Here is a 58,702-nt window from a genome sequence, read left to right as displayed (position 1 = left end):
GTACGGTATGTCGCTGCTAGTCAGTAAGTCACAGTAACAGACACGCTGTCACTTCCTGCCCTGGCCCTGCCCTGGAGACCTGGTTGCTAGATCACCGGCCGCTTAGCGTCTAGCAACCAGTGACGTAGCGGTCTCCAGAGCAGAGAGGAGAGGAGACCCATCATGCAAAGCACCGTCGGCCGTCCTCCGCGCCGATCACTGGCCCCAGCCGCCCGGCCCCTCCCACCTCCGGCTCCTCCCTCCATCCCATCAACGTGGGGCCGATGCAGAAGAGGTGGCTGGCCTGGCCTAGTAAACTGCAAGTCTGCAACGGGCAACAGCGGCGGGTCAGCGGCAATCCACATTAAATCTAGTGAAGTTACCTGCTGTGGTGCGGTGGACAGTGTCTGTGAGGTGGTCGGGACTGGAGAAGAGCAGCGGCAGCCAGTGAGTGAAAAAAAAAAAAAGTGACATGTGGACATTTTTAATTCCCTGTACTTTCCCCCTGGCACTGTCACTCGGAGAAGAGCAGCCAGTGAGTGACCAAAAAAAAGTGACATGATGTGGACATTTTTTCCCTGTACTTTCCCCCTGGCACTGTATACAGCATGTATATTGATGTATAGCTGTTCCTGGCACTATATACCTGTATTATACAGGTATGAGACAAGTATTTACAGCCAGGAGCAGCTATACATCAATATACATGCTGTATACAGTCCAGTTAAAGAGGTTGTAAACCCTTTTTTTTTTTTTGTTCTTTTTGACCCTGCAAGAGAGACATAATGAGCTAGTATGCATCGCATACTAGCTCATTATGAAATACTTACTTTAGAATGAGCCCCCGCCGTGCCGCCCGTTTAGCTGGATGACAGGCGACATGTCCAGTCTCCTGTCCTCCAGGATCGCGGCATCCGGCCATCTGATTGGCCCGGAGCCGCGGTGACGTCACTCCCGCGCACGAGCGCGGGAGCCGACGGTCACGGCACGGGACTCTGAAGAAATGGCACCAGCGGCCGGTCCTTCAGAGCGCATGCGCCAGTAACGTCACTGGCTGCATGTAAGGTAAATATCTCCTAAACGATGCATGTTTAGGAGATATTTACACTACCTATAGGTAAGCCTTATCATAGGATCACCTATAGGTAAAAGTGTCAGAGGAGGGTTTACTTCCTCTTTAAAGAGATATTTACCTGACATGCAGCCAGTGACGTCACTGGCGCATGCGCTCTGAAGGAACGGCCGCTGGTGCCGTTTCTTCAGAGTCCGGTGCCGTGACCGTCGGCTCCCGCGGCTCTGGCCAATCAGATGGCCGGATGCCGCAATCCCGGAAGACGGGTGACTGGACATGTCGCCCGTCATACAGGTAAGCGGGCAGCACGGCGGGGGCTCGTTCTAAGGTAAGTATTTCATAATGAGCTAGTATGCGATGCATACTAGCTCATTATGGGTTTCTCTTTCAGGTTGCAGCAAAAAAAAAAAAAAATAGTTTCATGGGTTTACAACCTCTTTAAAGGTATTGGGTCCCTGAGGTCCCCTAGGGCTCCCCCTTGTGTCATGGGAGCGTAAGCTGGCCGCAAAGGAGGAGGTCACATGTGTAGATCTCAGCCAGGGTTCATGCTGGGACTTGCAGTCCTTTGCTTTTGGGGATGTAATCCCCCCAAAAGTGAAGGACTACAGGTCCCAGCATAAGCCCCTCAGAGCTCAGCATGTGTCACCCACCCCCGATCCCCCAACTAGTGCAGGACTACAGGACCCATTCATCCAGCTTAACCACTTCCAGACCGCCCACCGCATATATAGTGTGGCAGGGCGGCCTAGCTGTGCAAAATCACATACCGATGCGTGATTTTGTGCACGGGTTCTAGGGGACGCGACACAGAGGGAGCCAATCAGCAGGTCACCTGCGATCATGCAGGAGAATGACAGAACGGCGGTCTGCCTTTGTAAACAAGGCAGACGGCTGTTCTGTCACGGGAAGATGGAGTTCTGTGTTTCAGCTGAGCTGAAACACAGATCTTTTTATTTTCTCTAGTACATCCATCCCCCACACAGTAAGAAAGCATTCCCTAGGAGCAAACTTAACCCCTTGATCACCCCTAGTGTTAACCCCTTTTCTGCCATCGTCATTTATACAGTAGCAGTGCATTTTTTAGCACTGATCACTGTATTAGTGTCACTGGTCCCCAAAAAGTGTCACTATGTGTCAGATTTGTCCGTCGCAATGTCGCAGTCCCACTAAAAAGCTGGGCATGGATGGTGAGTTGATTCGGTAGTTCAGCGGGCCACTTGACCGGACTTGCCCCCCAGGCTTAAGGCTGCCAGCCCTCCCCTGGAAGAGACTATCTGAGCGCACCTTCAAAAGACCTTTCAGCCATCTTCGCAACTTGCTCAGGACTTGATTTCATGAAAAAAGCAACTTAGAGTCACCTCCACTGTGATCTGTTAAATCTACAGCCTGTCCTATAGGATTTGGCCTCCTGCACCCTTCTGTAGTTCAATAGGCTTGAGTGAAAGATGGCTGCCTCCTCTTACTAGTCTGTGGCCACAGTCCCGACTTTTCTTCCAGTCGTTTGCTAATTGCGTTGTTCAGCGGTTGACCAAAAAATAACCTCTTACTATAGGAAATGTTGAAGGCTTGTGTGGACTTTATATCTGCCCTCCAGTGGAGTAATCTCAATGCTCTCATGGCTGGGACTGAGTGTGCCAGGCTTGTACTAGATCTATCAACCAGAAGCCATCTGCCAGGTTCAACTCCTCCAGAAACTGTTCCAAATCTTGTAGCTTCCAGTCTTGAATTTAATGCCATTTCTAAACAGTTTATAAATTGAAGTGATCGATGTTGCTGGTTGACAGGAAAAACCTGTCACTGTATAGATTCTCTATAAGCCTGATGGCCAAATCACCACAATTTCTGAGTTCCAGACGTGTTTCTGCATGAGTATTTATGATGCATTCCAATGTGTTCTCAATGCCACTTCCCAGATGTGTTCAATACAGAAACAATGTAACATATTTTACTTTGTTGACCACACTAGAATGCACTGCACTGGTGTGAACTAGGTCATTGGAATCCAAATTAAACACTGCCCATGCGTTCTTTCTGCAGAATAAAAACGTACTGGGCTGCATCTGGTATGAAGTCCACTTTCCCATCCATAGGATCTTCAACAATTTCCCAATTTCTCTTTGGGATTATTAAAGTATTCTGTAAAGGCAACTAAGTTATAAAAAGGCAAAGACACTTGATGTGCCAGACGTTAGAGGGCAACATCCCCTCCTGGAAGTGCAGTGCAAAAACATGCATCAGCCATCCTATTTGGATAAAGCTGTTACTGTGAATTGGTCTTCTGGTGAGTTCTCTGCCATCCTTCATCAACGCGCGTTTTATGCTCTGTCATTATGGGAAAGTAAGGCCCTTGGAAATAAATAAAGCCGGGAGAGCAGTGCAGTGCGCTGCATATACAAGACAGGAAAAAAACTCAAGGGAGAGGCAAAGATGACATTGCAGAGCTTTTATAATACCACACCTGTACAATATCAATGCTGTTTAACCACTTTACCACCGAAGGATTTTGCTGTCTTCCGTCCAGGCCACTTTTTGCGATTCGGCGCTGTGCGACTTCAACTGACAATTGCGCGGTCGTGCGACGCCGTACCCAAACGAAATTTATGTCCTTTTTTTCCCACAAACAGAGCTTTCTTTTGGTGGTATTTGATCACCTGTGCGATTTTTACTTTTTGCGCTATAAACAAAAAAAGAGCGTTTATTTTGAAAAAATAACAATATTTTTAACATTTTTTTATATGAAATTCCCCCCAAAAAAGATGTAAAAACCAATTTTTTAAAAAAATTTTGGCCAATTTGTTTTATGCTACATATGTTTGGTAAAAAAAATCGCAATAAGCGTATTTTGATTGGTTTGCGCAAAAGTTATTGCGTTTACTAACAAAGGGAAAGATTTCTGTCATTTTTGGTGTTTTTTTTTTTAACGCGTAATGGCGGCGATCTGCGATTTTTTTTTTGCGGGACTGCGACATTGCAGCGGACAGATCGGACCCTTGACTGACATTTTTGACACTTTTGGGGGTACCAGTAACATTACTGCAGTAATCAGTGCTATATATATGCACTGTTACTGTAAAAATGACACTGGCAGGGAAGGGGTTAATTTTATTGGAGAGGGAGGGGTTAATGTATGCCTGGTGCTTACTGACGTGTAGGGGGGGAGGTGACTGAGTGAGTCATGGACAGATCGGATGTCCAGCTATGCTGAACAGTCCGATCTGTCACTCCCTGTCACTATGGAGATCCGCCCGCTCTGTTTACACACAGCGGGCGGATCTCCAGACTAGATCCCCGACGATCGGGTAAGAGCAGCGGCGATCGCCGCTGCTCCTCCCCTGGCCCGACTCCCGCTGTGAATGAAAACAGCGGGAGCGAGCCTCCGGCGGCGCGCAAGCGCCGCCCAGAAGGGGGAGTGTCTGACGACGTAGTACTACGTCGTCAGACGATAACGAGCCACTCTGCCACAGTAATATTACTGTGAGCAGTCGTAAAGTGGTTAAGCATCATTTTGCCCATAGCCAGGGCACCCAGTTTTTAGGAAGATTTACTTTCAGCATTCTGGGTCCTTCAACTCCATAAGAGGCTGAACATGGAGGGGTAGGTTCGGCAGGGGAGGGGGGGGGGGGTATCCTTGCAGCAAACAAAGTACTTATCAACTGCAATCCACAGGGGGCCTGGAGCATGACCAAAAAAAGAACACTTCAGTTGGGGAAGGAAGAAAATACAATAATCAATCAAATAATCATGAATAAGTAGAAAAAATACATGAAAAAAATGTGTAAATGAATAAATAAATATAGCGGTGGGTGCAGAAGTGGTGATATAATATTAGACACCAATAGCTGGAAAATGTGGCAGTGATTCAGCTTCTTAGAATAATTACAAAATCCGAAAGTGAAGAACAGAGTTGTACTCAAAACCTATACTTGAGTAAAAGTGGAAAAAAAGTGACTTGAGTAGAAGTGGAAGTGCTCGATCAAAAAGTGACTTGAGTAGAAGTACTAAAGTATTCAACATTTTTTGTACTTAAGTATTGCAAGTAGTTTTTTTAAACATTTTGCTACTCAAGTACTGAAAGTAAAAGTACAAGTACTGTGTTATGTAGTTATTAAAGAAAGAAGTCAAAAGTTTGAACATCATATTGTTTTTTGTTATTTCAAATGCAGCTTTTATTTATACATACAGTAGCATTTATTTTCGTATGCGCTGATAATACACATGTTTTTAGCTTCATGAAACCTGCCATCTACTGTTCTGGCAGTGGTAATTTTTATAATAGTAACGAGTAACTATGCAGCACAAAAAAAAATATCAGAGTAGAAGTATTGAAATCATTGAAAAAATGTAGTGAAGTAAAAGTGGAAGTAGGAGAAAAAAATTCTACTCTAGGAAAGTACAGATACTTTCCGTACTTAAGTACAGTAGTGAAGTAGTTCTACTTAGTTACTATACATCTCTGGTGAAGAATATAGTGGAAATAATGATGAGAAGATTAGTAATATAAATGCAGAAAATCTCAATAAATAATATATGCGGATATATTCATTAACCTAATATATACAAGTGCTGATAAAAACCGTGAATAAATTAAGTCTAGCAAGTTCAGTCAGTTAAGCGGTCCCTCCTTCCTTCCTCGCTCCAACCTATTCAGCACGAATCATTTAGATGTACCAAGCAAGAAGCACCACCACGGAGCATCTCGTCTGAAGGGTATGTAACCACCTCCACTGATCATCCACACACTTAGGTCCCATCATGACCCTCAAATGCCTTTCCATAAATATCAAGGGCCTAAACCCACAAAACTCTACATGTTTCACTCAAAAATAGAGCTTCGTCTAGCGTGCAACAAATAAATCATAAGTGCTCAAAGAATAAAGTGCTATAAACACCACATGGCAAACGGTGACTCTTCTCTAAGCTGCTTTTATTTATAGATATTACCTAGAATCGGTGCTCCTAAAACGACTGGCGCCATCTAGTGGTTCTTTAACCACTTCTGGACCAGAAGATTTTCCTCCTTAATGACCAGGCTATTTTTTGCAATTCGACACTGCATTACTTAACGGACAATTGCGCGATCGTGCAAAATAAAATCGATGTTCTTTTTTTTCCCCCACAAATAGAGCTTTCTTTTGGTGGTATTTGATCACCTCTGTGATTTTTATTTTTATTTTTTGCGCTATAAATATAAAAAGAGCGACAATCCTGAAAAAAAAAAAAAAAAAAAAACAATAGTTTTCACTTTCTACTATATAACATTCCCAAAAGAAATTTAAAAATACATTTTTTTTTATCATTTTAGGCTAATTTGTATTCTGCTACATATTTTTGGTAAAAAAAAAAAATCCCAATAAGCATATTTTGATTGGTTTACGCAAATGTTATCACGTCTACAAACTAGGGGAAAGATTTATGTCTTTTTAATTTTTTTTACTAGTAATGGCGGCGATCTGCGATTTTTAGGGGGACTGCGACATTGCAGCGGACAGATCGGACCCCTAACTGACATTTTTTACACTTTTGGGGGGGCCAGTGACAATACTACAGTAATCAGTGCTAAATAATATGCACTGTTACTGCCGGTTCACACTAGTATGACTTGTCAGGCGACTTGTCAGCCTGGCAAGTCGTGGTCCGTTGTGTAATACAGGAACGGTTCTAATAGGATAGACACAAGTCGCTCCGACTTAGAAAAAGTTTCCTGTACTACTTTGGGGCGAACTGGAGCGATTTGCACAGACATTCATTTTATGAAGTCCGTGCAAGTCGTGCTGAAGTCGCGGTGCACGCGACTTCACAGATCGCCCCCTAAGTCAGATCGCCATAGTGTGAACCGGCTCTTACTGAAATAATGACACTGGCCGGGAAGGGGGTTAACCCATGGGCGAACAAAGGGTTAAGTGTGAGCCTAGGGGGTGTTTTCTAACTGTGGGGGGATAGGCTTGTGAAATCAATACAGAGACCAGTGATCCTATATAGGAGGAACACAGGAGCTCTGTATTGATTCCTGAGAGAACAACGGTCTGCTGTGTTTACAACAGCAGACCGCCATTCTCTCTTCACAGGGATCAATCGCAGGTGCCCAGCGGCAATCGCGGCTGCCAGTCCCATGAAACAGCTTCCCCGCTGGCGAGTGGGCACCCCAGGATCGCTTCCGTGGACCGCCGTACAGGTATGGCGATTTGCGGGAACCTGTGGACCTGCCGCCGTATAACTGCAGCGGCTGGTCCGCAAGTGGTTAATGGAACATCGTTTGTCCCTATTATTTTGTTTGTTTGTTATTTTTTTATTTATTATACTGTATATGCCATCTCAAAAGTAATTTTTTCCTCTCATCAAAATATCATTGAGTCACCATTTTGTGCTAAACACATCTCAATCCCAAATCAATATTATAAATACATTTTTACATTTGCGGATGCTATAAGATACTACTCCCCCATGAAAGGTAAGTAGGTGAAGCCTTCGTTAATTCCTAGTGGGGCACGTGATCCCAGCCGAAAGATCCATTTCATTTGTTTTTAATAATCTCTTGCCTAGATCTCCTTTTCTCTGACCCAATTTGATTTGCTGGAGTATACAAAAGGACAGACCATCAGCTTTTCCATTATGCTTTTGTAACATATGTCTCGCGATTGGTCTGTCCCTTTTTAGTTCCACATCATTTATGTGTTCCAGAACCCTACGCCTCAATTGGTGAATTGTTTTACAGACATACAAGAGTGGATGGGCATTTTGCTACGTATATTACGCCTTCTGTACTGCAGTTGTAAAAAGATGTAATATCAACTTTTTCTCCATTTTTAGGATTAATGAAGATCTTTACTAAGGTGACCAGGTTTTTAAAATTAAATCCAGGGACGTATTTTTTTTTTTTTATTGGCAAATGGTAAATTATTTTATAAGCATATTTTCCTCAAATGATATATGCAGTGTATGTGGTATGTGTTTATGGAATGATTGTATGATTTATCTGTTATTTTATGCATGAGATAACAAAAAAAAAAAAAAAGATACTTCATAGAATTTTTTGAGATGTGACTACCAAATGTTATGAAGATAAGATAGAGAAAAAACTGAGTGCAGAGTTCAGGAGTGCGCTACATAAAGAATGCAGGGCTAAGGAGAGGGCTACATAAAGAATGCAGGGCTAAGTAGCACTCAGGAGCGCGCTACATAAGGAATGCAGGGCTCAGGAGTGCGCTACATAAAGAATGCAGGGCTCAGGAGTGCGATACATAAAGAATGCAGGGCTCAGGAGTGCGCTACATAAGAATGCAGGGATCAGGAATGCGCTACATAAAGAATGCAGGGCTAAGGAGCGTGCTGCATAAGAAATGCATGGCTCAGGAGTGCGCTACATAAAGAATGCAGGGCTAAGGAGTGCGCTACATAAAGAATGCAGGGCTAAGGAGAGGGCTACATAAAGAATGCAGGGCTAAGTAGCACTCAGGAGCGCGCTACATAAGGAATGCAGGGCTCAGGAGTGTGCTACATAAAGAATGCAGAGCTAAGTAGCACTCAGGAGAGCGCTACATAAGGAATGCAGGGCTCAGGAGTGCGCTACATAAAGAATGCAGGGCTCAGGAGTGCGCTACATAAAGAATGCAGGGCTCAGGAGTGCGCTACATAAGAATGCAGGGCTCAGAAGTGCGCTACATAAGAATGCAGGGATCAGGAATGCGCTACATAAAGAATGCAGGGCTAAGGAGCGTGCTGCATAAGAAATGCATGGCTCAGGAGTGCGCTACATAAAGAATGCAGTGCTCAGGAGTGAGCTACATAAGAATGCAAGGCTCAGGAGTGCGCTACATAAGAATGCATGGATCAGGAATGCGCTACATAAAGAATGCAGGGCTCAGGAGTGCGCTACATAAGAATGCAGGGCTCAGGAGAGTGCTACATAAGAATGCAGGGATCAGGAATGCGCTACATAAAGAATGCAGGGCTCAGGAGTGCGCTACATAAAGAATGCAGGGCTCAGGAGTGTGCTACATAAGAATGCAGGGCTCGGGAGTGCGCTACATAAGAATGCAGGGATCAGGAATGCGCTACATAAAGAATGCAGGGCTAAGGAGCGTGCTGCATAAGAAATGCATGGCTCAGGAGTGCGCTACATAAAGAATGCAGGTCTCAGGAGTGTGCTACATAAAGAATGCAGGGCTCAGGAGTGCGCTACATAAAGAATGCAGGGATCAGGAGTGCGCTACATAAAGAATGCAGGGCTCAGGAGTGCGCTACATAAGAATGCAGGGATCAGGAATGCGCTACATAAAGAATGCAGGGCTAAGGAGCGTGCTGCATAAAGAATGCAGGGATCAGGAGTGCGCTACATAAAGAATGCAGGACTCAGGAGTGCGCTACATAAAGAATGCAGGGCTCAGGAGTGCGCTACCTAAAGAATGCAGGGCTCAGGAGTGCGCTACATAAGAATGCAGGGATCAGGAATGCGCTACATAAAGAATGCAGGGCTAAGGAGTGTGCTGCATAAGAAATGCATGGCTCAGGAGTGCACTACATAAAGAATGCAGGGCTCAGGAGTGCGCTACATAAAGAATGCAGGGCTCAGGAGTGAGCTACATAAGAATGCAGGGCTAAGTAGCACTCAGGAGCGTGCTACATAAGGAATGCAGGGCTCAGGAGTGCGCTACATAAAGAATGCAGAGCTAAGTAGCACTCAGGAGTGCGCTACATAAGGAATGCAGGGCTCAGGAGTGCGCTACATAAAGAATGCAGGGCTCAGGAGTGCGCTACATAAAGAATGCAGGGCTCAGGAGTGCGCTACATAAGAATGCAGGGCTCAGAAGTGCGCTACATAAGAATGCAGGGATCAGGAATGCGCTACATAAAGAATGCAGGGCTAAGGAGCGTGCTGCATAAGAAATGCATGGCTCAGGAGTGCGCTACATAAGAATGCAGGGATCAGGAATGCGCTACATAAAGAATGCAGGGCTCAGGAGTGCGCTACATAAAGAATGCAGGGCTCAGGAGTGCGCTACATAAGAATGCAGGGCTCGGGAGTGCGCTACATAAGAATGCAGGGATCAGGAATGCGCTACATAAAGAATGCAGGGCTAAGGAGCGTGCTGCATAAGAAATGCATGGCTCAGGAGTGCGCTACATAAAGAATGCAGGGATCAGGAGTGTGCTACATAAAGAATGCAGGGCTCAGGAGTGCGCTACATAAAGAATACAGGGATCAGGAGTGCGCTACATAAAGAATGCAGGGCTAAGGAGAGGGCTACATAAAGAATGCAGGGCTAAGTAGCACTCAGGAGCGCGCTACATAAGGAATGCAGGGCTCAGGAGTGTGCTACATAAAGAATGCAGAGCTAAGTAGCACTCAGGAGCGCGCTACATAAAGGAATGCAGGGCTCAGGAGTGCGCTACATAAGAATGCAGGGCTCAGGAGTGCGCTACATAAGAATGCAGGGCTCAGGAGTGCGCTACATAAGAATGCAGGGCTCAGGAGTGCGCTACATAAGAATGCAGGGATCAGGAATGCGCTACATAAAGAATACAGGGCTAAGGAGCGTGCTGCATAAGAAATGCAGGGCTCAGGAGTGCGCTACATAAAGAATGCAGGGCTCAGGAGTGAGCTACATAAAGAATGCAGGGCTCAGGAGTGAGCTACATAAGAATGCAGGGCTAAGTAGCACTCAGGAGCGCGCTACATAAGGAATGCAGGGCTCCGGAGTGCGCTACATAAAGAATGCAGAGCTAAGTAGCACTCAGGAGCGCGCTACATAAGGAATGCAGGGCTCAGGAGTGCGCTACATAAAGAATGCAGGGCTCAGGAGTGCGCTACATAAAGAATGCAGGGCTCAGGAGTGCGCTACATAAGAATGCAGGGCTCAGAAGTGCGCTACATAAGAATGCAGGGATCAGGAATGCGCTACATAAAGAATGCAGGGCTAAGGAGCGTGCTGCATAAGAAATGCATGGCTCAGGAGTGCGCTACATAAAGAATGCAGGGCTCAGGAGTGCGCTACATAAAGAATGCAGGGCTCAGGAGTGAGCTACATAAGAATGCAGGGCTCAGGAGTGCGCTACATAAGAATGCATGGATCAGGAATGCGCTACATAAAGAATGCAGGGCTCAGGAGTGCGCTACATAAGAATGCAGGGCTCAGGAGTGCGCTACATAAGAATGCAGGGATCAGGAATGCGCTACATAAAGAATGCAGGGCTAAGGAGCGTGCTCCATAAGAAATGCATGGCTCAGGAGTGCGCTACATAAAGAATGCAGGGCTCAGGAGTGCGCTACATAAAGAATGCAGGGCTCAGGAGTGAGCTACATAAGAATGCAGGGCTAAGTAGCACTCAGGAGCGTGCTACATAAGGAATGCAGGGCTCAGGAGTGCGCTACATAAAGAATGCAGAGCTAAGTAGCACTCAGGAGTGCGCTACATAAGGAATGCAGGGCTCAGGAGTGCGCTACATAAAGAATGCAGGGCTCAGGAGTGCGCTACATAAAGAATGCAGGGCTCAGGAGTGCACTACATAAGAATGCAGGGCTCAGAAGTGCGCTACATAAGAATGCAGGGATCAGGAATGCGCTACATAAAGAATGCAGGGCTAAGGAGCGTGCTGCATAAGAAATGCATGGCTCAGGAGTGCGCTACATAAGAATGCAGGGATCAGGAATGCGCTACATAAAGAATGCAGGGCTCAGGAGTGCGCTACATAAAGAATGCAGGGCTCAGGAGTGCGCTACATAAGAATGCAGGGCTCAGGAGTGCGCTACATAAGAATGCAGGGATCAGGAATGCGCTACATAAAGAATGCAGGGCTAAGGAGCGTGCTGCATAAGAAATGCAGGGCTCAGGAGTGCGCTACATAAAGAATGCAGGGCTCAGGAGTGAGCTACATAAGAATGCAGGGCTAAGTAGCACTCAGGAGCGCGCTACATAAGGAATGCAGGGCTCCGGAGTGCGCTACATAAAGAATGCAGAGCTAAGTAGCACTCAGGAGCGCGCTACATAAGGAATGCAGGGCTCAGGAGTGCGCTACATAAAGAATGCAGGGCTCAGGAGTGCGCTACATAAAGAATGCAGGGCTCAGGAGTGCACTACATAAGAATGCAGGGCTCAGAAGTGCGCTACATAAGAATGCAGGGATCAGGAATGCGCTACATAAAGAATGCAGGGCTCAGGAGTGCGCTACATAAAGAATGCAGGGCTCAGGAGTGCGCTACATAAGAATGCAGGGCTCAGAAGTGCGCTACATAAGAATGCAGGGATCAGGAATGCGCTACATAAAGAATGCAGGGCTAAGGAGCGTGCTGCATAAGAAATGCATGGCTCAGGAGTGCGCTACATAAGAATGCAGGGATCAGGAATGCGCTACATAAAGAATGCAGGGCTCAGGAGTGCGCTACATAAAGAATGCAGGGCTCAGGAGTGCGCTACATAAGAATGCAGGGCTCAGGAGTGCGCTACATAAGAATGCAGGGATCAGGAATGCGCTACATAAAGAATGCAGGGCTAAGGAGCGTGCTGTATAAGAAATGCAGGGCTCAGGAGTGCGCTACATAAAGAATGCAGGGCTCAGGAGTGAGCTACATAAGAATGCAGGGCTAAGTAGCACTCAGGAGCGCGCTACATAAGGAATGCAGGGCTCCGGAGTGCGCTACATAAAGAATGCAGAGCTAAGTAGCACTCAGGAGCGCGCTACATAAGGAATGCAGGGCTCAGGAGTGCGCTACATAAAGAATGCAGGGCTCAGGAGTGCGCTACATAAAGAATGCAGGGCTCAGGAGTGCACTACATAAGAATGCAGGGCTCAGAAGTGCGCTACATAAGAATGCAGGGATCAGGAATGCGCTACATAAAGAATGCAGGGCTCAGGAGTGCGCTACATAAAGAATCCTGGGCTCAGGAGTGCGCTACATAAGAATGCAGGGCTCGGGAGTGAGCTACATAAGAATGCAGGGATCAGGAATGCGCTACATAAAGAATGCAGGGCTAAGGAGCGTGCTGCATAAGAAATGCATGGCTCAGGAGTGCGCTACATAAAGAATGCAGGGCTCAGGAGTGTGCTACATAAAGAATGCAGGGCTCAGGAGTGCGCTACATAAAGAATGCAGGGATCAGGAGTGCGCTACATAAAGAATGCAGGGCTCAGGAGTGCGCTACTTAAAGAATGCAGGGCTCAGGAGTGCGCTACCTAAAGAATGCAGGGCTCAGGAGTGCGCTACATAAGAATGCAGGGATCAGGAATGCGCTACATAAAGAATGCAGGGCTAAGGAGCGTGCTGCATAAAGAATGCAGGGATCAGGAGTGCGCTACATAAAGAATGCAGGGCTCAGGAGTGCGCTACATAAAGAATGCAGGGCTCAGGAGTGCGCTACCTAAAGAATGCAGGGCTCAGGAGTGCGCTACATAAGAATGCAGGGATCAGGAATGCGCTACATAAAGAATGCAGGGCTAAGGAGCGTGCTGCATAAGAAATGCATGGCTCAGGAGTGCGCTACATAAAGAATGCAAGGCTCAGCTGTGTCCATCTATGCAGCCTCAACAGTGCCCATCCAATGCAGCCTCAACAGTGCCCATCCAATGCAGCTTCACCAGTGCCCATCCAATGCAGCCTTTCTAGTGCCCATCCAAGGCAGCCTGACCAGTGCCCATCCAATGCAGCCTGACCAGTGCCCATCCAATGCAGGCTGACCAGTGTCCATCCAAGGCAGCCTGACCAGTGCCCATCCAATGCAGGCTCACCAGTGCTCAGCAATGCAGCCTGACCATTGCCCAGAAATGTAGTCTCACCAGTGCCCAGCAATGTAGCATTACCAGTGCCCAGCGATGCAGCTTGACCAGTGCCCAGGTATGCAGCCTCACCAGTGCCTAGGGATGCAGCCTGACCAGTGCCCAGGTATGCAGCCTCACCAGTGCCTAGGGATGCAGCCTGACCTGTGCCCAGCAATGCAGCCTTGCCAGTGACAATCTATGCAGCCTCACCAGTGCAGTGGATCAGAGAGAAGAAGAGAGCCGGCTGGATCAATACACAGGCCTGCATCATCCACTGTGTCAGCTTTAATTTGAATCACACAAGCCCCGCCTCCTGGATCGGCTCCTACCTATAGTAGACAGCACACATCCCAGCATTTGACAAGTGTGCTGTCTATCAAAGGAGCCAAACCAGGAGGAGGAACTTTGGGTGACGGCGGGCCGCCCAGCAATTCAAATTAAAGTTGATACAGCGGGCGACACCGTCCTGACTCCCCGCCCCTTCAAATGTGTGGCATTGTTGTGTAAGCATGACCTCAAATCGAGTGTGATTACTGAGCGGTAGGCCTTCAAATCAACTGTGATGGCAGAGATACATGCAATGATTTAATGGAAAGACATGATCTAACATGGCATTTGTCAAATACTAATATAGTTATATAAGCGTAACCTCAAATCAACTGTGATGACAGAGATATGAACCCAACGCGTTTCGAAAGATCATGTATTTTTCTTCTCCAGGGGTATATGGTTACACAGCACAGTTTTTCTGCTCTGGTTTAACAACAATTGAAGAGCAACCACATAAATTATTACCTAGAGCATTTGGCACCCAGGGCAGATTCTATATCTGGTACCCCCCTCCAGACGGGCAGGCTACGCACTGCACAGCGACGTGTCGTCAAGTGACGTCACATGTAGCTCCTCCACGAATTACAGCCTGAAACCCAAATTAATCCTCCTCCCTCTGCTCCCCCCCCCCCCAGCAGCCAGGCCCCTCCTCCTCTGCAAAAACGGCGCCGACTGACCTGAGGTGCCAGACAGAAATGCATGAAACTGGCAGTGGCACACTTACTATGTGCTACTGCCAGTGGCGTCACTAGGGTTGGTGTCACCTGGTGCAGTAAACCATGGTGTCACCCCCCCCACCCCCAAAAATTTTTTTTTCCTGTTTTCTGAAAGTGCACCACAGATGCAGCATGCGGGACTTTTGGTGCGCTTTCAGAAAATGCAGAAAAAACGCGCAAACTAATAGAGATCTATAGGACTGCAGCTGTAACTGCGGGTAAAATGTAGGAAGACCCCCCCTTTACATTACACAGCCCCCGTACCTCTGGACCCCTTTACATTACACAGCCCCCGTACTTCTGGACCCCTTCACATTACACAGCTCCCCCCCACACCTCTAAACCCTTTTACATTACACAACCCCCCCCAGACCTCTAAACCCTTTTACATTACACAACCCCCCCCCCCATGGGCCCCTTTACATTACACAGCCCCCTCTCCGATAAACCCCTTTACATTACACAGGTCCCCTCAAACCTCTGAACCCTTTTACATTACACATCCCCCCCCATGTGCCCCTTTACATTATCCAGCCCCCCATGGACACCTTTACATTATACATACAGCCCCCCCATGGAACCCTTTACAGTATACAGCCCCCCCCCCCATGAAACCTTACACATTATAAAGCCCCCCATGGAACCCTTTACATTACACAGCCCCCCTCCCCCTATGGAACCCTTTACATTACACAACCCCCTCCCCCCTATGGAACCCTTTACATTACACAGCCCCCCTCCCCCCTATGGAACCCTTTACATTACACAGCCCCCCCCCCCACGGAACCCTTTACATTATACAGCCCCCCCAATGGAACCCTTTACAGTACACAGCCCCCACCCCCCCTCCCCCAATGGTACCCTTTACATTTTACAGCCCCCCCCCCCCCCATGGAACCTTTTACATTATACAGCCGCCCCCCAATGGAACCCTTTACAAGCTCTCCCCTTCCTACCTTATTAGAAAAGAGGGCGGAGCAGGAGGCACTGAGGCAGGATGGGAGAGACCGAATCACCAGCGCTGAATAAACAGCCTTAACTGCCATAGTTAACTTTGCTAGTTAACAGCTGGTGATTGGTTGCTAGGGGGTCCTGCTCATTCATTTATAAAGTTATCTCCTGCAGTGCCCGCTGTATATTCTGTCTCTCCTGTCCTGCCTCAGTGCCTTCGCTCCGCTCTTTTGTGTTAGCAGCGGAGGGCCAGAGGCAGTCCGGTAGCCAGCCCTGGATGTCACCCTGATGCTAGTATAAATACTGCGGCGCTAATTCTAAATAAATTGTCCCAAATAAACTGGACAAAGCAGTCCTTCAGTGTCCACTTCAAACGGAGAAGATGTGAGAAACCACAGGCCCGGAGAACCGCCACTCTAATTACACCGCCTCTTACCAGACAGAAGTGACCTCCATTACAGAGATCCAATAAAGCCAGATGTACAGGGGCAAATAGCGATCCTCCTTCCTAGGCTCCAGGGCTCACAGGTTCAACCGTTTACAAGATATAAAATTGCGATCCCTATCTCCAATACTGGATTGTCTTGGATTTATGACACTGCCTCGGGTAGAGTTTTTTCTATCATATACCCTATTTTAGTTTATTAATTTTATTTTAGTATAATATGACAACTTGTACTTTCATTTTTAGACATATAACTTTTTTACAAGCTCCTGATGAATGGACGGAGGTCCAAGAAACGCGTCGAGCCTACAAACTACTCATTTGTTGTATTTACTATGATTCATCTGAAAATTGTTAGCACACAGAGACCATGATGTTCTATTATATTCATTGTATTTTTTGAGTGATCTATATTTGATCCTATTAATTATATATGTATTGTTTATTTAATATATATTGTTTCATTGAGTTTCATCACTATCATCACTATATCTCTGTATGTGCCCATGCTACAGGGTCTGTATATGCATGTATATTTATTAAACATATTTTTATGTCTAAATTGACCTCACTTAAAGTCCCTCCTTTCTGTTTTTATCTTTACACATATATAATTAGGGATGGAGGCAACTAGACAGTTCAGGTGGCAAAACATATATATTCTTTGATGTATGTGTATAGAGCCCCCTATATGTATGTGTATAGCGTCCCCTATATGCATGTGTATAGCGTCCCCTATATGCATGTGTATAGCTCCCCCTATATGTATGTGTATAGAGCCCCTATATGTATTTGTATAGCGCCCCCTATTTGTATGTATATAGCGCCCCCTATTTGTATGTGTATAGCGCCCCCTATATGTATGTGTATAGAGTCCCCTATATGTATTTGTATAGCGCCCCCTATTTGTATGTGTATAGAGCCCCCTATATGTATGTGTATAGAGCACCCAATATGTATGTGTATAGAACCCCCTATATGTATGTGTTTAGAGCCCTCTATATGTATGTGTATAGCGCCCCCTATATGTATGTGTATAGCGCCCCCTATCTGTATGTGTATAGCGCCCCCTATATGTATGTGTATAGAGCCCCCTATATGTATGTGTATAGAGCCCCCTATATGTATGTGTATAGAGCCCCCTATATGTATGTGTATAGAGCCCCCTATATGTATGTGTATAGAGCTACCCTATATGTATGTGTATAGAGCCCCTATATGTATGTGTATAGAGCCCCCTATATGTATGTGTATAGCGCCTCCTATATCTATGTGTATAGCGCCCCCTATATGTATGTGTATAGCGCCCCCTATATGTATGTGTATAGAGCCCCCTATATGTATGTGTATAGAGCCCCTATATGTATGTGTATAGAGCCCCCTATATGTATGTGTATAGCGCCTCCTATATCTATGTGTATACAGCCCCCCTATGTGTATAGCGCCCCCTATATGTATGTGTATAGAGCCCCCTATATGTATGTGTATAGAGCCCCCTATATGTATGTGTATAGAGCCCCCTATATGTATGTGTATAGCGCCTCCTATATGTATAGCGCCCCCTATATGTATGTGTATAGCGCCCCCTATATGTATGTGTATAGCGCCCCCTATATGTATGTGTATAGCGCCCCCTATATGTATGTGTATAGAGCCCCCTATATGTATGTGTATAGAGCCCCCTATATGTATGTGTATAGCGCCTCCTATATGTATAGCGCCCCCTATATGTATGTGTATAGCGCCCCCTATATGTATGTGTATAGAGCCCCCTATATGTATGTGTATAGAGCCCCCTATATGTATGTGTATAGAGCCCCCTATATGTGTATAGCGCCCCCTATATGTATGTGTATAGCGCCCCCTATATGTATGTGTATAGAGCCCCCTATATGTATGTGTATAGAGCCCCCTATATGTATGTGTATAGAGCCCCCTATATGTATGTGTATAGAGCCCCCTATATGTATGTGTATAGCGCCTCCTATATGTATAGCGCCCCCTATATGTATGTGTATAGCGCCCCCTATATGTATGTGTATAGAGCCCCCTATATGTATGTGTATAGAGCCCCCTATATGTATGTGTATAGAGCCCCCTATATGTGTATAGCGCCCCCTATATGTATGTGTATAGAGCCCCCAATATGTATGTGTATAGAGCCCCCTATATGTATGTGTATAGAGCCCCCTATATGTATGTGTATAGAGCCCCCTATATGTGTATAGCGCCCCCTATATGTATGTGTATAGCGCCCCCTATATGTATGTGTATAGCGCCCCCTATATGTATGTGTATAGAGCCCCCTATATGTGTATAGCGCCCCCTATATGTATGTGTATAGAGCCCCCTATATGTATGTGTATAGCGCCCCCTATATGTATGTGTATAGCGCCCCCTATATGTATGTGTATAGCGCCCCCTATATCTGTATAGCGCCACCACCCGATGCACTCGGTTTGCTACTTGCTAGAGCTTTACAGTCCAGGCTCCGCCCCCCGCCCTGCATGCTGTACACACTGTGGGCGGAGATTAGTGGGCGGAGATTATCTCTAAAAATAAAGCTTTGGAGAGGATAAAAAACAAAGCGCAGTGACAGATGTTCTGGCCCCGCCTCCTCGCGGCTGCCTGTTGCCATGGGAGCGGGTGTTTCCGGTGTGCGGCCTGTTCCTGCGTCACCCGGGAGTTGTGTCCGAGCTGAGAAGAGCGGGGAGAAGGCGGAGAACGGACACTGAGGGTATTCGGTGAGGAGAGAGCCCTGTAGCTTTGTCATTGTATGTATGGGGGAGGAGGACTACAAATACCAGCATCATTTCATAGCAGAAGAAGTACAACACCAAGCGTGCCCCAGGACCACAACTCCCAGCATGCTCAGGGAGCACAACTTACAGCATGCTAAGGGGAGGCCACAACACTCACCATACCTGGGGGTGGGCACAATCTCCAGCATGCCAGGGGGGGCACAACTCCCAGCGTACCCTGGGGGGGTGCAACTCTGTGTGCCCTGGGGGGGGGGGGGCGCAAGTCCCAGCGTACCCTAGGGGGGGGCGCAAGTCCCAGCGTGCCCTGGGGGGGGGGCGCAAGTCCCAGCGTGCCCTGGGGGGGGGGCGCAAGTCCCAGCGTGCCCTGGGGGGTGGGCGCAAGTCCCAGCATGCCCTGGGGGGTGGGCGCAAGTCCCAGCGTGTCCTGGGGGGGTTCAACTCTCAGCATGCCCTGTTGGGGGCTCAACTCTCAGCGTGCCCTGGGGGGGGGGGGCTCAACTCCCAGCGTGCCCTGGGGGGGGGGGCTCAACTCCCAGCGTGCCCTGGGGGGGGGGGCTCAACTCCCAGCGTGCCCTGGGGGGGGGGCTCAACTCCCAGCGTGCCCTGGGGGGGGGGGGCTCAACTCCCAGCGTGCCCTGGGGGGGGGGGGCTCAACTCCCAGCGTGCCCTGGGGGGGGGGGCTCAACTCCCAGCGTGCCCTGGGGGGGGGGGGCTCAACTCCCAGCGTGCCCTGGGGGGGGGGCTCAACTCCCAGCGTGCCCTGGGGGGGGCTCAACTCCCAGCGTGCCCTGGGGGATGGAGGCGCAAGTCCCAGCGTGCCCTGGGGGATGGAGGCGCAAGTCCCAGCGTGCCCTGGGGGATGGAGGCTCAAGTCCCAGCGTGCCCTGGGGGATGGAGGCGCAAGTCCCAGCGTGCCCTGGGGGATGGAGGCGCAAGTCCCAGCGTGCCCTGGGGGATGGAGGCGCAAGTCCCAGCGTGCCCTGGGGGGGGGGGGGGCTCAACTCCCAGCGTGCCCTGGGGGGGGGGGGGGGGCTCAACTCCCAGCGTGCCCTGGGGGGGGGGGGGCTCAACTCCCAGCGTGCCCTGGGGGGGGGGCTCAACTCCCAGCGTGCCCTGGGGGGGGGGGCTCAACTCCCAGCGTGCCCTGGGGGATGGAGGCGCAAGTCCCAGCGTGCCCTGGGGGGGGGGGCTCAACTCCCAGCGTGCCCTGGGGGGGGGGGCTCAACTCCCAGCGTGCCCTGGGGGGGGGGCTCAACTCCCAGCGTGCCCTGGGGGGGGGGGGCTCAACTCCCAGCGTGCCCTGGGGGGGGGGGCTCAACTCCCAGCGTGCCCTGGGGGGGGGGGCTCAACTCCCAGCGTGCCCTGGGGGGGGGGCTCAACTCCCAGCGTGCCCTGGGGGGGGGGGGCTCAACTCCCAGCGTGCCCTGGGGGGGGGGGGCTCAACTCCCAGCGTGCCCTGGGGGGGGGGGCGCAACTCCCAGCGTGCCCTGGGGGGGGGCTCAAGTCCCAGCGTGCCCTGGGGGATGGAGGCGCAAGTCCCAGCGTGCCCTGGGGGATGGAGGCGCAAGTCCCAGCGTGCCCTGGGGGATGGAGGCGCAAGTCCCAGCGTGCCCTGGGGGATGGAGGCGCAAGTCCCAGCGTGCCCTGGGGGATGGAGGCGCAAGTCCCAGCGTGCCCTGGGGGATGGAGGCGCAAGTCCCAGCGTGCCCTGGGGGATGGAGGCGCAAGTCCCAGCGTGCCCTGGGGGATGGAGGCGCAAGTCCCAGCGTGCCCTGGGGGATGGAGGCGCAAGTCCCAGCGTGCCCTGGGGGGGGGGGGGGGGGGGCTCAACTCCCAGCGTGCCCTGGGGGGGGGGGGGGCTCAACTCCCAGCGTGCCCTGGGGGGGGGGGGGCTCAACTCCCAGCGTGCCCTGGGGGGGGGGGGGGCTCAACTCCCAGCGTGCCCTGGGGGGGGGGGGCTCAACTCCCAGCGTGCCCTGGGGGGGGGGGGCTCAACTCCCAGCGTGCCCTGGGGGGGGGGGGCTCAACTCCCAGCGTGCCCTGGGGGGGGGGGGCTCAACTCCCAGCGTGCCCTGGGGGGGGGGGCTCAACTCCCAGCGTGCCCTGGGGGGGGGGGGGCTCAACTCCCAGCGTGCCCTGGGGGGGGGGGGGGCTCAACTCCCAGCGTGCCCTGGGGGGGGGGGGCTCAACTCCCAGCGTGCCCTGGGGGGGGGGGGGCTCAACTCCCAGCGTGCCCTGGGGGGGGCGCAAGTCCCAGCGTGCCCTGGGGGATGGAGGCGCAAGTCCCAGCGTGCCCTCGGGGGGGGGGGCGCAACTCCCAGCGTGCCCTGGGGACGACGACCATTTTATTTGACTGTTCTTCATATGCTAAAATAATGTTTTAGCCGACGTCCATAGCACCGGCCTTTCTCCTATTTTGTATGGATTACATGGAGGTTTACAGAGACCTCACAGGCCGGCTGCTGTGTTTGAGGCTCACCAAGCATTGCATAGGAGGTAGTAGCTGGGATGCAAGGTTAGTGTTAGATCGGGGATGTCTGTAGATGCAGGGATTTTCATGTTAGGGTGGACTTACACTTTAAAGCAGGGGGTGAGGAGGTGATGCAACACCTCCTGTAGAGTAATTCCTCCCACTGACACCACCGATGGTGCACTACTCCTCCCACTGACACCACCGATGGTGCACTACTCCTCCCACTGACACCACCGATGGTGCACTACTCCTCCCACTGACACCACCGATGGTGCACTACTCCTCCCACTGACACCACCGATGGTGCACTACTCCTCCCACTGACACCACCGATGGTGCACTACTCCTCCCACTGACACCACCGATGGTGCACTACTCCTCCCACTGACACCACCGATGGTGCACTATTCCTCCCACTGACACCACCGATGGTGCACTATTCCTCCCACTGACACCACCGATGGTGCACTATTCCTCCCACTGACACCACCGATGGTGCACTATTCCTCCCACTGACACCACCGATGGTGCACTATTCCTCCCACTGACACCACCGATGGTGCACTATTCCTCCCACTGACACCACCGATGGTTCACTACTCCTCCCACTGACACCACCGATGGTTCACTACTCCTCCCACTGACACCATTATTTCTCTCCATAAGACCAAAGATGGGGCATTGTTTACTCCCAACTGGCTACACTCCTGCCCCCTCTAAAGTCTGAAGGACAGTAAATTGGCCCTTGGTTTACAAAGTTTAAAGAACCCTGATCTAGGCTGATCGGATACCTTTGATCGGGACACGTCGGACCCCTTTTGTTCGGGGTACATAGGGTCTCTGCACATAGGATCTCTTTGATCCTGGCACGTAGGGTCTCTGCACATAGGATCTCTTTGATCCCGGCACGTAGGGTCTCTGCACATAGGATCTCTTTGATCCCGGCACGTAGGGTCTCTGCACATAGGATCTCTTTGATCCCGGCACGTAAGGTCTCTGCACATAGGATCTCTTTGATCCCGGCACGTAGGGTCTCTGCACATAGGATCTCTTTGATCCCGGCACGTAGGGTCTCTGTACATAGGATCTCTTTGATCCCGGCACGTAGGGTCTCTGCACATAGGATCTCTTTGATCCCGGCACGTAGGGTCTCTGTACATAGGATCTCTTTGATCCCGGCACGTAGGGTCTCTGCACATAGGATCTCTTTGATCCCGGCACGTAAGGTCTCTGCACATAGGATCTCTTTGATCCCAGCACGTAGGGTCTCTGCACATAGGATCTCTTTGATCCCGGCACGTAGGGTCTCTGTACATAGGATCTCTTTGATCCCGGCACGTAGGGTCTCTGCACATAGGATCTCTTTGATCCCGGCACGTAGGGTCTCTGTACATAGGATCTCTTTGATCCCGGCACATAGGGTCTCTGCACATAGGATCTCTTTGATCCCGGCACGTAAGGTCTCTGCACATAGGATCTCTTTGATCCCGGCACGTAAGGTCTCTGCACATAGGATCTCTTTGATCCCGGCACGTAGGGTCTCTGCACATAGGATCTCTTTGATCCCGGCACGTAGGGTCTCTGCACATAGGATCTCTTTGATCCCGGCACGTAGGGTCTCTGCACATAGGATCTCTTTGATCCCGGCACGTAGGGTCTCTGTACATAGGATCTCTTTGATCCCGGCACATAGGGTCTCTGCACATAGGATCTCTTTGATCCCGGCACGTAAGGTCTCTGCACATAGGATCTCTTTGATCCCGGCACGTAGGGTCTCTGCACATAGGATCTCTTTGATCCCGGCACGTAGGGTCTCTGTACATAGGATCTCTTTGATCCCGGCACATAGGGTCTTTGCACATAGGATCTCTTTGATCCCGGCACATAGGGTCTTTGCACATAGGATCTCTTTGATCCCGGCACATAGGGTCTTTGCACATAGGATCTCTTTGATCCCGGCACGTAGGGTCTCTGCACATAGGATCTCTTTGATCCCGGCACGTAGGGCCTTTGATCTGGGCTCATAGGACAGGTTGACTTTTCACTTAGTATAATTAGCTTAGTCACTATTTTCCTGGTTCAGACAAAGCAGAGGAACAATCCCCGTGGTGACATTAGCTGAGGACGGCCTGTCACTGCCGGGCTGGGTAATCAGTAGGTGCGTTCAGCTGTTGATCACCTGCTTCCCTGTTTACGTGACAAAACCCGAGAGGCATCCAGAATGGGTGGCAGTAGGTGAAAGGGAAAGAGCCGGATAGCGCGGAGTATCCAGTGTACAGTCACACCGCAGTGCCGGTCAGAGGATAGAGTTTGGCTTTGTCATTCTGTAGGGGAAGTGAGGACAAAGGATTAGGTGGTGGGGGGTGATCAGCAGCCGGGTGGAAGGGGCAGAAGAATGCTAGGTCTTCTCTTAATTGGTACCAGGAGGCCCTATTGGATTATGTTACTCCTGTGTTGTTTTGTTGCTCGCTTGTCCCAGTGACTGCAGCAGAAGTCTCTTCCTTTGTTTCCTTTGTCTGCTATCTAACGCTGGCTTGACCTCATTCTGTTATTTCATACAGAACGGACTGTAGATTGAGGGCCATGGCTACAGACAAGCTGGATGGAGAGCAGCAAGAAGAGAACAGTCTCTATGGAGCGGCTACAGGAGAAGAGGAAGAGGAGCAAAGTCTGAGGTGAGAAGCTGCATCCCATCACTGTTCTTTGTATACTTGTGTCTGGATTGTTACCTGTGTCAGCACATCATAGTTTACCGAGTACCTACATGCATGCATACATACATACATACATACATAAATACATACATACATACATTCATAGGGTGCACAAGTTGTACTTGATTCACAGAGTGTGGCGGTGATGTAGAGCTCCCCCACAATGTGTGTGTGACCCAGACATAGACTAACTACTATGGGGGGGGTAACTTGTTACATCCAGCTCTGCATAGTAACCAATCAGCTTCTATCTTCAGTTTGTTCAATTACAATTGTGCTAAACTGTTAGCATTTTAGTTTTTACTTTTGTTAGTTCCAACACATCAAGCACAACAAAATAAACATATCGAAACTATTTGCTGAAATTCTTCCCCCAGCATTTGCAGTTAACAACTTTCAATCCTGCAGGCTCCTGCAATCTCAGTGCAGCTTCCCTGAGCTTCCTTTCATCACACAAAAGGATAAATTGTGGACAGTGCAGTCCCCAGCCAGGCTGTTAGCTTGGAGAAGGGAGGATGTGCAGGGCAGTGCCTTATCAGTGCCATCTTAAGAGCATTATAGGCCCCGGCAATGCAGTGCACTGGGGCCCCTCCTACACAATCACCTATGAGAATAAATATCTGCTGTACCAATAAATATCGATAAGGCAATATGGCGATATTTATTGGTACAGCAGCGCCAGGCTAATGACAGCTTCCAAGTTCGGTGGCTGGGTCTGGTGAACACAGATGGGAGTCAGACTCGACTGTCCTGTGTGTGCCTGTTCCAGTGTAGGCTGACAGCCATCCCTGCAGTTGTGTGCTCCCCCTCCAAAGCCCAAGTGGCCTGACAGCAGCACAGGACCAACAGGTGATTGCCAACTGCTAAGTTCAGCGGCGAATGCACATCAGAATAGGGACTAATGCTTGGCTGTGGCTGGGCAGGTAGGGCCCCCGGGCAACTGCCCAGCATGCCCATTCGGTAAGATGGCCCTGCTTGTCATCCTAGGCTACAGGGCTGTGTGTTTCTAATAATACAGACAGTGTAGAGAGACACACCTGTAGTCCTTGCATGCAAGGGTGGTTCTGTAGGATGCTGCAAGAAAGGAGACAAAATGAAACAAGAAACCTGGGTCAGCGGTCACAGCCTCAGCTTCAACTGAAAACATAGGCAGGGATTAAAAGATAAAGAAGCTGCATGCTCAGTAAGTGATTAGATCAGCTGTTGAGAGTGCTTCAAAACTGTGGATTTAATATCACTTTAAGCTTTAAAAATTAAACATAGAAGCTGATTGGTTGCCATGCACCGCTGCTCCAGATTCTGGTTGCTCCTATTCATTACAGTGCTATTCTTCTGTGATCCTGGTCCCCACAGCAAGCAGCTTGCTATGGGGGCACCCAAGCCGTCCGAGTCACAGCTCCCTGTGTCCATTCAGACACTGAGTCCCTACCCACTCCCGCTCTCTCCTGATTGGCTAGCTGGTTTTGTTTGCCGCTGCTGTGTCTCAGCCAATCAGGAGGGAGAATCTCAGACGGCTGAAACACTCGTGGACATCGTTCGACAGAGAGGGACCTAGTGTTAGGGGGGCCGAGGGGGGCTGCTGCACACAGAAGGTTTTTTTTTTTTTTTTTTATCTTAATGCATTAAGATAAAAAACCTTCTGATTTTACAACTCCTTTAAACCATTAGGCCCTTTTCACACATACGGTCCGTTTGTCCGTTTTTCATCCATCCGTTGACGGATGAAAAACGGACATCAATGCATCTCTATGTAAAAACGGATAATCCTCCGTTTTTCATCCGCTTCCGTCAATGTCCGTTTTTTTGGAATGGATGAATGCCCTATTTTTCATCCGTCAAAAAAACGGATCGGATGAAAAACGGATGTAAACGGACAAACGGTCAGTTTTTCATCTGTTTTTTCATTGGTAGTGGATGTAAAAAAACAGATAAAAAACAGATGAAAAACTGATACATTTTGACGTGACTGAACTGAACTGTTCAGTCACTATGTGTGAAAGGGGCCTTAAGATTTATAGAGTGTAATGGGAAATAGAAAACAGGTCTACATCCACTTAGAACAGAAGATACAAGTAATCCATTCTAGATTTCTTGTAACACGTATATTACGTAGGTGATAAAAGAAGGCCCACCCTCTTGTAGAAATTTCTAGAGTTTCAGAATAATGAAAACTCCTGGTAATAAACCACTTAATGCGGAGTTCCACCCAAAAGTGGAACTTCCGCTTTAGGGAGTCCTGACCCCCCGACATGCCACATTTGGCATGTCATTTTTTTGGGGGGGGGAGCGGGTACCTAGTTTTGACAGGTACCCGCTCCCACTTCTGCTCGGAGCGCCGCGGCGCCCTGAGCGGAAGTTCTCCTCTCCCCCTCCCTCCCTGCAATCTTCTGGGACACGTCAGAGGTCCCAGAAGATTGCCGGCCAATCACGGCGCGAAGCGCGACTCGCGCATGCGCAGTGAGTACCCGGCTGTGAAGCCGCAAACTGTAACAGCTGGGTGCCCACAGCAGTGATGCCGAGGGAGAGGATCGAGGCTTCCGGCGGCCGCATCGCTGGACCGTTGGACAGGTGAGTAAATGGCTGGAACTCCGCTTTAAGTGTCCGCCCTATATCAGTTTTTCTGCTACGGGCGGCAGCTGTGTGTCAGATCACGTGTGTTTGTGTGTATATAAATATATATGTGATTCTGCACTTCGGGTAGGGACGCACATGTCATTATACACAGCGGGTGCAGGGTACTTGATGTCTGCCAGCACCCGCCGTTTATCAGGCAGAGGGACAGGTAACCCTTTATTCGCTCTTGATGTTAACCCCTTCCCAGCCAGTGTCATTAGTACAGTGACAGTGCATATTTTTAGCACTGGTGTAAAATAGGGGTGCGCTGATATAAATGATAGCTGCAACCTGAACTGTGCCTTAGTGAAAATTATGTATAAAATAGGTGCGCTAACAATGAATGAGTGAATGAATATATCAACACAGTGATAAATAACAATCTTAAATATGGTGATATTCCAAGTGAGTAAATGAAATAAATCAAATGTCCAAAAGAAATCAAAAGTGACAAGTGATGAAACGTTGTGATCCTTGACTTATTAAATATAATAACTCATATGGTGATGTGAATTCAAAAGTCCACAAAAACTCTTCACCAAAATGTTGAAAAGGTAAAGTAAGTTGCCAGTGCTCTGTGATTGAAGATCCCGCCACCACCACACTATCCTCCTTACCAGATGAATAAATTAGGAAGGCAGAGAAAACTCTGATGATAGTGTTGGGGAGAAGAAAGTAATCAAATAATCCACCCTGTGATATGGTGCAGGATTAGCCTCTTACCAAATGGCAGATGGAATCAGCACAGAGAATATGGAGCAGACAATGCCTCTTCACTGTATCTGTAACTGGCAGCTGTGTTTCACTTTCACTAAGGATCCGTCCTCCTATTAGCTCTCCAAGATGAGCATTATGGTGATAGAAAATAAACGGACCATAGTGTAATATCCCCGAGGTAAATTTATTCAAAATAAAGTGTAACACTTACATTAGGGATGGAAACATTTGCGGCAGTACAGAAACGATACACCTGACTCGGCTGCAGACCGAGCGGTGTTGGACGTTCGTGGCGGCGCGACACGCCTCCTCTCTAAAGAGGCGCCGCCACGAACGTCCAACACCGCTCGGTCTGCAGCCGAGTCAGGTGTATCGTTTCTGTACTGCCGCAAATGTTTCCATCCCTAATGTAAGTGTTACACTTTATTTTGAATAAATTTACCTCGGGGATATTACACTATGGTCCGTTTATTTTCTATCACCATAATGCTCATCTTGGAGAGCTAATAGGAGGACGGATCCTTAGTGAAAGTGAAACACAGCTGCCAGTTACAGATACAGTGAAGAGGCATTGTCTGCTCCATATTCTCTGTGCTGATTCCATCTGCCATTTGGTAAGAGGCTAATCCTGCACCATATCACAGGGTGGATTATTTGATTACTTTCTTCTCCCCAACACTATCATCAGAGTTTTCTCTGCCTTCCTAATTTATTCATCTGGTAAGGAGGATAGTGTGGTGGTGGCGGGATCTTCAATCACAGAGCACTGGCAACTTACTTTACCTTTTCAACATTTTGGTGAAGAGTTTTTGTGGACTTTTGAATTCACATCACCATATGAGTTATTATATTTAATAAGTCAAGGATCACAACGTTTCATCACTTGTCACTTTTGATTTCTTTTGGACATTTGATTTATTTCATTTACTCACTTGGAATATCACCATATTTAAGATTGTTATTTATCACTGTGTTGATATATTCATTCACTCATTCATTGTTAGCGCACCTATTTTATACATATTTTTAGCACTGATCACTGTATTCGTATCGTTGGTCCCCAAAAAGTATCAGTGTCAGAATGTCCACTGCAATATCGCAGTCCCATGAAAAGTCGCTGGTTGCCGCCATTATTAGCAAAATAAATAAACAAAAATATCCCATAGTTTGCGGACGCTATAACTTTTGCGCAAACCAATCAATATACGCTTATTGGGATTTCGTTTACCAAAAACATGTAGCAGAATACATATTGGCCTAAATTTATGAAGAAATTACGGTATATTTTTTTTTATTTTTTATATATGTTTATAGCAGAAAGTAAAAAATATATATATTTTATTTTTTTTTTTCACAATTGTCGGTCTTTTTTTGTTTATAGCACAAACAATAAAACAGCAGATCTGATCAAATGCCACCAAAAGAGTGGGGGGAAAAAAGGACATAAATTTTATTTGTGTACAGTGCTGCACAACTGCGCTGTTATCAAAGTAATGCAGTGCTGTATCTCAAAAAATGGCCTGGTCCTGAAGAGGGATAAATCTTCCGGGGGGTCAAGTGGTTAATAAAGAGTATCAAAAAAGGAACTTGCCCCAAAAAGGGGAACACATAATGCATTACAAGGAGCTTGTACAAAAATACACCTGCCATTTAACCTCGTGCTGCCTATGTAACACATGTGCAGCTGCAAAGAGGGTGGGCACTAACACCCACATGCCCAACATATGCGTCCACGGGTGACCCAGGTTTCTGTGCTGAGAGCGTGCACACTGCACTCTCCCAGTACAGTGACTGAGCTGTCATAGAGGGCTCCCGGTCTCTAGAAATGAACAAGAGCTGGCAGGACCGGCTCCTGATCATGTGACCACTGTGACAGCCAATCAGTGGTCCTGTGATTGGGTAGGGGCTGAGTCGTAAAATACCAAAACATTTTTAGATATACACATGGAAGTTTTCAGTGTACTGTTTGTTTGTTTTTTTTGGGTTTTTTTTTATTATTATTATTTAGAAATTCCTTTTATTACATTTTGTAGAAGCAAACCAAAAGAAACACATAAAACAATAAGGTGACAGCCCAACAGTAGGCCTCACACTAGGAACATAAAAGGCCTCAGCACTAGGCCCTCCGTATAACTCCAAAGCTGAAACCTGAGCATAGTAAGAAGTTCCACTATACACATATATATATATATATATATATTGAATGTAAGTCCTTGCATAATGACAAATATTGGCTCCACATACCTATTACCAATCATGTGTCATCAAATGCATCAACAGATCCAGATAAACCGTGGGCATGGGCCTACAATTCCCCCCCCCCCCCCATGGAAGATCAAAGCTTAATCTCCCCATCTCTAGTCCTGGCTTCATACATGATAAATATTATATACCATGAGCATCATAATACCATAGCGCAGTCGGACACCTTGGATGCATTATTTATTCATCCACCCCTCACTTTTTTGGAACTTATTAGGGATTCCCTTACTAGCATATGTGGCTTTATATAGGGGGAGGGCTTTGTTAATGAGTGCCTTCCATGCCGGAACAGCCGGGGGGGGGGGGGGGGGGCAGACTTTTTTTCCAGGAAAGCACTATTAACTTTCTAACATAATAAAATAATAAAGTCAAAAAAGTACATATCCCTTTCTTAGGGGCTAGGGCATCATACTGTTTTTGTTTTAAAGACTTTTTATTTATATATATATATATATATATATATATATATATATATATATATATATATATATATATATAATATGAACATTTTCAACAGAAATGTAAAACCTATCAAAAAATAAATTTCAGCACCCAAAGACTAAGAGCCCCCCTCCCAATGCTTTATATACTTCTGGGCTAGGAACCACAATCTATATTAGTAGATCTTAAAGGCCACAGGTATGTATATAGACTACATTCGTCCTGCCTTTACTGGCCCTGCATGCTCAGATTAGGCTGAGGCTGCTGATCAAGGTCACTGGCTAATCTGAGGTATGTAAAAAGCATGGGAAAGGCTTGTTAAGCTTATGCTCTTTAGTTTTATTGTCCTTTTAAAAGGTTTTATAGATCGTATAGTTTGTACATATAGACGTTTTCATCTTCTGGCAGTGGGCAGACCATGAAAACCCTATTTTCCATCTGTCCAGCAGGTTTCGGGTCAGATGGGATCGGATGAGAATGGACAGGCGGTCCGTTCCCATCCTATTCCCCCATAGAGAACAGTGGGGACCTGACGTCTCTGTCTCCGCACACAGCGCGGAGACAGAGCTGCCATCCACCTGCTCAGTGGGGGATCATCGGATCGATCCCCCGCTGAGAAAAACAGAGTCCGCCGACGGACTCCCTGTGTGAAAGGGGCCTTAGGCTTGCAGAAAGTTGATTCAATGAGGCTGGGCGTAATTCAGTCCAAACTAAGGAATGGCATTCTATCACAGAATGGTGAGTCTGGGGGACAGAACCACCGGGGAAGTGCATTTTGCAGCTAGCGCTCCATTGTTTGGGAATGGAAACTGAAACCCATTCAGTCTGTTTGTTTTATAATCTATAGAGTTGGTCAGAACTAGCTCCGGGGAAAGTCTATTCTGCATTTTCACAGCTCTTACTGTAAAGAAGCCTTTCCATATGCAGAAGATTAAACCTATGCTCCAGGCATACTCATTGTCATTTTAAATTACCTGTTAAAGTGGACAACCTTAAGTTTAATATGTTGACAATTTATCCATGGTGATCATGTGTCCCCTTATTCGCTCCTTCTTCAGGGATCCGTATACAGTGAGGAAAGTATATAGCAATACAATATCTAGTACATCAGTGTAGTGTGCTTGACTCTGAACATTGTTCTTCCCACCCAGACCCACAGATCTATCAGAGCTCCTGAAAGAAGGCACGAAGGAATCTCATGACAAGGCTGAAAATACCAAGTTTGTGAAGGACTTTCTGAAGGGGCGGATCAAGAGGGAACTGTTTAAGGTTGGTGCTTGCTGCGTGACCGTCCTAAAATGTTCTGTTACTTTTTTACACAATACTTCCTTTCCTATAGGCCATATTTTCAGGTCTACTTTCATTGTGAAGACCACAGTCTACTTTACGTCAGTTACATACAATGAAAGGATTGACTTTTTAGCACACTGTTGCCCATTCCTGGCACATACATTCCAGTCCCTTGCTCCATCCAGAGCGCTGCGTGGTACAGCCTGTCTGCTATAATCACATGATCAGTGCCAATGTTGTAAAAAGACTGAAACTGCCAGGTAACGGAGGCAGCCAATCACATGAGCAGGAAGTTATATTTCTGGAGTGTTTTGTAGACAAGAGGTATGCGGAGCCCTCATTGTTGCCTTGGTTACAGGGAAGCAAAATGCAAATGTTTTGAGCATCAGTTTAGCTCTCATGCCTGTACACAACTTTTGGACCAGAGTCATTTTATATTGCTGCTATAGGCCTGTTTATTTGACTATAACTTTGCCATTGCTTAAAGGAGAAATGCAGCCAAAGCTTGTTTGGCTGTACTCCTGTGGATTACAGGAGTGTGAATCGTTCTGCACTCCTGTGACCCCTTTTCAGCAGATGGAGGCCTGAAGTCCGCTGTCTGCTGACGTCACAGAGCCAGGCCAGGCTCGGGCAATATTGTGACGGTGGATCCACCCGCATGCCTGGACCGGCAGCCAGGTCAGCCTCTCAGCGAGACGCTGAGAGGCCTTCCTGGCTACTCTCACCCCTTCCACAGCCCAGTGCTCCAGTGATCTCGGGGGGGGCAGAGCAGAGAGCGGTGACTGACAGTCAGCAGCTCTCTGCTCACGGAGCTGTGAGAACTGAGTGATCAGCGGTGTTGAATCCCTCAGGTCTCAGTGTTAGAGACGCCGGGGGACAGATGCAGCTTCGGAGCGATACTGCATTCACCTAGGTAAGTATGATTATAAAATGAAAAACATCCCCATACTTCTCTTTTAGAGATGAATTAAAAAGGGTTCCTAAATCAGCTAAAAATAACATACTCTACTACACTTATTTTATTTCTTTCCTCCTCGACGCTTCCTTTTTCAATTGTGTCCTGGCTGTGCTGCTAAATTTCTGTTCTCTCTGTGCTGTCGGGACCTATGGAGTCTTGTGTGAATCTCTGCAATGAGCATACATTCGTTTGTACTACGACTTCATGTGCAGCCATTCACAGCACTGCACACACAACTAGAGCCACTGAGGAACACACAACTGCTGTCCATCATTGCTGCGGAGAAGAAGGAGAAGTAACTGTGTGTGGCGCTCTGAACAGCTGTACTTAGAGTTGTAGTACAGAGCAGGAGTGTGCATGTTGTAGATCGTCTCTGACAACTCCACGGGTCCAGGTGGCACAAAGAGAACAGGAATATAGTGGCTCACGCAGCCGGGGACAATTGAAAAAGGAAGCTCCAAGAAGAAAAAAAAAAAAAATTCAATACTTGTGAGTTATTTTAATTTTATCTTATTTAGGCCCTTTTCACTCTTCTGCTAATTATCCTGCAACTTGGGACTGCAAAGTCACATGACAAGTCGTACTCCATGATTTCCAATGAGTACCGTTCATATCTGTGTGACTTCAAGTTGCAACAACTTCAAAGTAGTTCCTGCACTACTTTGGCCTGACTTTGATGCGTTTTGAGGTCCAGAGACCTCAAGAATACACAGACATTGCTTCAAGTCCAGTAAAAATAGCGGCAAAATCGCACGACTTTTAGGTCACGCAAGTGTGAAAGAGGCCTTAGGAAAACATTTGACTTTAATACTAAAAAGGGAAGAAGGAGTTAAAGTGAAACTGTAGGCTAAGGCAAAAAAATGGGCAGACAGCCAGGATTTTTAATGCAGAAAAGACATGCTTTGTCTCTTCTGCATTAAAGCTTCTTACCTGCCTGTCCGCCCTTTTCGGCAATGCCGAATTTGATTGAACTCCCAGAAATGCGCGAGAGTGACGTCATCCCCTGCCCAGGCAGATGACATTGGCCGGGCGGGGAACCCAAGGACGGTGCATCGCTGGAGCTGAGGGGAGTATTGTTCTGCTTTAAATAGGACTTATCTAGGGTCAGTATTGCCAACCATCAGTAAATTCACAGACCATTTGTAAAAATCATCTGAGATTTATACTCCTCTCCATGAATGTCTGTTAGGGACATAAACTGTCAGTAAAAACACTGCTGCCAGGAGGGTCAAAAATTCCATCCATCTTACACAGCCTAGGCAATTTCCTTTTTTTTTTTTTTTCCTTTTTTATTTGTTATTGCCGCTGCCTGCCACTAAAGTTCCACCTCCCTCCCGCCACTGACCGTTTTAGTGGTTGGTTGCTAGGACCACCCAGCGTCCTTAGCAACCAACCACATATTTGCTCCTCCTCTGTAAGAGGAGGAAGACTGAACTTCCTCTTCCAGAGTCTGGACCTGTTGCCATTGCCCCCGCCTGCTATTCTCAGTGCTATACAGGATGTTCTGAAATCCTGGTAGTGGTTGTACCTGGAGATGAAGGGTTAAACACCTCTGCTCTCCAGAGAATGACATCACCCTCCAGGTGACACATGGCCCCGCCCACACCTGCACACAGAGCTGAAGAAGTGTGAAGCTGACTATGTCTAAACTTTGGATGGCAGATTTGGTAACTTTGCAGTGACCAGAGCTGATGGTGATTGGTGAGCCTGCCATGAGTAAGCTGTCTACGTTCCAAGCCTCCTGGTAGGGATGTGTTACGCTGGTCTGGCTGAAGGCTGGGACCAATAAAAGTCCGTGGTGTACGTGCCCCTGGGGTGGCAGCCCAGCCAGGGGTGCCATAATCCTCACCGGTGGGGGGGAGCTGACCTTGAGTTTTTGGCACCTTGGTCACTGCACCATACACACTTTTTTCGCACCTGCCTCTTGGGACGGGCCTTTTGGCCGGGACCAGAGGAATTTTTTATTCCTGGCCCAGGGGCCTGTCAAGGTCCTGCACCTTGACACAACCTGCACTTCTCCACTCCCCCCCCCCCCCCCCTCTTTTTTTTTTTTTTTTGTTGTGTGTTCACGTTTTTGTCTTTTTTTTTTTTTTTTTTTTTTTTTTTTTATGTGGTTGTATACTTTGTCACTGCATGACTAGTAGGGCGTAGGTTCTCGGGCCTGCCCTGAAAGTCTTGGAAGGGGGTGGATATGGCCTTCTGGCTTAGTTCGTCCTCTCATGGGGTCTCCCTTCGGGGGAGCCCCACCTAGTACTTGGGGTGGGCTATCTCTTCAGTCCTCCCAGAGAACGGGGTCTGCCTGGTTTCGGCCAGGTGGGACCAAGTGAGTACCTCAGTCCCTGTCAGGAGTCTTGCAACCCGGGGGATCAGGGTCAGGGCCTTTCCTTTTGGGAGGAGGGCCATGTGTACGCCCAGTGCACTTTTTGTGTGTCTCACGTTTGCGTGTGTGCACTTTTTTATGCACCGGGTGTTAGTTTGAGTGTGTTCACACACCACGGGCCAAAAAAAAATTAGTCTGCATTACAGCAGGTAATAGTGTGCTATACTGTATACATGTATATGGACTTTACTATGATTGTATTCACTTAGACATCTTGTGATTGGTTTACTGCAGTACAGTAGAATCTGGGCACAGTACAGGTTAGATGTCCCCTTTTCTATTCTTTGTAAATTAGAGGTCACAGCGGACAGTGTAGTTTTTGTAGATTCTGTTTTGGATAATACAAAGTCTATGTGATGGAATAATTGTAGCTGTGTTTTGGGATTGTATTTTTCAACCAGGTGTGAATATATTGAATCACCTTAAAACTGTCAAAGGGAGGGATGGGAAATCTCATTACAGCTGGAAGGGGAAGCCACAGATGGAGGCAGTAAGGAGTAGCAGCAGGTAGTGTGAGCCGTGCATACCGCAACTAGGCATAGATTTTGTTTAATGATCCTCCTTTAGTGTCGGTTCACACATATGCAAGGTCAGACATCACATGTGATTCGCAGCGCACTGCTCTGCAAATCGCATGATGTCTGTGCATTGCCAATTCAGCCATACAGATTGTATGGCTGTATTTGTATCGTATTCGGATCAAAGTCGCACAGGACCCTTTTTTTGGACCGCACCAGAATCGGATCGCATGGGTGCACACCTATGCGATCTGATTCATGTCCGAACTGACAGTTCGCACTGTGATATGCAAATTGCATATTGCAGTGTGAAATGCCTGTGAGTTGAGTGCGATGCGGGAACCTGCAGTGGATTCGCAGGGTTCCTGCATCGCATATGTGGGAACTGGCACTGAGGCCCCTTTACGGTTAGGCAAAAATCCAGCAAAGCATATTGTTCGCTGTGGTGTGACACGCACGCCGCATACCTTATTTTTCTGTTCCATCCCAGGGTGCCCCAGGCTTTTCATAATCTGTCATGCTCACATGACACTCTGTTTTTGAGTTTTTATTTTGTAAAGTCAGCGGATTACTTGCTGAGTATTGTTAGTGTTTACATATTCTTTATACCGTTTAAATATTGATTGTCTTAAGCTGGATACACACTATACAATTTTCTTTAGATTTTTTTCCTTTAGACTTCCCAAAACCATATAATATGAGGTCAGACCTAAACACTTTCAATTTGTATGCAATCAGGCGGGCCCTTGCACTACATAGTTGAAGGTAAATTTATAGGAAATCTACCAACAAAAGTTGTATAGTGTGTATCCAGCTTTAGTTTATAATTTCTGTCATATTTCAGGATGTCGGTATTGCGACGGACAGATCGGACCCTTGACTGACCTTTTTGACACTTTTGGGGGTACCAGTGACATTACTACAGTAATCAGTGCTATACATATGCACTGTTACTGTAAAAATGACACTGGGAGGGAAGGGGTTAACTTTATTGGAGAGGGAGGGGTTACGTGTGTCCCTAGGGGCGTGTTTCTAACGGTCATTGGATGTGGCTAGTGGTGTAATAGCACAGATCAACGGTCCTACATAGCAGGACCGAGTGATCTGTGTTTTTACACAGGGGAGAATGACAGGCGGCTTTGTTTACACTAGCCGCCTGCCTTTCTCCCTCTCTGCCCGATGATCGCGAGTGACCTGCAGACATCGGGTCCGCCGGTCACACGCGCCGGCTTCGTCGGGTACGAGCGGGGGCGGAAGCGCGCCTCCGGCGGCGCGTGCTCGCCCTCTATTCGATCCCAGGCTAGTGACGTACCGGTACGTCACTTTGCCTGGGAGGGGCTGACCGCCGCTGTATATAGTCGGGCGGCGGTCAGCAAGTGGTTAAACAGCAATGTTTGTAGGGAGTGTACCACACTAACAAGCAGCCAGTGCTCAGTGACTATACAACCCTTGTAATTGATATACTCTATCATTGTGCAGCACTACATCAAAATAGTACACTAATGCCTCGTTTCCACTGAGCGGAACGGCTCGGGTCGGTACAGTTTGGAAGGGTTAGAATGGTCTGGCCTGTTCAGGTGAGCGTTTCCACTGCAAGTCGGACCACCAGGGGCCATGCGTGTTTTATTTGCGCTTTCGTTTGACGTGAGCATTGACATTTTCCTGTCCGCCATTCAGTGGAATGTATCGTGTGACGCCAGTATCTCCGCCCTAACCGTACCATACCATTTCCTATGGCCCTACAGCTGAAGGAGGACCACGAATGGTGCGGTTTGGTAAGTTGTATGGGACACTTTCATAATGGAAACACTCAAAATAGCGTACTGTACTGAACCAATCCGCTCAGTGGAAACGAGGTAATCTATGACAAAGAAATCTATAAAGTACAACCCAATAATCTTAAAAGTGCAAAATATTTATAATTCAGAGCAAAAAAAGTCCATGTACAGAGAGGTGAAATCAAATATAATCAGTGCAAATATATCCTTAACTCAGTGCAACAAGTACCCTAAAGCCTCGTACACACGCAACGATTATCGGCCGACCGATCGTCCGACTTTTGAGTGGTGTTTTGTTGGTTGGAATGTGCCTAGACTGCACACGAATTTTCTCGGCCAACAAAAATCTACTTCAGAAATGATGTCATGTGATGGTTTACTTTCCGTGTGTTTTTTCTTCTCTGAGCATGCCCAGTCTTGCTCATCAGATTTTTGTCTGCCGAAATCTGTACTGACTGACGGAAAATCGGCTGTTGTGTTGACGGCCAACAAATTTTGTAGCATGCACACCAGATTTTTTTCGGCCGAAAAGTCAGAGTCGGTTGTCGGAAGCATCATACTAACAAGCCGAAAATCGGCCGATCGGACGTTGGCCGAAAATTCACGGCCAATTATCGACGCGTGTGTACAGGGCTTGAGATGACAACTAATGGCCTATATTGAAGGCCTGCTGTGATTGCTGCCAACACTAATTATAGCATGTTCACCAGTGACTCCATAATCCTAAAAGCTATATTATAAAAGTAAAGTGCAGGGCAACCATATGTGCAAATTCTAACCAGTACATAAATAATTTAAGTCCAGTGTGTATCAGTGACAGAAGAATAGTCCAAACTGTAGATATCAACTCCACATCTGTGTAAGATTCTACGTGACAGTTCAACCTAATAATCCAGTGTGTTCAGTGCCCACCACCTATAGACAGAATGCCTGCTCACCTCCCAGTAATGATCCCATGACAGAGTCCCAATCGTCTGGTATGATGCCTCAATAGGAAGATGTGGGAACACTCCTGTAGAGAACGCCTTTTGGATCTTGTTTTTCCACTTCTAAAAACTCGATCATTCATGTATGACCATAAAAACAAAATGGAAAACCATATTGCTCTCTGCTAAAATCATTTTATTAAAAACCACATACAAGGATTAAAAACACTAACCTATCACATGTGATTATCAAGCATGCCATCAGCTCACCATGCTGATACAAAATTGCACAACGTCCTGGAAAACGGCTCCTCCCACCTGTACGCGTTACATCCCCTCTCAGGCTTCTTCAGCAAGTGGGGAGAAATCATAAAAAAAAAAAAAAAGGGATGTAATAGAAATAAATTTTATTTAGAAGAAAAAAAAATAAATCTTTTGCTCATGTTTCTATAACTCCCATCGGATGCAAATTGAAGCTCATCCCTTTTGATCTGCAGATGCTTGGAATGGATGAAACACAAAAGTAACTGATACTTTCTATCTCCCTATCTCTGTCTCCTGTCTATGTGGGACAAAAGATCTGATTTTTGGAAGCGATTTACAGCTGCTGTATTTTCACTGCTTTCACTGGCAAGTCCGGGGGGGGGGGGGCAGAGGAACAGGGTGTAATACACAAGTCATGTACTTAGAGGAGCTCCACGCTCTTTCAGAATAACCATTTATGTCATCCGCTACAAATATTGTAGCTGCTGACTTTTAATTTAAGGACACTTACCTGTTTAGGGACCCTGCAATGTCCTCACCCAAACTGATTTTTCAATCGGCTTCGGGTGCAGGTGCCCGCATCTGTAGTAAGGGAAACGGGAAGTAAAGCCTTGCAGGTTCACAACCTGTTTCCTACTGTGCATGCGCGAGTCGAATGTCCCGTAGTCTTCTGGGACTTGTGATGTGTCCCAGAAGACTGCAGGGGAAAGGGGAGGGGGGGGGGGCAAACTTCCGCCTCAGTTCACTAAGGCAATCTGAACTGGAGGTGGGAGCAGGTACCTGTCAAAATCAGGTACCCCCCCCCCCACCCCAAGAAAATGTGCCAGTGGAAGGGGGGAGGGTGAAAACAGGCGGAGTTTCCCTTTTTGGGTGGAGCTCTGCTTCTAAGGTTGTTATTGATTTTATTTTTTTGAGGTGTGCAGGATGTCCAGTTTCCTTAGCTGGGTAAAGAACTTTTTGGGTGGAGTTGTCCTGAAAGTCTCCTACCCCACCAAGAGGCAGCCTCCTCCCCGGCTTTGGAGATCCCTACTGTGTTGCCTTGCCCAGTGCTGTACAGCCTTTGAATGTCCCGAACATGTCCCAGGCCTATTGCTGAAGTTTAACTCCTCTGAGAGGATGGGCCAGCCATAGGAATAATTGGGCTAAACCACACCATGTGCAGTAAAAAGTAAATGTGACTTGGACTTTTTTCTGTCTGCTGCAGGGGACAAACCTGATTTAAAACTATTAAAGTGATATTAAACCTTCACGCTTTTTTTTTTGTTTTGTACAGAGAAACCCAATCCCCCTCAACTCGGGTCTCCCGCTGGCACTCCTGGCCCCACCCCCCCTGCCGAGTACCCCACCCTAGCAAGCCACTTGCTAAGTGAGGTACGTAGCAGGCTCACTGCCGAGCCCTGCTGTCTGCTCCCTCATCATAGGATTTTGATTGACAGCCACTGGCTCCTGCTGCTGTCAATCTGCCCAGTGAGGAGGGAGAGAGCTGCTGCTCTCATGCACATCGCTGGATCAGGACCGGGCTCAGGTAAGTAAAAGGGAGGAGGGGGAAAATCCTCATTACAAAAGGTTTTTTACCATAATGCAGAGAATGACTGTCAGTCACCGCTGTCTGCTCCTAAAGGCAACAGTTAGGGTCCATGTTTTCAGAGATCTTGATTTAGAAACGAGCAACCAGAGGTAAATGTTAGCATTATCTGGGGGCTTTTACCATTTTGCTTTGTGGAGTTCCTTTTTAAATGTCTTGGGGTTTTTACTTTTAGTTGATATCACCTGTGTACTCTTCTGCTAAATAAATTTGGAAAACAAAGATCTAAAAGGTGTTTCTCTCTTACACAGCTGGCCACCACTGCGCTCTTCTATACATACACCGCTCTGGAGGAGGAACTAGACCAGAATAAAGAGCACCCAGCAATCACCCCGCTATATTTCCCACAGGAGCTTCACAGGGCTGAGGCTCTGAAGAAGGATCTTCTCTATTTTTATGGAGAAGACTGGGAGGAGGCCATCCAGTGCTCAGAGGCTACTAAAGAATATGTGGAGCGGATCCACCATCTGGGTCTTCACCAACCAGAGCTGCTAGTGGCTCATGCCTACACACGCTACATGGGGGACCTGTCAGGAGGCCAGATCCTGAAGAAGGTGGCTCAGAGAGCTCTGCATCTCCCTAGTGATGGGCAGGGTGTCCAGTTCTATATGTTTGATAATGTCACTAATGCCCAGCAGTTTAAGCAGCTGTATAGGGCCCGAATGAACACCCTGGACCTGGACACTGAGACCAAAGAGAGGATCGTAGAGGAGGCTAACCGTGCCTTCCGGTTCAATATGGAGGTGAGTGCTGTGCATTTTACTCTGCCATCTTTTAAGGTCTTGTACATACTTATCTAAACAAATAAACAGTGCTGCGCCAGAAAATAACCACAAAGAGTTAAAAAAATATATATATATATATATATGCGCTCCCAATATAAGCGCTCCCAGTGTCCAATCATAAAAATGTGATATATATTGCATGAGTGACTCGTGAGAACAAATCTTCACATATGTGATCACCACTGCATATCCGTGATGTGCTCCACTTCACTGCTACCCAGAAATCAAAGCCTCTCACCTTAAATACTGACCCAAGAATTAACCCGGACCAGAAGAAGCTTTACCCCACAAGGGTCAAAAGGTAGTGTAGAGGATCTTCACTAGGGCACCTACAAGTATTCCCAAGGCGGGTTCCACTCTCCCCAGAAGTAGATACCGGGCATAGAAAAGAAAGGCACAAAGAATCAAATCCTCTCCGTATGGATGAATCCACAAGGTATTTATTAGAAAATTGAATACTCACAAATGGTTACTACACCAGTGCATGTAAAACAGACAAGCTCCGCACAGCTGAGAGGATGTGACGTCTGGCAAAATAGGCTCCGCCCCATATACGCGTTACGTCGTCGTCGATTGGCTGTGACTTCAAGAATAGAAGTTGAAGCCACCGCCAATCGGCGACAAGTCACTCATGCCATATAGCAAATTTTTATGATTGGACACTGGGAGCACTTATATTTATTATATATTTTTTTTTAACTCTTTGTGGTTATTTTCTGGTGCAGCACTGTTTATTTGTTTAGATTCTGATTGTGGAGTGAATAACACTGTTTTGTGTTGGCAGCCGGATACTTCGGATTTATGCACTGTGAGCACGGTATTAAGACAACACGATTCATTATTGTTATATTTTTATTATCACTATTGCGCTGATAGTTTTTCACTTTTTGTATATACTTATGACCCAAGTTAAACATCCACACATTGGAGTTGAAGATTAATATAATGGTCTAAAAGAAAAAAAAAAAGTTGCTTTAAGTTATCTGAAAGCCTTGCAAATGCATTTTAAAGTTTGCTGTAGACACTGTTCTTACACAAACTAAAGTCCATGTATGCATGGTCAAAGGTAATGTCACTTTACCCATTTAGGGGGAGACTACAGTGGTAGGAAAAAAAAAAAAGTATGTGAACAGCTTGGAATTAGCTGGTTTTGAACAGTAGTTTGCCATAAAATGTGATCTGATCCTCATCGAAGTTACAACATTAGACATAGACAAAGCTCTTAAAGTGGTTCCAAAGCCTTTAAGGGTTATTCACCTTTTTAATGCATTCTTTCAATAAGGTGAAAAACCTTCTGTGCTGCAGCTCCCCCCCTCTTCCCCAAGCTAACTGCCCCCCCCCCCCCCCCCACTCCCTTTTTTCTTACTGAACCCATCCAATCCAGTGATGTGCACGAGCGCAGCGGCTCCCATCGCTGTCTCTCTCCTCATTGGACAAAATTATAGCAGCAGGAACCAATCAAATCCGGTGACGCAGGGAGGGGGTGGCTTTTCGTGGGGCCACTCAATGAAGAGGGGCCTGGAGTGCTGGCAGGGACCCCCGAAGAAGATGATCAGGCCTCCTCTGTGCAAAACCATTGCACATAAGTATAGGCATGTTATTTTCATTTAAAAAAAAAAAAAAAAATCTTTATAACCATTTTAAGCTGATAACACACAAACCATTCTAATTTCTCATGTCATTGAACAGACCCATTAAACATTCACAGTGCTAGAACAAAAAGTAAGTGAACCCTTGGTTTTAATATTTGGTCGAACCTCCTTTGGCAGCTATGACTTTAAACCGGCAGATTGTGGTTGATTACTAAATCTGGAGAGTACAAAATCTGGTGTGCATGGTAGCCAATCCCCTACTAATTTTAGCTTCTTTTATTACATTTTGACAAAAAAACAAAACCTGGAAGCTGATTGGTTTATATACAGAGCTGCACCAGATTTTCCGCACTTCAGTTTTAGTAAAACTGCAGCAACACTTTAAAGCTAACACCTAACACTATCCCCTCCCCAATATACCAATTATGGGGCACTATTCCTCCCCACTGATGCCAATGACGGGCACTATTCCTCCCACTGATGCCAATGACGGGCACTATTCCTCCCACTGATGCCAATGACGGGCACTATTCCTCCCACTGATACCAATGACGGGGCACTATTCCTCCCACTGATACCAATGACGGGGCACTATTCCTCCCACTGATACCAATGATGGGGCACTATTCCTCCCACTGATACCAATGACGGGGCACTATTCCTCCCACTGATGCCAATGATGGGGCACTATTCCTCCCACTGATACCAATGAAGGGGCACTATTCCTCCCACTGATACCATTGAGGGGGCACTATTCCTCCCACTGATGCCAATGACGGGGCACTATTCCTCCCACTGATGCCAATGACTGGGCACTATTCCTCCCCACTGATGCCAATGACGGGGCACTATTCCTCCCCACTGATGCCAATGATGAGGCACCATTCCTCCCACTAAAGCCAATCATGGGGCATTGTTTGCTCTCACTGATGTTGAGGCATTTGCCTGAAGAAGGGGCCCTGTGTGGCTCTGAAACGTTGCTACATATTTACTTTGTGACCACGGAATAAAGCTTTGGACACTTTCGAGGAATCCTTGGTGTGCTGATGACATTTCTTCACTTTGAGTATCCACGGTTTCAAACCTATGCTCATTACAGCCCCCAGCATTACTGAACTGCCGGTTATCTTAAATGTGTGTGGGGAATATTGCGTTTCAAAACCGCACCACAAACGCCTAACTATAATGTACTAACGCTCCGCAACTCCGCTGCAGATGGTTGCAGCGCGTTACCATAGACTCAAACCATTCAATGCCTTCCATTTAAAACGCCTCTTGACTCACCATGAGGCTTCAATTTTGAAGTAAAGCGACGCTAATGCTTCAGGTTTTGATAATGTGAACAGCACTGTGTGCTGTCCATTGTATTGTTTGTTATATTAAAAATACCCCTCAAGCGCCTACTTTCAATGCCAGTGTGAAAAAGCCTAATGCAGCCACCACATGTAATAAGTAAGATGCAATAGATAACATTTTGATTTTTGGGTTAAGATACACTTTAAGTTAGGAAATAGAATGCGGAGTACTAATTCTTGTGTGAACAAAAAAAGACTATTTTATAAAGGCCTGAGAAGGTTTGTCTTTTGAAAAAAGAGAATGAAAAGAAGTAGAAGACAAGGGTTCTTCTCTGACTGTATCTCTGGGCCCCGACCCCGGCTCTGTTTCTGTTCTGCTTTCCCCCCTTCTAAAGCTGAACGTTTGTGGATTTGAGTTTATTAACCTTTTACTCCTGTCTTTCCTGTTCTTGTATTCTGCAGGTGTTTGATGAGCTGGATAAAATAGGTGCTACAATTCCCGATGAGCCTCAGGGTGCTGGTCTCCCATTGCATGATGGGAAGGGAGATATTCGCAAGTGCCCCTATTATGCTGCTAAAGAAGGTGAGCTTTGTGAGCATATTCTATTAATATCCCTATAGAGAGCAATGCGCCACCTCTGCAGGGATGTCACCAGCACTTTGGTGCGCTTTTAAGTAGGACTTTATAGCCACGAAGTGATGCAATGTTCAAAGTTTTAGGCCTACATGTAAGAAAAAGTGTAGCTGCTGCCCTCGCTTCACTCCCTTTCCTCGCAACGGCATTAAAACTGTGGGCACCCAGCTGTGACAGCTTGCGATTCCACAACTGGGTGCGCACTGTGCATGTGCGAGTCTCGCTGCGCCTCCTGAATGGTCGGGCAATCTTCTGGGACCTGTGACGTGTCCCAGGAGACTGCAGGGGGAGAGGGTGGAGCAGAACTTCACCTAGGCGGTCCGAGCAGAAGTGGGAGCAAGTACACCTGTCAAAGCTAGATTTCCCCCCCCCCAAAAAAAATGACATGCCAAATGTGGCATAGGAAGGGGAGAGGGGTGCTTAAAGCAGATCGTCCTATTTTGGGTGGAGCTCCGCTTTAAGCTGGTTACACACTGATATAGTTTTTTTTTTTTTCATTCAACCCAGTAGGTTGAATGGAAAAAAGAAACTGACAGTTCACCGTACCAACACAAGCAATGTTGGCGTGGCATACTCCCCTGCTGTTCTTTATTATTCTGACAATGAGGAGGATATCCCGCTCAATCAGCGGATTTTCAGCCAGTGTGTACCCAGCTTTAACCACAGTGAGAAAAAGCAACTCTAAAACAATGACATTATTAAACAAGGACTAGATATGGTAAATGACTGGCATTCATAGCACACAGCATCATATACCTCAGGGGGCCTCAAGGTATCCTCAGCAGCCAAATATGTTCCAGAACCATGTAGACCAGGGATATGCAAACTGTGGCCCTCCAGCTGTTGCAAATCTACAAGTCCCCTCATGCCTCTGCCTCTGGGTCTCATGCTTGTGGCTGTCAGTCTTGCTATGCCTCATGTGACTTGTAGTTCTGCAACATCTGGCCACAGCTTGCATATCCCTGATGTAGACCATTATTCAAAAAATAGTGGAGAGTGAGAGGTTTGAACCGGTTCTCCTTCAATCACTAAAATCACATACAAGCTTTAACAAGTTGTTAATTTGTTGCAGTTTTTGTTAAAATAATATGCAATGATCCTGCCTGCTACAAGTCCTTGTTTAGGCACTTTCATAGGGTGACAACGCTTCCATTTGTGCTTTTGGTATTGTAACCTTGTTGCACACAACTCTGGTGGAGACTTGAGAGCATGCCAACAGACATGGTTTACTGTTGTCACCATCAGGAAGCCAGTTCAGAGCAGTGATGTGCAGCTGAGGCATGTAGGTAAGTGCATGTAGACAGAAAGTGACCGAAAGAGGCTGTAGGAGTTCAGCATCACTGAAATGGGGGAAGGTGTAAAAACAGGATTTAATGGGGGAAAGAAATGGCAGTTGTTTGATGCGCAGTACCTTTTGCTAACTACATAAAATGCAGTTCTATCTTAGATTTACTATATTTCTATTGCCTTGACACATACACTTCTTTCTCTCTCTTCTGCAGCAGCCTCCGGAGCTTCAGGTTGTCCATTTCATTCTGCGATGGCCCTCGTAAGTCGCCCTGAAGTAAAAGCCATTCTAGCTGCCTTCGCTGCCGCCATTGCTGCCACCATCGCTTGGTACTTGATGTGATGCCAGCTGGAGGACACATTATGGGCTTCTAACAAAACTGGGACTTTATGTCTGTTCAGCAACAGAGGTGGCTGGATGACACGGATGTGGTGTAGAGTATACTGTCCAGCCCTATGCCTAACATTCCCATAACCCCTTAGTTCCCCTAAGGAAAATACATCCAGCAGAGCTGGGTGCGACATTCTATCCAACCCGCTGCTTTACCAAGCACACACTGCTGTTACCAGGCCCTCATTCTGCCTATTTACTAGACTGCCATAGCAAAACCGCTACAGCCAAAGGGCTCTGAATATATAAAAGTACAAATCTCCCTTTCATGCCAGAAATGGGAGAGTATCTTTAGCAGTCGAGGGCCGTTATTTTAGTCTGGCTACAGAGCACACATGAGCTTTTTGTTAAGGACAAGTCGACCCCAAAATGATATTTCAAATATTGCTGGTGGCTTGAATCGCCCGTGGACCTCTAATATTCCTCTGCACTCTTGAAGAAAAGATCTCTAATGGAGTTCCCAACTCTACCCACTGCCCACAGCCTTCCTGACGCAAAATAAGGCTGAGCAGAGTGAGTACCCATAAAACTGGGTGCAGATGGAAACTCCGATACAGAGATCTCATCCTAGGTGATGTAAAATGCCAGCGAGCAAATCAACCCGGCAAAAACTGAAATATCAGCTGGAAGGGGAAGTCTAAAGAGCAATGATGTGCAGGTATTGACAGCAGCCAGTCAGATTTCAGCTCTGCAAATGTAAATGCAAGCTGAGTTCTGGTTGGTTTACTGTACCTTGAAAATGATGCTGTTCTGTTGATATTAAATAAAAGCAATAGAGAGGTTCTCCAGGAAAGAGAAACTTCCACTGCGTAAAGGATAAGTTTACTTTCCCAGAATGTACACTTATCCTTTTTGCCCTCCTGACCTAAGTTAACTCCTTTCTCTCCCAACCCAGATGTATGCTTACCTGAATCTCTTGGCTGTGGCATCCCATTATGTTTTTCTCTGGCAAAAACTGCAGCCTTGCAATTTATCCCTATACTATAGAACTGCCTCCAGAGGCAACCAGTTATGGCTGCAAATCCAATAGATGATTGGAATTGGGTTGCCCTGCACGACAAGTCTATTTTAATAATTGAGTAAGCTGGGTAAAAAAATAAAAATAATTCACCAAACAGTGACTCCTATCAAGTGCTGTCACTATTTGGCAGTGGCGTTTTATTCAGGTAGCCGTTGATGACACGGCTTCCTGAGTACAATAACCAGCAATGAAGATTTGTCTGTCCACACTGCTGAATAATTTAGGGAGTTAATCTATATTCTCTTTCAAACTGCTGATTTAAAGCGGAGTTCCGGCCTCGGGGGTCAATTTTTGCTAAAAATCCCCCCGGGACAGTCAGGGCTAGTACATTCCATAATGGATAGCCTCTTAACTGTCCCGGGTCGCACGTAACTGTATGAAGAAATACTTGCCTTGAAAAGTTCTTCTCCAGCGCTGCCATCTCAGGTGTGGGCAGATGAAGCCGCAGCGTCCCTCTTCGTGTCCTCTTCCGTGACGTCGGAGTCCTACAATGCGCCTGCATCGGCCCCGCCATCACTTCCGGGGCAGGCGTGTCATCCCTGCACAGCTTCCGGGCATGTCCAGAAGCTGTTTAGCAGGGAATGCCGTGCCTGCACCGGAAGTGACGAGCGGGGCCGATGCAGTGCATTGATTCCTGGGAGCGATTGACGTTCAGCTCCCAGGAATCATCGCAAATCGAAAGTGACGGTGCGGGCCACGGCTGCAGAGGGAGGAAGTGGAAGGAAGGTGAGTATATTTTCTTCTCTAATAAGGTAAGTGACCAAAAAAAATAAAAATTCAGCACTATCTATTTCTTTTTCAGGTTGCACTTTTTCGGATGGCCCAAAATCGATTTTTTTTTTTTCTATTTTGAGGCCGGAACTCCGCTTTAAGAGGAAATCAAGCCATGTATGGAAGCCTGTAGTAGTCTATGGAGACTGCCAATGCAAAGAGGAATTTAACCACTTGGACCGGAAAGATTTTCCCCCTTAATGACCAGGCCCTATTTTGCAATTCGGCACTGCATTACTTTAATGGACAATTGCGCGGTTGTGCGACACTGTACCCAAATAAAATTGATGTCCTATTTTTTTTTTCCCCCACAAATAGCTTTCTTTTGGTGGTATTTGATCACCTGTGCGATTTTAATTTTTGCGCTATAAACAAAAATAGTGACAATTCTGAAAAAAAAAAAAAAAAATTTTTCACTTTCTGCTATATAACATTTCCCAAAAAAAAAATTTAAAAATCAATTTTTTTTTTTTTTACATTTTAGGCCAATTTGTTTTCTGCTACGTATTTTTGTTAAGAAAAAATCGCAATAAGCGTATTTTGATTGGTTTGCACTAAAGTTATTGCGTCTACAAACTAGAGAAGATTTATGTCATTTTTATGGTTTTTCTTTTTTTTTCTAGTAATGGCGGCGATCTGCAATATTTTTTTTTTTTTCTTTTTGAGGGACAGCGACATTGCGGCGGACAGATCAGACCCCTGACTGACATTTTTGACACTTTTGGGGGGACCAGTGACATTACTGTAGTAATCAGTGCTAACAATATGCACTGTTACTGTAATAATGACACTGGCATGGAAGGGGTTAACACTGTGGGTGATCAAGGGGTTAAATTTGTACCTAGGGGAGTGACTCTAACTGTGGGGGGCGTTGCTTCTGAAATGACCATAGAGATGTGATCTTATATAGAAGGATTACAGGGGCTCTGTGATCATTCCAAGGAGAAGAACGGTCAGCTGTGTTTACAACAGCTGACCGTTCTTCTCAATAATCGGGGAACGATCGCGGGTGTCGGGCGGCAATTGGAGCCGCCTGCCCGCTGCAGCGGTTTCCCCGCTGACAAGCCCCTAGCCTCCTGCGCGACCAACGTATAGCTACGGTGGTTTGCCCGGGAGCGGCTGTCTGCCGCAGTATACCTGCGGTGGGCGGTCGTAAAGCGATTAAGGGAGGGATAACAATGTTGCAGTGAGGTTGGACTGCAGGTAAGTTTACATTTGGAGTGGAGCAGAGTGGGCTACTATATACTGGGGGAGGGAGATGGCAGGGCACCTATCCTATAAAAAGGGACCCGGAGTTCTTTCACTTCCACTGGGCAACCTAAAACTTACATGGCATCTGAGTACTTATCTAAAATCAAATTCAGATATGTGAGCATTTATGGCAGCACTTTTCCTGGCTGTCAGTCCATATCAGCAGAGCTGCACTCCCATAAGATCTCTGCCCTCACTACTTTTTATTAAGTTCAAGGTAAGGTCCACCCAAAACTGAGGTTTTAGTTTTTAGTAGATGCTGGGGAGTTGAGCAAGACCTAGCATTAGCTTGCTAAGTAACAGTAACCCTTCCAGGTATTTATTAGCTCTTACAAAGATCACAAGACTCCACCAAAAATGTCTTCATTTGCTTTTGCTGGAAGGACCAGCAATCTTTTTTAGGCATCATCCCGGGTTTTCATCTATTTCCTAGACTAAAGCCTGGTACACACTATTTGTTTTTTTTCCAGTTCAACCCAGTGAATGTTGGCTGGGTTTTTTTTTAACCGTCAAATGTCTCCCGACATTCGGCCCGTAGGTACAGACAGATCGAAATTCGGCTGGATTAGCAGGCACCATGCAAAATTGTAATCTATATGTGGCCCTCCATTTTTGATAGAGGTCAATTGACCGTGCTGGAAAACCTTCATCGATCAGCAGGTGCAGATGATCAGTGTATGCTGACAGAGTAGAGTCCTCGCGTCAGAATACAATGTCGCAGCGGGTAGGATTCCTCTATCCACATAACTTGTGTGGATGGGGGGATGCATTTTCTTTTTTTTCGTTCACTCTGCTGGCTAAACAAAAAAAAAAATGTATACCCAGCTTTAGATGGCGGCTAAGGGATGAGCCCATCATGTATTTTCTGGTGTCTGTGTAGTACTTGGCTGTGTTCACAAATATCTGAGACTGCTGCAGCCTCTTACCATGTGACTTGCTATAAAGTTGCAATATTGCAGTCTGATTACTGGGAAGAGGAGACTGGGGAAATACTCCCTCGTGCCTGCAGCAGACTGATGACATCTTAGCCTAGGCAATGTCATTGGCTTAATTGATAAAAGGTGGAGATTTCTTTTTTATTACACTCTTGATGTATATTGTGACATCTCAGGAATTCATTCATGCTGGTTTCTCCTCTTTAACCTCCCTGAGAGTCTCTTCTCTGTGGGACTGATGTCCTCTGCTCATTATGAGGGGCTCCCACCATCCCTGATGCATTTTTTTTTTTTAAATGTATTTTTTAATATGAGAAGAGAAGCAAGAGCAATCAGTGGCCAAAACTCTAGCGGGGAACAAAGTGGGAAATTATGACCCGGAGATCTCCCTTTTGGAGTTCACAAGACATAAGATTTCGAGGATTAACTTCATCTACAACTAAACTATTCCTTTTGGGTGGAATAACCTTTTAATGCACTGAGGGCTGTATTTCACTGAATAGCCTGCCTATGTGAGAACGCCTAGAACTCTCTGGCTACATTGCACTGTACTGACATACCTGCCTAGTGTTACTTGGTGTTTTTATTCAAGTGTTTCTAAGAGGAAGCAGCCATATAGAAATGATATATGCAATTATCCCAAAGAGAATTAATTATAAGTATTGGGGCTTGGACCTGCAGTGGGAGGCATTGGGCTTTATTGTCCTACGAAGTAAGTAAAAGCCATCAGTCTAGATTTTATAAGATAAGTGCACTTTAAAACAAGTGTGTTATCCTTTTTGTCCCCCTGACCTATCCTAACCCACTCTTCCCCCTCCATTGATGTATACTTGCCTTGGTCCAACAACCATGGCTTCTGGTATTTGTTTACATCGAGCACCATAAGTCCTCACTATCCTGACTGTGACTGGGTTTGCCAAACCCCCCCCCCCGTAGGCCGGAGACCTACATTTGGCCGCTTCCCCCCCCCCCCCCCTATAGTCCGGAGACCTGCACTTGCCCCCCCATAGTCCAGAGACCTGCATTTGCCCCCCCCCCCCCCACAAAGGCCGGAGACCTGCATTTGGCCTCCCCCTCCCCCCACAAAGGTCGGAGACCTGCATTTGGCCTCCCCCTCCCCCCACAAAGGTCGGAGACCTGCATTTGGCCTCCCCCCCCCCCCCCACAAAGGCCGGAGACCTGCATTTGGCCCCCCCCCCCCCCCCACATAGGCCGGAGACCTGCATTTGGCCTCTCCCCCCCCAAAGGCCGGAGACCTGCATTTGGCCTCTCCCCCCCCCAAAGGCCGGAGACCTGCATTTGGCCTCTCCCCCCCCCAAAGGCCGGAGACCTGCATTTGGCCTCTCCCCCCCCCAAAGGCCGGAGACCTGCATTTGGCCTCTCCCCCCCCCAAAGGCCGGAGACCTGCATTTGGCCTCTCCCCCCCCCCAAAGGCCGGAGACCTGCATTTGGCCTCTCCCCCCCCAAAGGCCAGAGACCTGCATTTGGCCCCCCCCCCCCCAAAGGCCGGAGACCTGCATTTGGCCCCCCCCCCCCCAAAGGCCGGAGACCTGCATTTGGCCCCCCCCCCCCAAAGGCCGGAGACCTGCATTTGGGCCCCCCCCCCCCCCCCAAAGGCCGGAGACCTGCATTTGGCCTCCCCCCCCCCCCCCCCCCAAAGGCTGAAAGGCTGGAGACCTGCATTTGGCCTCCCCCCCCCCCCAAAGGCTGGAGACCTGCATTACAGCCCCAAGGCTGGAGATGATCATTGACAGTCCAATAGAAGTCTGTGGGGCTATAAGGTGCAGTCACAGCCAGAACAGCGAATACTTGCGAAGCTGGATGTAAACAAACAATGGAACTGCAGCCATCTGATTGAAGCTATAAGTATGCATCTGTGGAGAGGGGGTGGTGGGTTATGTTAGGCTCAGTAAAGGAGGTAAAAAGGATGAATGTACTTTATTTTAAAATTCTTGCATTACGAAGAAACAAAATGGACGCCAGCCAATCTTTTTATCAGCAGGTGGAACCTTGACTAGCAGCCGTCCATAGAGCCAGACATTTGTCAGAGCTGGAACCTGTTGCTTTTTATCCTTATTTTTGAATTATTGCTTGCTTTTTATTTTTATTCTGTGCATTCAGCAGCTGACCTGATTTCTCAGCTTAATAATTAGAGTGATTTGTACACTTACTATAAGCTTACTTAGAATGTACAAAGTGCAGTAAAGTGACCCATAGGAATCACAGGCAGCATTTCTCCTGGGTAAGTCTGATTGGTTTCTGTGAGGAACTGCACTTTGCACTGCCGCAGCACTTTTAGCATTGGTGAATTTGCCTCTTACAGTGTTTGTTAAAGATGTAACATGGAGCTAACAGACGAAGGCAGACGTTTCGTCTGCCGTCCTAAACTGCAAGGCAGTTCTCTACCTCCTTGGTAGGATAAACTTATAAATATGTCAGGCCAAAAAAATGGCTGCTGACAGTTTGTAGGTTATAGGACCACTTAGAGTATGTAAACCCTTCATCTATTTTCTAATATGTTTGCCATCATATCTCACTGTATACAGTTTTTTCTAAGGCCATTTTCTTTTCTTTTGGTGACTCTTCAGAGAGCCATTCACAGAAGGTGGGGAGGCATAGTATTGCCTCACTGACTGCTTTAACCCCTTGAATACCACTCTTAACAGTGAAACCGCTTGCATTGCACACTGTTGTGGGGTGCCCCTATGTAGTTTAATGAGTCGCGCTCAGTGGGTGGTACTGCCTGCTGAACGCAACAGGAATGGACTATAATGGCACTTTTCCACTGCAAGTACCGGCTCGGCTCTACTCGGCCCTGCTTGGCCCGGTTTGCTTTTCCACTGCTGGTACCGCATGGTACGGTGTTGGAACGGTTCGGTACGGTACGGTTAACTTTAGTACTAGTTTAGTGGAAAAGCAAAGTGGGTGGGATAACAACGGGGTGGGTGGGATTCTCTGACCAATCAGTGGCTAGTAGTGACTGCATGCAAAGGATTGTGGGATATGGTACCAGGTATGGTACCTGTTGGAACCACAATCGAGTAGGTACTGTTTTTGAGAGCCGTACCGTTCGGTTCCATGCAGTGGAAAAGCGCCGCCGTACCATACTGTACCGAACCGTTCCTACACTATACCATGCGGTACCAGCAGTGGAAAAGCACAAAAGCGAGCCGAACCGTTCGGTTCCATGCAGTGGAAAAGCGCCATAAGTGCGGTGATCACTGCACCCGTTTTCCTTTGGGAACTTACAAATACATCTGCCAAGTCCATCTCCAAGATCTTTTGTGGATGTTTCAAAAGTAACAGTGGCAGCAAGGACTGGGTGGGTGGGGAATAATTGGTTGGCCTCATTTTCACCATGCTTACATGGTACACCCTAAATACAAGTGTAACATGGTGCAAAAGGTGGAGTTAGCCTTTAAGAAATCTGTATACAGTGAGACATGATCCCAAAAAATAGATTTTAGATTTACGTACATTAAAGTTAGTAGGTTTAACGGTTACCTGTGTATTTATTCTTAACATTTTGAAGCCTCTTAAGAAGACATCATGGTTTTGGTGTTCTGATGATTAAGGATGAAATGTGTAAAGGAAAACTATAAAGTATTGTTATTGGAAAAGGTTGATGCCCTTCATCATCTCGGCCTGACCGCTCTGTTTTTGAATAACCAAATAAATTAAATGAAGACTAAAACCTGTGATGTGGTGTTAATAATTTTTGGTTCCATTTTAATAATAACGGTAATCTGCACTTAAAAGCTCTTCAGGTTGCCATTGCTTATCTTTCTGAAAATGCTATTTCCCGGAGTTTGAAAGAACATTTTATTTGGACTAGCAACGATAACAAAAAAAGCCAACGTGTTTCAGGGGAACAAGGACCCCCGTTCTTCAGGGCTGTTCAAAAGATCAAATGATAAAACAAAAGTGTGTATATATATATATATACACACACACACACACACACACACAGTATCTCACGTTTTTGTAAATATTTTATTCTATCTTTTCATGTGACAGCACTGAAGAAATGACACTTTGCTACAATGTAAAGTAGTGAGTGTACAGCTTGTATAAGACCCGGTTCATACTACTCCGACTCAAAGTCGCCCGACTTTGAAGTCGCACGTGCAACACGACTTCATCGCAGCTTGCAAACGACTTCTCATAATAGAAGTCAATGCAAGTCGTTCCGACTTCGCCTAAAAATAGTGCAGGAACCTTTGAGTCGCTCTGATTAGAACGGTCCCATTGCACAGCATGGAGCGCTACTTGTCAGGCTAGTGTGAACCAGCTCTAACAGTGTAAATTTGCTGTCCCCTCAAAATAACTCAACGCACAGCCATTAATGTCTAAACCACTGGCAACAAAAGTGAGTCCACCCATAAATGTACATGTCCAAATTGGGCCCAATTGGCCATTTTCCTTCCCTGGTGTCATGTGACTTGTTAGTGTTACAAGGTCTCAGGTGTGAATGGGGAGAAGGTTTGTCAAATTTGGTGTTATTGCTCTCACTCTCTCATACTGGTCACTGGAAGATCAACATGGCACCTCATGGCAAAGAACTCTCTGAGGATCTGAAAAAAAGAATTGTTGTTCTACATAAAGATGGCCTAGGCCAGTGATGGTGAACCTTGGCTCCCCAAGTGTTTTGGAACTACATTTCCCATGATGCTCAACCACACTGCAGAGTGCATGAGCATCATAGGAAATGTTGTTCCAAAACATCTGGGGTGCCAAGGTTCACCATCACTGGCCTAGGCTATAAGAAGATTGTCAAAACCCTGAAACTGAGCTGCAGCACAATCCCAAGACCATACAGCGGTGTAACAGGAGAGGTTCCACTGAGAACAGGCCTCGCCATGCTCGACCAAAGAAGTTGAGTGCACGTGGAAGCATTAGGGGATACCTGCGCCCTAAAGAGGTTGCACAGGCAGTTCAACGCCTCCAGGATGGCACAACAATACGTGCCATTGCAAGAAGGTTTGCTGTGTCTCCTAGCACAGTCTCAAGAGAATGGAGGAGATTTCTGGAAGACAGGCAGTTACTCTAGGAGAGATGGACAGGGCCATAGAAGGTCTTTAACCCATCAGCAGGACTGGTATCTGCTCCTTCGGGCAAGAGGGAACAATGCCAGAGCCCTACAAAATGACCTCCAGCGGGCCACTGGTGTGAATGTCTCTGAGGCCAGCCCAAAGGCCTTCACATCCTCTAGTGGGCCCTGTGCTCACTGCCTAGCACTGTGGAGTTTGATTGGCATTTGCCATTAAACAGCAGAATTAGCAGGCTAGCCACTGGTGCCCTGTGCTTTTCAGATGTAGCACCCTACAAGGTTGGTGCTAAGCAAAGTATAGTGGGCCTTAGCTGCCTAACAGAAGGGCCATGATTTTCAGCTGGGCTGTCGTGTCTCCCAGGTGTGGTCATTGAGAGGGGAGTCTCCCCACTGGCTCCAAGAGAGGGCTCTCATTGGGCAGTGGAGGAAACCCGATCAATGGAACATTCAGGCCTGTACAGTGCCTTGCGAAAGTATTCGGCCCCCTTGAACTTTGCGATCTTTTGCCACATTTCAGGCTTCAAACAAAGATATAAAACTAATTTTTTGTGAAGAATCAACAACAAGTGGGACACAATCATGAAGTGGAACGAAATTTATTAGATATTTCAAACTTTAACAAATAAAAAACTGAAAAATTGGGCAAGTATTGAGGAGTATTCCCACTCATGTGGGGGCCATACAAACTACTGAGTACCATTTTGAGTTGCTGCAATGAAATTTCAGCATAACCAGCCTACTGCATCATTTTTTCACTTTTATTTTCGAGGTGTCTGAATTCAGCCCTCTGTAGGTTGATAATTTTAATTTCCATCAAACAGTGCAACATCCATTTATTCCTAACACATTACCCAGTTCATATCACTTGGATATCCAGCATGATATTTTTCTTCATTGGGATCTGATGTGTTTTCAAAGTGTTCATTTAATTTTTTTTGAGCAGTGTATATGCTTTTGTTTTATCCTTTGATCTTTTGGACAGCCCTGGGTGGGGGGGTCCTTGTTCCCCTGAAACACGTTGGCTATATTTTATCGCTACTCCAAATAAAATGTTTTTTTTTTTTTTTCAAACCTACATCCACTGGGAAACAAGCACTCCTTTACATTCAATTTTCTCGATTTCACTGATACAAGGCACTATTCCTCCCACTGACACCAACAATGGAGTACTATTCCTCCCACTGACACCAACAATGGAGTACTATTCCTCCCACTGACACCAACAATGGAGTACTATTTCCTCCCACTGACACCAGAGATGGGGAACATATTCTCACCGATTGTGGGACACTATTCCTCCCGCTGACACCAATGATGTATTTTTTTTTTCTCCCACTGACCACCAAGCCTATGACATTGTTTTATCCCACTGATGGGGAATTTTCTACTTTCACTGGTCATAGTCTGGCCCCCCTAAAGTTTGAAGGGCAGTAAACTTGCCCTTTGTTTCAAAAGTTTGGAGACCCCTGTTCTAAAGGGAAATAATAAGACTGTAGATGCAGTATGTATAAAATGTATAAACACACACTTTATTTCATCAATAGACATTTAGTGCATTCCTAAGCATTACCAAAGCACTGTGGGCTAACTAAAAATACTGCATAGCATATTCTGAATGCTTAGAGACTGTTACTGAGAGTATAACGTTGCTACACTGTACCATTTAATTCTGTGTATAGGTTTACTCAGTGCTTTACATAGGGTACATTCCCTTTAAGCTTGCAATCTAAGCTCCCTATTTCACATACTAGGGCCAATTTAGACTGAAAGCAATTACTCGTAGTTGGGATTTGAAGCATGGACCCCGATACTGCAAGGCAAGAATACTAACTACAGTACTAAGCCACTGTGCTGGACTGTGGTCTTTGACATCTATTGAGGTCTTTAGGCAGAGTTTTACCAAGAGGGACAAAATCTGTGAACAGGAGCACCACCTGTTGGTTTAAATGCAGAATGCAAAGTATAGGAAGAAAAAAACAAGATATATTTATAGCATCAATATATCAAATGTCAATATCTACGGGAAAAAAAAGTCCTTTAAAATTCCGTAGGAAAGTCCCATAAAAAATTATGTAGACTACTGCAGCACTTCTTCTATGAGGGTATTTGAGCCCCTGTAACTGTGAATACAAAAGTGGACAAGAAGGCGCAGCCATCTACTTTTATTTGTTTATTGATAAAAACATGCATTAGGTAAAAGGATAGCACTCACAGAATATGGAAAGTAGTCATGCAAAGTAATCATCCTCCTCCAGAAACAGATGGCTGTGGCATAGATCCAGAGGGATGGATATGTCAATATCTCTGTGCTGCTGCGTCTGACAGAGTCACCAATGACTGGTGGATAAGAGGTGGCTCTGTCAGCAGATAGCCAATTATCCAGATTATATGGGGAGCCAAGAGGAATAGTGTCTGGAGGTCACCGCCGGACTGGCTAACATACAGAGAAGGATAGAGTCGGGAGTCATCACCAGCCGTGACCAGGCTGAAACGCAAGCCGGCTTGGGATCAGTGTTCACAGGACGTTGGGCCGGAATGACATCACAAAACGGGCGGCAACATGTTGCAGAGCAATCTCGCTCCTTCGTCAAACCAAAGAATTGTTGCTCTACAAAAAGATGGCCTAGACCAGTGATGGCAAACCTTGGCACCCCAGATGTTTTGGAACTACAGTACATTTCCCATGATGCTCTACTACACTGCAGAGTTCATGAGCATCATGGGAAATGTAGTTCCAAAACATCTGGGGAGCCAAGGTTCGCCATCACTGGCCTAGACTATAAGAAAATTGCCAAGACCCTGAAACTGAGCTGCAGTACGGTTGCCAAGACCATACAGCGGTTTAACAGGACAGGTTCCACTCAGAACAGGCCTCACCATGGTCAACCGAAGAAGTTGAGTGCACCCGCTTTGGGAAATAGACGTATGAGTGCTACCAGCATTGCTGCAGAGGTTGAAGAGGTGGGGGGTCAGCCTGTCAGTGCTTAGGACATACGACCATAAATTACATCAACCTGGTCTGCATGGCTGTCGTCCCAGAAGGAAGCCTCTTCTAAAGATGATGCACAAGAAATCCCGCAAACAGTTTGCGGAAGACAAGCAGACTAAGGACATGGATTACTGGAACCATTTCCTGTGGTCTGATGAGACCAAGATAAATGTATTTGGATCAGATGGTGTCAAGTGTGTGTGGCGGCAACCAGGTGAGGAGTACAAAGACAAGTGTGTCTTGTCTACAGTAAAGCATGGTGGTGGGAGGGTCATGGTCTGGGGCTGCATGAGTGCTGCCATCACTGGGGAACTACAGTTCATTAAGGGAACCATGAATGTCAACATGTACTGTGACATACTGAAGCAGAGCATGATCCCCTCCCTTCAGAGACTGGGACGCAGGGCAGTATTCCAACATGATAACGACCCCAAACACACCTCCAAGATTACCACTGCCTTGCTAAAGAAGCTGAGGGTAAAGGTGATGGACTGGCCAAGCATGTCTCCAGACCTAAACCCTATTGAGCATCTGTGGGGTATCCTCAAATGGAAGGTGGAGGAGCGCAAGGTCTCCAACATCCACCAGCTCCATGATGTCATCATGGAGGGGTGGAAGAGGACTCCAGTGGCAACCTGTGAGGCTCTGGTGAACTTCATGTCCAAGAGGGTTAAGGCAGTGCCAGAAAATACTAAGGGGTGTACTCGCTTTTGTTGCCAGCGGTTTAGACAGTAATGGCCGTATGTTGAGTTATTTTGAGGGGACAGCAAATTTACA

At 46.9% G+C, this 58,702-nt stretch overlaps 1 protein-coding gene across 2 annotated transcripts; it reads left to right on the top strand.

Moving 5' to 3' along the window:
• The first annotated feature begins 18,848 nt into the window (after positions 1-18,848).
• On the top strand, positions 18,849-46,380 carry HMOX2 (heme oxygenase 2). 2 transcript variants are annotated; one of them, XM_082262074.1, is made up of 6 exons: positions 18,849-18,987; positions 24,040-24,153; positions 31,377-31,494; positions 40,176-40,667; positions 44,059-44,179; positions 45,733-46,380. In XM_082262074.1, exons 2-6 carry the CDS (start codon positions 24,062-24,064, stop codon positions 45,858-45,860), a joined length of 951 nt encoding a protein of 316 aa, XP_082118200.1. In that variant the 5' UTR covers positions 18,849-18,987; positions 24,040-24,061; the 3' UTR covers positions 45,861-46,380. The 2 variants fall into 2 exon arrangements, with proteins under 2 accessions (XP_082118200.1, XP_082118201.1); XM_082262075.1 differs by lacking the exon at positions 18,849-18,987 and adding an exon at positions 23,736-23,773.
• Positions 46,381-58,702: the final 12,322 nt, after the last annotated feature.

This window comes from Pelophylax lessonae, assembly GCF_965119305.1.
Source record: "Pelophylax lessonae genome assembly, chromosome: 6".
Taxonomy (NCBI): Eukaryota; Metazoa; Chordata; class Amphibia; order Anura; family Ranidae; genus Pelophylax; species Pelophylax lessonae.
This window is presented reverse-complemented; position numbering and strand designations above follow the sequence as displayed.

Excerpts from the sequence above, each read along its gene's own strand:
- HMOX2 (XM_082262074.1), top strand. The coding sequence starts at position 24,062 with ATGGCTACAGACAAGCTGGATGGAGAGCAGCAAGAAGAGAACAGTCTC. Across the intron at positions 24,154-31,376 it reads GAAGAGGAGCAAAGTCTGAG|ACCCACAGATCTATCAGAGC; the intron begins GTGAGAAGCTGC and ends CTTCCCACCCAG. Across the intron at positions 40,668-44,058 it reads CCTTCCGGTTCAATATGGAG|GTGTTTGATGAGCTGGATAA; the intron begins GTGAGTGCTGTG and ends TGTATTCTGCAG.